Below are 72089 nucleotides of genomic sequence, written 5' to 3' on the forward strand. Positions count from 1 at the left end.
GTTAAGCTAAAAAAGTGAATATGATGGTAAAAGTTATAGACAAAATTCTCTCATAATATTAACGCTTTCTCTGACAGAAAAGTCATGTGGTGGCGTGGAATGCAGTCGTAAGTCAAAGACCGTACCACACTATCCCTGTATATTTTGACAGTTTAGCTGAATGAGATCATTCAAAGGTAAAACGAACACAGGGAAGACAAAACAAACTGGAGATGTTTAAGCAATTTCTAAAAGACAACCTGCTTGCTGGCGTGAAAGGCGATCATTAAGGCAAAAGCTATACGACTCCTTCCCTATACATTTTGGTAACTTTGTAAGCTGAGTCAAAATTTATGAAAGTACGAAGAATAGAGTGAAGGCAATAGAAACTGAAAACTTTAAAGCACTTTCTGACGGAGAACTAATTTTAGTGGCGTGAAAGATGATCATAAATGCAAAGGCTATGCAACTCTTCACCTTTATATTTTGGCAACTCTTCTAAGCTGAGGAAGATGGTATGGAAATTTTAAAGCCCTTTCAAACAGATTGTCTGGATATCTTAAAACACTTCATGATAAATAACCAGTTTGGTGGCTTTGAGTGTGTTGAGGATGGCAGATACTCTAGAACTCTCTTTTCTTTTACTGTATGATGACATTTTTTGAAATATGAAAATAAATGACCTGAAAAATAAAAAATCATTTTTAACACAGAACTTGTCTAATGGCGTGAAAAACGATGATAAAGGTAAAGGCAATACTACACTCTCCCCTTTACTCACTGCTTTTATATTTCGGCAGTGTGAATCCCTTGTCCACTGTCCATCGTCAGCTAAAATGTGTAAACAGACGAAAAATCTATTGTTCACTGCAGGACAAAGGCGACCAGCGTGTCCACTCACATCTTCTTTCCCCGAACTCTCTAATTTTGGAATTTTTTACTTTTGACTGTTTTCCTTTTTATCTCCTATCTTTTTCATGTGTTTTTTTTTTCTGTGATCCCAGTCACGTTTGCTTTATGTCCCCTTTCGCGAACTCTTTAACCGCGGAGGTTTTTTTTTTTTTTTTTTTTTTTTTACTGTATTTTTAGCTTTTTTTTGTTTTGTTATTCCTCTCAACGCTGTCTCTTGTTCCTTTCTACGAACTCTTTACCCCGGATTGCTTTTTCAACTTGTGGCTTTTCTTTCTTTCTTTAGCGTTTTTTTTTTTTTTTCCACCATCTCTTAATCTTTTCCACACCTTACTCTTGGCTGAACTCCCGAACCGCGTAAATTTTACTCTTGACTTTTGCTTTCATTATTATCTCGTCTCCTTTTCTCTCCCCCCACCCCTTCGGCGTCTCTTCTCGCCTTTGTCCCATTTCTTTCCCTTTGGCAAATTCTGTAACCTTGGATTCATGTTTTTGACTTCTCTCATTCATCTGTTTATCTGAGAGGAAGATCACGAATAGGATGGATGGACAGTGTGAAGAGAGCGCTGGATGCGAGAGGGATGTCTGTTGAGCAAGGAAGAGTGGCTGTGCGTGACAGAAATAAATGGAGAGAAACTGTGAATGAGTAAGTGATGACGCAGCCCTGAGGGGATATTCTCCCGCATTTGGTCTGATCAGTTAGTCAGGTCAGGTGCTGGTAAGGGGATGGGTCTGTCATGATGTGGCAGGGGTAAACCAGCTCTGCTGTCGGGACCTGCTGCGGATGTCACTGATTGCATTGCGCAGTTGACCCTTGTGCGGTGTGGTGCGGTGAGGATCTGTCCGTTCTCCCCTTTGGGGCTAAGATGCGAATGAATGTGTTTGAATGGATGAGTAAAATGGGGAGTGTGTCGTCCTGTCTCGGCTACCTCCCTTTCCTTGGGGGAAGCAGCCTAGGTATATAGATAGATAGATATTCATTTTTCTTTGTCATCGCCTCCCTTCATAACTGTCCCACATCCTCCTCTTCCGCGGACTCTCTTACCCCGGAATTATGCATGGTATTTGACTTTTCTTTTCTTTCTCCTCCCCCCCCCCCTCCTTTTCTATTTCCAATGTCCTCTTTCAGGTCAGTCCCACATCCTTCTCTTTCGCAAACTCTCTGACCTCGGATTCTACTTTTGATCATTCTCGTTTGCAATTTCTTATATATATATATATATATATATATATATATATATATATATATATATATATATATATATATATATATATATATATATATATATATATATATATATATATATATATATATATATATATATATATATATGATTTAAGTATCCCCCGACGCTTTATACATTTGTTTCGAGCTGAGTGAAATATTATAGCAATAAGAATGAATGGAGTAAATCGTGTGTGGGTGGCAAAAATAAAATATAAGAAGATGGTCATGGCAGTAAAGGGCCAAGTTTATTTTTAATTTTTTCTTACCTCTTCTTTGTTGTTTTTATTAATTTATTCTATTTCTTTTTTTTTCTTTTTTTTTTGCATGTGTGCATACTCAGCTCTCTCGCATTCCTTTTCGCGAACTCTCTTGCACTGAATTTTGTTCTCGATTTCTTCTGTACTTTTCCTTTGATTTTTTGTTTTTTACAACCTCGCGGGTGATAGCCCACGGGTGTAATGTTGTGTAATGTTGTGTGTGTGTGTGTGTGTGTGTGTGTGTGTGTGTGTGTAAATAAAATCCCTCGTTTTAATGCGATATTGACCGAATGTGGTGGAGTTGAGGATCGGCCAAGGGCTTAATCTATTGCTTTTGAGAACAGTTGGTCAAAGGTCAAGGTCACGTGTAAAGGTCGGCTTCAAGTTTTTTTTTTTTTTCCCTGAATTAGACCAAACGTGTTGAAAAGACTGGGGATACGTCAAGAACGATGGGATTCTATTTTGAGAATATAATTGATATTCTAAGGTTATGATCATCGGGCAAGGTTGAAGGGTCGACCCTATAAACCCAAACAGTCTTCATTCGATTTGGACCTCATTCGGTGGAAATATTGGGGATCAGCAAAGAATGAAAAATTTCGGTATTTAGAACATTGAGTTAAGGGTTCTTCATGAGGAATTGGGAAGGAATTTGAGTGTCATGTGGAGGGAATGTATGAAGAAGTTCTGGAAAGAGGTAAAGAAAGTTAGATAGGATAGCAATTGAGTTAGTAGGGGAGTGAAAGATAAAAATGGTAGATTACTAGTGGAGAATGAAGGAAAAGTGAGCTGATGGTGAGAACACGTTAATGAATTGTTGAACATAGAGAATGAAAGTAATGCGAGTATAAGTGTCTGGGGAATGGCTGGGAAAAGGAATGGGGCAAGAAGACAGGAAGAAATCAGTAGGATGGAAGTTGTGGAAGCAATGAAAAAAGTCAAAATGGGGAAAGCCCCAGGAATTGATGTAGAGTGTGGTGAAATGCTGAAGCATGGGGGAGAGATAGTAGTAGAATGAATGTGGAAGATGTGCAGATTGGCCTGGGAGGAAGGTAGAGTCCCGGAGGATTGGAAGTCAGGTATAATTATTCCCCTGTACAAAGGGAAAGCGGAAAAAGAAATGTGGTAATCATAGGGGCATTTGTCTTATTAGTGTAATAGGAAAAGTATATGGTAGGATACTTATTGACAGAGTTAGAGAAATAACAGAGGAATTAGCTGGAAAAGAACAGGGAGGCTTTAGGAAGGGAATAGGTTGTGCAGATCAGATATTCATTCTTAGATCTTTAGTGGAAAAGTTTCTAGAGAAGGGAAAGAAGTTGTATGCGACCTTCATGGATTTAGAGAAAGCATATGACAGGATGGAGAGACAAGGATTGTGGGAAGTATTAGGAATATATTGAGTAGATGGGAAGTTGTTGAATGCTGTGAAGAGTATGTATGAGGGTGCTAAGGCTGCAGTGAGTGTGGATAGTGAACTGAGTGAATTTTTCTATTTGAAGGTTGGGTTGAAACAGGGATGTGTCATGTCTACGTTGTTGTTCAATCTGAACAAGGATGGGGTTATAAAAGAGATACAAGGTAGGGCAGTGGATGTTAGATTGGACCTAGTGAGAGAGGGCAGTGTTTGGAAACTCCCTGTACTGTTGTTTGCAGATGATACTGTGTTGTTAAGTGAAGACGAAGAGGAGCTGCAAGGCCTGGTGGATGAGTATGAGAGAGTGTTTAACAAACGGAATCTGAACGTGAATGTAGGGAAGAGTAAAATTATGACCCTATAGAGAAGTGAAGTCAGTGAATGTACAGTGAGGTTGGATGATGAGGAAATGGAAAATGTGAGTACGGTTAAGTACTTGGGTAGTGTGATGAGTAAGGGAAGTTTGGAGGGTGAAGTGCTTGAAAGGGTACAACAAGGAAGAAAGGTTGCTGGCTTTTTGAAAGCAGTGATAAGAAACAGGGAAGTGAGCATGGAAGTGAAAAAGTTACTACATGACAGTATTGTGATACCAACTCTAACTTATGGAAGTGAAGCTTGGACGTTGTTGGAGGGACACAAGTCAAGAGTGAGAGCAGTGGAAATGAGTTATTTGAGAGGAGGCTGTGGAGTCACATGGGGAGACAGACTGACAAACGAGGATGTAAAAGAGCGTTGTGGTGTGGATGTGGAAGCGTTAAAAGAAACACACTGAGGTGGTTTGGCCATGTGGAGAGGATGGAAAATGAGAAACTGAGGAGGAGAGTGTATGTGAGTGAGGTGGAGGGGGAGAGAGGGAGGGGGAGGCCAAGGATGAGATGGATGGATGGAGTGGAGAGGTATATGAGAGAGGGGGGTGTGAGTTGGGATCAGGGCGGTGAAATGGCCGGGGACAGGGCGACGTGGAGGCGATTTGTTCGTGGCCCCCCCCCCCTCCGTATGGAATTAAGGCATCTGGCAATTGATAGATAGTAAAGGGTTAGGGTTACAAAGAATGGACAACTTCAAACACTAGTGACCCAATTTTAACCAGATTTCTGAATGAGGTCAATGTAAAGCAAAGTTGAAGTAATTTGAATTTGATAATCAGTCGACGGTCAAGGTTAAAAGGATTATGTTGGGCCCGTAGACCAGTCTATGGTACGGATGTTGCTTTCATGAGCTCCTTGTTTCGGCATACTGTCATCTTCCTTTTCATAATGAATCTGGAACTGCAATATTCCCTTTTATGTTTAGTTTACAGCCTGGTTCTCCCGTTTTAATACACCTTTTTGCCATCCATTACTTACGTCTGGCCACTTAACGAGCGGCAGTAAGTGTGTGGTGGTGGCGGCGAGACGGGCAAATGAGAGCCTGGAGCCTCAAATTGGACTTTGGGCTGGAACGAGTAATGAATCTCACAAAGGATAAACTAAAATACCTCGCACCAACGCAGAGTAATTACGTTCTCTTGTTACCACGAAGCTGCACGGTTGCTAGTTTATTCTGTGCGTGTTTTGTTGGAAGCTTATAGTAGAAGTTTCACCTTAAAACGCCTATCAAATCCGTAAGTTAGGTTTATTCATTTCACTCTAAGCTTAGTAGAATCGCCTAAAAAAGAATGAGTTAAAGCCAAGTATATCTAGCCTTAAAAATTGGAAAAAGTCTGTTTGTGACTATAATTCACTCATTTTAACCTGGGCGAGGTTCTCGTCCATTTGCAACTTACTCCCGGTGTAGGTAGCCCATACTTATGGGAGTAGGTGTAATTGTGTGAGGGAAAAGGATAGGTAAGGAGGAAGTGTAGGTGTAAATGTAGCTATATAAGAGGAAGGGATAGGTAAGGAGAAAGTGTAGGTGTTGGTGTAGCTGTGTGAGGGGAAGGGATAAGTAAAGAGAGAGTTTAGGTGTAGCTGTGTGAGGGTTAGAGTAATGTACCAGCGAGGGTGTATATTGCACCTGTCAGCCTCTGAAGACCCAGACAACACCGGGGGACCACACACTTCACCACAACTCTCTCCACCACCACCACCACAAAACTAAACCAATTCAACTCCCACCTTCCCAAACACACGGAAAATACGACGGAAAAGTATGTGCGTCTTCCTGAAGCCTTTATTTATTTATTTATTTTTTTCACTGTGCGTCTTTCTGATGTTTATGGCGCATTTTGGAATATTTTTTTTTCAGCGTTTTTGTTCCTATATATCGCTTCTTTTTTTTTTTTTTTTTTTAAATATTTCACTTCGATCATAGCTTAGCTTTTCTTTTTTCTCTTTGGGGGGAGGGATATAGCCATTATCAGATTAAAGTTATGGAGAATTCTTAATCTACACATCTGTTCTTGTTTCATACGTTCATTTCTATCTTGGTAATTCCCCCCCTCCCCCCCCTCTCTCTCTCTCTCTCTCTCTCCCTCTCTCTCTCTCTCTCTCTCTCTCTCTCTCTCTCTCAGCCAACCATACTTGCATCATTATTTCCATGCTATTAAATTTCCGTCATATTATTACACAATTACCTGGTTCATGGCACTAAGGACGAGAGGGGTCAATTAGGTGCAGCCTGTCCAGTGAAGATATAATGAGGTGTTTTACGGACCCCTTCCCACGGTCTAGTTGATGATGATGGTGATTGATTGAGTCTTGATTGATCGATGATGATGATTTGATTGATGCCTGGTTACTTGATTTCTTGATTGATGATGATTGATTGATTTATGATTGATGGAAGGGAGAATAAGTTTTTATTTCCTTAATCTTTCTACATTTCCATACAATCCTTCTACTACGTCGTCCCCATTCACTCTTCTATATTTCTCTCTCATTTCACACCTTCCCACACATCCTCTCACACCCCAAACCAGTGTGAGGAAGTGTGAAGCGAAATTCCTGATGCTGAGGTGAAAGAACACATTTTTCCGCGTGATTGTGAGGCTCGGGAATTTCACTGACTTGAATGATAAGTAAATGAAAATTTTACACATTTTCTACGGATGTTTCGCCTGCTTTTGTGTTGTCTTTTTATTTTTCATGAAAAAGGATCCCACAAACTCTCAGCAATAGAAAGGTGATGATGATGATGATGACGACGATGATGATGATGATGATGATGATGATGATGATATATTCTCCGATGTTTCGCTGGCTTCTGTGTTTTCTTTTTCCGGATGATTCGTCCGCTTTTGTGTTCTGTTTTTATTTTTCATGCTTATGGATCCTATAAACCCCAAGCAATATAAAAAACCTGTGATGATGATGATGATGATGATGATGGTGGTGGTGGTAGTGGTATTGATGATGGTGATTAACCTTTTCTAGTATTTTCTGTTTCACCTGTTTTGGATTACTATTTTAATTAACACTTTACAGCCACTCCAATTTTTCTTTCTTGTACTGAAATACATCAGGCTTATAAATCTGGTTATCGAGGATCTTGAAGTGGAATTTTGACAACCTAAAAACAGAGTGGCAGTCGGGCAGCATAGGTAATAATGCAGGCAGGACCGAACTAGAGATTGTTAGTAATAATTCCTGCACGACGAATTTGTTCCCAAAACTGCACGTAATCGGGTTGCAACGAGAAATACCGAAAACAAAGACTTAGAGAAATACCGAAAACAAAGACTTAGAGAAATACTGAAAACAGAAGCCTTTCATCCAGTTATTTCCTACACTACAAGAGCCTCGTTAAAGCTAAATGCTGTATTATCGTCTAGGAGTTGCCAAATCGTATCCGAGGGGTCAAATGAGATCCTTAATCAGAGTGGAAGGAATATTGATGATAAAGTCGAAGATAGTTGGTGGATAGATGAAGGTGTGCAGATGACAGAATGAGACTGAATGAAGATGCGTCAGTGCATGGGTGAAACCAGGGAAGATGAGCAGGTGGAGGGAGAAATAAACATAAGTCTGGGTTTTGAGGAGCAGGATTATTGGACTCGACGAAGCCAAGGACGTGAATGAAAAGGTGGAAGGAGAAGTGATGTGAGATAAAGAAAAAATAGTTCGTGAGGGTTAGATGATAAGAGATATGCTATGGGATATTTAAAAAAAAAAAAAAGATAGGTAATGAAGAATGGGACTGAGTAAAAACAAAAATGAAAGTGAATAATGTGAGCTATAACTAGGTGAAGCCAGGGAAGTGGATGGTGAAAAAATGAGTAATACAGTACAAAGTATGCCTCGGTGTACATACGGTCTGTGAGAGTAAAAAAAAAAAAAAAATGAAGGTGATGGGGTGACTATTGAAGAAAAAGTGTAAGTAGTGTACCGTACTGCAGTAGTGTTATGAAATCGTACAGTAGTGTAATGTAGTGTAGTGTAGTGTGGATGGAGAAGGTTGAAAAGGGAAAATAATATAATGGTCTTGAATCCAGGGTGTGTGAGGTGTGACAGTAGAAGAAAAGTGTAAGAAAAAAGAAGACAGGAGCAGAGTTGGGAAGAAGGCAGTCCATTTACTAGAGGCTTTTGTCTCTCTTGTATCTCCCGGCTCCCTTCATCCCTCCTCCTCCTCCACGCCTCTTCTCAACTTTCCCTTCTTTGCTTCTCTTATATTGATTTTTCTCCGTCTTTCCCATTATCTCTTCTCTTCATACCCTCGTGCTCGTAGCCTCTCAGCTTTCCTTTCTTCTTATTTTACCTCTTGCATGGCATCACTTTTTTCCTTCCCTCCTCTTTTCGCGTCACTACTAATCCCTTTTGTTTTCCCTCTCTTCCCCCATATTCTTTTCATCTCTCTTTTTTCCCCTCAACCTGCTCCTGTATTTGTCCTCTTCCCTTCCCTTCCCCTCGCCTTTCTTTTCTTATTCGCTCTTCCCTGCTTTTAGTTTTCTGATCTCCTTTATCATATTTCCTCTCTTCCTCCCCAGCTTCTATTCTTTTTTTCTCCCCTTTCCTGTAACTTTTCATCTCTTTTCCCTTACTTTCGTCTCTCCTTTCGCTTGTTGTGTGTCATTCCTTTATCATTCCTCGGGCCTTTTTCTTTTCCCTGTATTCCTCTTCTAGTCTGTCTCCTCACTTTGTCTCATCTCCATCTTTTTCCCTTCCCCCTTCTCTCAGCTCTCCCTTTCCATCTCTTGCCTCCTCATCTTTACTTCTTTCTTCTTTCTCTTCCTCTTCCCATTCCCTCTTATATCTCTGTTCCTCTTCTCTCCTCTTCTCTCTACCCCTATTTTCACCTGCCTTTGCTTCCTGTCTCACGCTTTCCTCCTTTCCCAGCCCCATCCACATTGCTTCTGTCGCCACCTGTCTTCTTCACTTCTCCCTTCTTTTTCCCCTTTCTTCTTTCTCTCTTGCTTCCTCTCCCAACTCCCTCCTCATCTTTCATCCCCAGCCTCCACCATTTTCTTTCCCCTCCCCTTTCCCTCTCCCCCAACCTCTCAGTCTTCATTGTCCTTCAACCTTTCCCTCATCTCTCTCTCCTTCCACAGCTCCTCCTGCCTCTATTCCTTTCTCCTCCCACCTCTTCCCTTCCCTCTCCTCCTACCCCTTATCATTCCATCCCTCCCTCCTACATCTCCACCTTTTCTCTCCTCTCTCTCTCTCTCTCTCTCTCTCTCCCCATTTTTCACCTGCCTCTCGTTCCTCTCTCATCCTACCTCTTTCTACCACTTTCCCATCTCTCTTCGTACATCTCATCTTTCCCCATCGTCACTTTGTCTCCTCTTACCATCATTATTCCCCTTCCCTCTCCAGCCTCTCCTCCTTCCCTCCTTTCCCTCCCTCCCTTTCTCCCTCCCTCCCTCCCTCCTCCACAAGCTGCGCCCCCCACAACTAACGCAGGTAAGAGGACGGTAAATATTTTGGTAACGTAAGAGTGGATTTCAGGGAGGAGTTACCGGCGTTCAGTTTTAGTAAGGCGTAAATATAGCGTCAAGGGCCGCTTCAGTGGTCATTCTTTACAAAGACTTACCGTTTTAGTACGTTAATCCGGGGATTTAGTCGGATTCTTTTGGTGGTTCGATTTAGTTGTATTTAGTTACATTTTTAAAACTGTTATCCTGAAAGTATGGACGATTCTCTCTCTCTCTCTCTCTCTCTCTCTCTCTCTCTCTCTCTCTCTCTCTCTCAATTCTTGCATAAGTTATGTAGATTTTTCTTGTGCATGTGCGTGTTTCTGTGCCTGTGTCTGTGCCTGTGCGTTTACATGTGTGTTTCTGTCTGTCTCTGTTCTCTGTGTACTCATGTCATTTATACGTGTGTTTATGCGGATTAGTGTGCAAAAATTCCATTCACGTTCCTTTTTCTCTCTTTTTTCCCGCATTTTTGTCCTAACCGTGATTACAGGTGAAAGTTTTCCTGACCTTAAGGTGAGGACAAGACAGGTTGGGTGTGAAGTTCATAGAATTTAGGAGCTGCATGAGGAAGGCGAAATGAAAAATAAAGGTTAGGGGAGAGAGAGAGAGAGGAGAGAGAGAGAGAAGAAACTACACTGGTCAGGGTACGATGTCTCTAAAATAATGCCCAGCGACTGCACGACGGACATTGATTTTTATTTTATAGGTCCCAGTCGTCCCTCATACAACGACACGCAACCATCTAGTTTACAGTCAAGGTCCCTAATTCAATTCTAGGTACGAACAGGTTAGAGTAAATAAGACCATGCCAAAATATCTCAATGCTTGCCCGGAAATCGTTGCTTGAATTTCTCGATCGCGGGCCAAGTGTATTTCCGATTACACCCCCGCCACCAGATATGACGACCTGGGTACGAGGAAGACGCAGGGGAGAGGGGGAGTAGGAGGGAGAGGAGGGGAGAGGAAGGGATAGAGGGAAGGTAGAGGAGGGAGGAAGGAGAGTAGGACGGAAAGGAGGAGAGAGGGAGAGCGTAGAAGGGAGGGAAAGGGAGGAAGGGTAGGAAAGAGAGGGGAAAGGGAGAGTCGGAGGGAGGAAAGGGGAGACGGAGGAAGGGATGAGGTGGGCTGGTAGGAGTGAGAGGCGAGGAGAGGAAGAGTAAGAGGGAAGGGAGGGGAGAGAGAGCAAGCTGGAGAGAAGGGGAGAAGGAGAACAGGAGGAGAAAAGGAGAGTAAGATGGAGAGAAGGGGAGAAGGAGAACAGGAGGGGGCGGAGAGGAAAAGGAGAGTAGGAGGGAAGGTTGGAGAGAGGAAGGATGGAAGAGGAGGGTGATTGTGAGAGAGAAAATTGGAGAGAGGACAAAGGCATTGGAAGAGAGGATTTACTACTCAGAGGCAGGGGGAGGGGGATGGGTAGGTAAGAGAGGAGAAAGGAGAGGGAAGAGAGAGAGAGGGAGTGGCAGGCAAAGAAGAGAGATGAAAGGTCTTAGGAATTAGGAATAACAACGGAAAGTAGACATCAGATAGATGAGGGAAGAGGGAAGAAAGGAGAGGGTAGAAAAGAGAAACAAGGAAGGAAGAAGAGAAGGGGAAGAGTGAAAAAAGGTGGGAGGGGAGAAGGAAAGTTGCAGAACAGAGGAAGATGAGAGGACGGGAGGAGGAAAGAGGAGGACATTTAAAGCACCAGAGACAGAGACCATCCCACCCATCAGTCCTTCATAACCAAATAACTTTAAAAAATGGCGCCCCCTCCTTTATTGCTACTCGTATGGGGCTCCTCTTTTGCCCAGTAATATATTCTTCCGTCCCCTTGAGCCTACATTGCACGTTGAAAGGAAGACATCTTTCCTCCGTACCCTAGTTACTGCCATATTTCCGGATCACGTGGTGCAGTGGTTAGCGTGTCGAGCTCGCAACTGGAAAAATACGAAGCCGTTGCACATCTTCCACGTACCCCAGTTATATGAAAAGAAACATACCTCCAAGCGGCAGGTAAGCCCACGTCTATTATGATTATCTGTATGATCCTGAACTAACTGAACTATATCTTTATCAATCACTGGGCTGTGAACCAACACCTATAGTAGTGAACTGCTGGCGTGTAGCTATTAATTTCTGGTATTTTCCAATTGTCGTTTACCATTTCGAATGTATTTAGATAAGTTTAGTAAATTCCATGACAGTATATAAAAAATGCAGTCGTTTATGATTACCAATTGAGTTAGCTAACGATTGTCTTCTGCCTTAGGGCGTTTCACATATACTTTGGTTTCATTTAAAACCTCTTCAGTTGTAATATTAGGAGTAGTGTTAGAAAAGTAATATTAAGAAAAGATTATGATACAGGTCGTGGTTCTCTTCTGCTCTTTATTTTTTAGCATATCTCGAGTGCTTATTCGTCGGCTCTATCTCCACCATCTGGGATTATTGTGAACTCTGATGGTTTATCCGAAATGCTTTTCTGATATCACCGATTTTAAGTAATTCATTCGTGGTATCTGTCACATCACAACAACACCAAGGGAAAAGGGAAAAGGAAATTGTTGCAGGAATGGCTAATTGGAAAGGGAAAGCCGGGCACCTTTTACTGCTGTGGTGGTTGTGGTAGGTTGTTGTAGTTGTGGTAAAAATTGTGGTAGTGAGTAATTTTATTTGTGAGTGTGGCTGTAATTTCCTCTTTCTTTTTTTTTTGGAGGGGGATGGTGCAGCAGAGAGGGCAGTGGCAACATTTTTTCTGTAAAAATAAAGTACATAACTATACAGCATACAGTCTCTGTCTGTCTGTCTCTCTCTCTGTCTGTCTCTCTGTCTCTCTCTCTCTGTTTCTCTGTCTGTCTGTCTGTCTGTCTGTCTCTCTCTCTCTCTCTCTCTCTCTCTCTCTCTCTCTCAATAACCTCTTTACCACCGATAAAAATACCCTGCATAAACTACCGCTCGTGAGAAAATTGAGCCGATATTACCCAAGAAAAGCGGCGTTGTTTGAGGTAAATCGGGGAAATATTATTAATAATTCTCCACTGACGAAGTTGATATTTTATACTCGTTGCTGATACAAGAGAGGGACACCTTCGTGTGGTGGCATCGGTATAATTAATGCGGTTCCAATGTCCGGTTATGTAAAGATTCCTTAAGTCCTTCCACGTCACACAAGATGATGGTGGGCTACAGGAGCAGGGGAACTTCAGCCTGCGGTCTACAGGGTTCACGTCTCAAATGAACCTGGAGCCATAACTACTACTTATTCACTACCTACCAGTTGCTATAGTCTGTTTGTTTTTGCCTGGCGAAGATCACTAATCCCATTCAGCTCAGTTCATGCCCAAGTACGAGAAATTTTGAGGATAAAAATATCTAGCGGCCAACGATAAATATTCCGGCCTCATAGCTAAGGTTCACTGAATTTCACGCAACCACTACTTACTGTTTGCGAGATTGGCACAGTTACGTCAGATGAAAACTTACCGGCTCTACCAGACGATTTTCTTCAGCTCAGTTGGAAGGATTTAAGGGATGGAGGTAGTGGAGTCTAGCTATGACCTTTCAGGTACTTAAAGTGGCTCAGTCTCTCCCCTCCTCACTCCTTCAGAGGAACGTAAAGGACAAGAGTAAGTTGAGAAAGAGACGAGAGAAAATACAGAGTGAGCTAGAGAGAGAGAGAGAGAGGGGGGGGAGGGAGTGTGAAAGAGACAGGACCCTTCTCCATTCCCTCACGGTCTCGTACCAACTTTTCCCATATACACTGTCGACCTGACACCCTAAGCTCTTCAGAGAGAAAGGGCGAGAGAGAGAGAGAGAGAAGGGGGGAGGAGGAGGAAGAACAGGAGGAAGAGGAGGAGGAGGAGGGACCGAGTTTATATTAATGGGCGATAATATAGATAGAAGTTAAATAATTAATTTAGACAAAGATTTCTGAAACTGGGTAGAGAGATACAAGCAGACTAACGAGCAAGCGTTAAGAGGAGGCAGAGGTAGACACTTAGGCAGAGACCAACTCAGACACAGAACGACAGAAACAACAGAAGCAGACACCGAGAGAGAGAGAGAGAGAGAGAGTCCGGTGTATGTGAGACGAAGAGGATGTGTGTAAGAGAGAGAAGCGAATAAAGGAGAAAAAAAATAGTGTCGCGTGGAAGCAAATGAAGCAGACAGCGCCTAAGACAGCAAGAGAAAGGACGGCCAGTCACAGAGACGAGGGTGTAAATATTCTGGACAAAAAAATATAAGCTGAGAGAGAGAGAGAGAGAGAGAGAGAGAGAGAGAGAGAGCGAGGGAGAGGGAGAGAGCGAATCTCCGTCGTTTTCCGCGTCCTGACATGCTTCGTAAATATTCATCGTTGTCTTCAGCGGTGTTGCCTACCTTTTCTCTCTCTCTCTCTCTCTCTCTCACACACACACACACACACACACACACACACACACACACCTCCATTTCCAGTTCACATACCTACTCTGTCTCTCCCCTCACATCTAATGCCCTCTTCTTTCTCCCCTCGCCTTTTTTAAAAATCCCTCTATTATTTCTATTTTCCTCATCTTTGCTTTCAATCTTTACTTTTTACCTTTCCCTCTTTCTTAATTCTATCTTTATCTCTCTCTCCCCTATATCCTCTTAAAGGCATCCCATTTTTATTTTGTCTATCTCCTTATTTACCTTTATTTCTCTCACCTCCATTAAATATCTTTTTCTTCTACTTTTCGGTATGTTATTTTTATGCTTTTTTTTCATTATTTTGCTATATCTCCTTTAAGGGCTCCAGTTTTTCTTACCTCCCTCCCTCTCTCTCTCTCTCTCTCTCTCTCTCTCCCCCCATGTTTCCGTCTTCACCTTTTTCACATATCTCTATTTCACCATTTTTCTTTACCTCACCCATTTCTTCCTATAAGACTCCAATTGTCATGTCTTCCTGTCTCCGTGTTTCACTCTACCTCTTTCTCTCTCATTTCCCCTTTCTGTTTACCCCTCTTTCTTCTCCTCCCGTAAGGCTCTCCATTTTTACTATTTACTTTCTTTACCTCTGGATCCATGTTTTATTTCTTCACATTTGTTTCCATATATTCATCTTACCTTTTCGTTCCATATTCTGTCATAGTTCTTTACCTGTTGTATCTCCTGTCAAAAAAGTGTCCAATTTATCTCCCTTCTGTCTCCTTTCTCTATAGTTATTCTTCTCTCCTGTTTCTCTGTCCCACTTTCCTCTTTGCCTTTCATGTGTCCTCCCTCATTTTTTTCTGTTTTTTTTTTCCCCTCCATGTTTCATTTCATTTTCACTTCATGCCTCTTTCTCTCTTTCTTGATTCTCCCATTAATCTTACACACCCACCAACTTTCACATATATATAGGAAAGACTTTTAAGTATGCGTCCTCACAAAAGCTTCTTGAAGTAAAGGGACATAAATTTTGAAAGAATTTTTCCAGTGTGTGTTGCATTCCATTTTTTTTTATTTTTTTTATTGGAAGAGAGGTATGTGTCACAGGGTTTTTAAAATAAATGCAAAAATTAAGTGATAATGTTCAATAATACTGCAGAGCAGGGACAATGAATTGTCTTGCTAAATCAAGCAATGATTACTTTATACCGGCTTGCTTCGCCGGACTCTCAGAACGAGAATTTATAAACTTTCTCAACAGTACACAGCAGAGACTAATTACTCACAAATGCTGTTTATTAGTACTGTTAGCCTCTGGAGAAAGTGACTTCACCCCTGACAATAAATAACTAATACTATTAATGATATCAGGTTCTTGCTGATGCTTAACTCCTAGAAGGCACAACGGATTTTAAGCTTAATACAACAAGACTGGACTAAATACCAGTTATGAATGGCAAAACGTTTATGCAAGCTAGAAGCTATAAGGGAAATAAGCTTAACTGTGGAGAAATGAAACACGAGTTTACATTACATTAAGCTCAAGAAAAAGAACTGTTAAATTTATTGATTACAAAGAAATAAATTTAACGTTACATTTCAAATGAATTCAAATAAAGAGATCGTACTCACTCACTCACTCAAAAGCTAAAATTCTTACGCCTAAAAAAAAACAACATGCAGCACAGCCGGCCAGCATGTGAGGAAACAGCACACTTAACTAAACTCTTAAACCTAGGAAAATACGAAAAGGAAATACTGGTCAATGAATGTGGTGTATCACCAAGAAGGGTGGGAGCCTGGAGAACTGTAGTCTAGTGGAGTCTGGGTGCTAGCTGACCTCTCACACTGCTGGAGCACAGAATCTCACTCCGTCACGACAGACACTTGACTGACTAACTCGTGGAAAAGAAAGGGAGCGCTATGGCCGCATTTTTTTTTAACGGTCGAGGCAGGCAGGGGCGAACAATAAAGAAACAGTAATAACACTCAGTAGAGCACTTAATGACGTGCATTAGATCGGTCGCTTTTGAAACAGTGATGAATGTTTTGAAAAGTATACCACCGAAATGGAGAGAGAAACGGTTAACTGAGCGATACACAGTGAGTTTTCCACTAATAGTTCGTGGTTTCTCACAAAAGGAAAATGTCGCGAATTTGATTCGTGACATTACGCCCCTACAAAATTAAATTTTTTCCTTATGGGAAAAAATTTGTGGATATATATATATATATATATATATATATATATATATATATATATATATATATATATATATATATATATATATATATATATATATATATATGTACACATCCTAACTCATTCACACAAGATTCACACTGTGGTGTGTGTGCTATCCTGCTACAGGAGAAAATCACTATCGCCAATGAGCGTAAAAACCTCGTATTTACGTTAATAGAAGCAAGCTTGAGGAAAAAAACTCCATGACAACGGTGAAAATCCTGTACTCAGGTCAAACTGAGCAAAAGTTAGCTACATTTACACTGACAACTAATTGTCGTGTAGCGTGGTGTATGTGATACACGGTGTAGGTGTGACAGTTGTAGTGTAACTGTACCTACGTGTAAAATGATATGGTAAATATTAATAATATGGCGACAACGAAGGCAGAGGAGAAGAGGCGGAAGCGTGCGGTAGACAATCAGCTGGCCCGCACAGCAAAACTGTTACACCCATTGCTGTACCTACAAAATCAATTAAAGTGGAGCATTAAAACTGTCAATGAGACAAAAATTCTTATTATGTTACAATTACTCTCTCTGCCTAGCAGTCAGTACATGCTACGAAAGATACTCTCTAGCTGAAAAATACGAGTGACAGCCTAAGCTTCGTACATTCGAGGTCACCATTATTTTATTAGATACATTATTAACCGGACCCAGGTTCAAATCCCGGCTGGGGCAGGGAACAGTTTAAGGATTTGAATTTCATTAAATCAGGCTTTAGCCTACTGATCTACCAGAAGACCCGCCGACATGTCGTAAAAATACCCCCGCTAATACCAATACACCAGTCCTGTATGAGACAGCCCTAGCATGTATTCAATATGGACGGTGGGTGTTAGCGCCGAAGTGGTGACATGTAGAGGTGTATGGTATGTAGGAAGACTACTAGGCCTTGATAGCAGGCTGTGAAGCCTATGCCCAGAGTCGGACACATAAAAAAAAACAAACTAGGAAACGTAGTCGTAAGGGTTCTTAGCGGGGAAGCTCTAACCTGGCATGCACCTCGCTCAACATGCGGCGCAGCCGGCCAGCATGTGAGGGTACAGCACCTTAACAACATCCCATCACCCTGTTTAGAGGGAGCTCTAACCTGGCGTCCCTTGCTCAACATGCGACGCAGCCGGCCAGCATGTGAGGGAACAGCACCTTAACAACATCCCATCACCCAGTTTAGGGGGAGCTCTAACCTGGCGTTCACCTCGCTCAACATGTGGCGCAGCTGGCCAACATGTGAGGGTACAGCACCTTAACATATAAGTATGGATGAGACGTCAGGTCTACACTTTTAACTGGGAACCAGGCTGGTCCTTGGATTACTCAAATCTCTGAAGACGCCTATGTTATGGAACCCAGCATACAACAGTTGCTAGTTAGTAAGCAGTTAGTAGGTGAGACATCAGGTCTACATCTACATTACCACTGCCCTGTCTCTCAACTGACTCAGAGATTATGGGTGTGGTTTCAAATGGCACAGGAAGGACATGTCCCTGATTAGTGGTACTTTGACACACACTGCAGGAACGCACAAAACTATCTATGTCTCATCCCATCCCTGGCCAGAAAAAGTCAGCTCGGATACGGCCCTGGGTCTTCCTTTTGCCCATGTGACCTCCTGAGGCTGAACAATGACCCCATTCTAACACTGCTTGGTGGTACTTGGCGGGAACTACAAACTGCAGTCGAACCTCGCCCTCGGGTGTTCGTGACTCACGGTAGAGCCGTCCTTGTTTACGAAGGAACTTGGCTCGACCTCCCCGTGAGTACTTTATCACTCTACCCTTTTGTTTGTTCCGCACGGCAGCAAGTGTCGGGTCAGAATGTTGTTCTTGAACAACAAGTTGGCTACACATCAGATCTTGCGGCAATTCAATGGTCACTGGGGTGACACAGTCTGGAGCCTCAGCCATGACTCGTGTTACTGTAGCCGAAGTCTGAGTAGCGTCATCTTCGGTGCAACTATCCTTGACACTGGGAATGTTGCCTACAATTAGGTCAAATAAAGGTTCTGGCATGACAACTGCGAGTGTCGTACCAGTATAAAATGGAGATGCCACCTGGATACATGCCTCAGGGAACAATCTCACTGATCCATCAATAAGGTTTGCATGGATCTGTCGACCTGTGTACTGCTCAGGCCGAACTAGACTCTGCTTGACAGAGCAACCAGAGGATCCATTATCTCTCAGGACCTTCACAGGAATAGCTCCCACAAACCCTTGCTGAACAAGGAAGGTACTGTCACCTGTGGGAGGGCCTGTGGAGGAAGCAGCTAGCCACTCATGAGGCTGCTGAATAATCGATGCAGCAAACACGGTGCCCTGAGAATTTGATACTTGAGGGGTCGTACTCACTGCCTGTGAAGATGGAACATTGGCCATCTGTGGAGGGGGGTTCACTGTCACTGTGGGACTAGTGAACTGTGGGGGAGTACCCATACTGGTAGGGACGTGACCACCGTGCTGGTGCCATTGAGGAATGAAGGCTGCGTTCGCTTCCTGCCTCTTTTGAGCTGGTGGTGAAAAAGTTTGTCCCGACGGTCGGTTGCGTGGCTGATACTGCTACTGGTTAGGGTACGTCTTGTACCTGTTCCACTCAGGTTTCTGAGTGTTTTGCCCCTGGTCCTTCCTCTGCGGTTTTGGACCTTGGCCATTATTCTGAGAATGGCCTTGTTGCTGGGGTTCAGTCTGAGACGAATTCCCAGATTTATCAGGTTTTCTGTTCCAGGTGTTTTGCTTACGAGTTTGATACCCGTATGCAGTAAAGAATGCGTCAGCCTTTTCTACCATTTGGCTGGCATCTTTCACCTGGCAGATCTTAAGTTGTGCTATGAGCTCAGCAGGCCACGACCTCTCTAGCTGTGTACGCAGCATAAGGTCAGTTATCCCCTCATGGGTGGAAGGAGTTTCATCTTTCTCCATCCACTCACCTAAGTAAGCAGTGAGATGGTTGAGGAACTGAACAGCTGTCTCCTTGTCTTGGAGACGAGCTCGTATGAACTGAACTTTGGCGTCGTCTGCTGTGAGACCATACGCCTTAATGAGTGCAGCTTTCATCATCTCATATGTGAGATTGTCTCCACGAATTCTGTGGAGAATATCGAGGGCAGGGCCATCAAATAAACTAAGAAATTGGAGCCGCTTAGCTGCCTCATCCAGTTGATACATGTCTGCCATGTCCTCAAAACGAGCTATGTACGGCTCGATTCGCTCGCCTTCCTTGTATGAAGGAAGCTTGATCCGTGGGGTCGCCAGGACATGTGCAGGGAGAACGCTCGTGGAGCTTTGACCAACTGCACCAGATGTATCTGAAGCCAAGGACTCTCGCTTGAGCTTCAGCATTTCATATTCGTGTTTTTCGCGTGCTTCTCGCTCGGCACGTTCGTGTTCTCGTTCTCTCTCTCGTTCCTCACGCTGTTCTCGCTCGTGTTCTAAGTCGAGTTCGCACTGTTTTCGCTCGTGTTCGCGCTCCTTTTCGCGTTCCTCACGCTGTTCTCGCTCGTATTCGCGCTGAATCTTACGCTCTTCACGGGCATCATTCTCGCGCTGCTGTTCCTGATTATGCCGTGAGAGTATGTAGTCTTTAATATCCTGGAATGAGGTCGCCAATTGTCACGGGGTTTTTAAAATAAATGCAAAATTATTTTAAATGATAATTCTCAATGATATTGAAGAGCAGGGACAATGAATTGTCTTGCTAAATCAAGCAATGATTACTTTATACCGGCTTGCTTCGCCGGACTCTCAGAACGAGAATTTATAAACTTTCTCTAGAGGCTAACAGTACTAATAATCAGCATTTGTGAGTAATTAGTCTCTGCTGTGTACTGTTGAGAAAGTTTATAAATTCTCGTTCTGAGAGTCCGGCGAAGCAAGCCGGTATAAAGTAATCATTGCTTGATTTAGCAAGACAATTCATTGTCCCTGCTCCTCAATATCATTGAGAATTATCATTTAAAATAATTTTGCATTTATTTTAAAAACCCCGTGACAGTATGCATTATGATGGTGATGGTGGTGGTGCTGATGGAGATGGAAATGGGGATGGTGATGGTGATGGCGATGGGGATGGTGATGGTGATGGTGATGATGGTATATGCCTAAGGAATAGCATTCTTACTAACCTCTTCAATACAGTGACGCCATTTTTCGTCTTGCTTTTGCAGAACGTTTTTTTTCACCTTCGGACACTCACAATAGAGAAATAATAATAATAATAATAATAATGATAATAATATAATAATAATAATAATAATAATAATAATAAATGGTGCATTTTATTACACTCTAGGCTTCAGATATATTGTACCCAACCCCTTCACCCCTGATTGAAAAAATTGTGTAGAGATAAAAATGAATAAAATAAAAAAAATGACGTAATCGCGTTTAAGGGTTTAACTACTTCGCTCCACTGACGTATTTTGTATATTTTGTAATGTGTTATTGTTACCACTAGACGATTTTATTCAGCTCAAGAGAGACTTTTGTAACTCGAGGGATTAGACGTGGCCTTCCTCAACTCCTCTGGTTCTGAAAGGCCTCTCCTGGGCTGAATGAAATCGTCTGGGAAGAGTAAGGATTTTTTTTGTGTCACTCGATTCGATGGATTGGAAGGCAAATCTTAACACAGAAATTATGCTGGTAATTTAACTCCTTTTCCTCATGGGACAAAAAAGAAATGATATACCGTTTTAGATCCAGTTGGATGACATGGTTTTAATATTACTCTTGCTACCTTCATACTTTTATTTTGCTTAGGGACATATTTAGGTTTTGAAGGGCTTTATGGAAATTGTTTCTAGCCCCACAACTGCAAATAGTTTTTCAAAGTTAAAAAAAAAAGTGAAAATGGCAAAAACGTAAAAATCGTCTTGACGTAGGAAAAATTTGCCAAATATTACATCTTCAGATTCAAAAGGTTACTAAATGCTATACCAAACCGGTCCAGTTAGAAAAATGTCTACTGAGTGAAGAAAATCGTCTGGGAATAGTAGAAATAAATTCACCATGGCACTGAAGGCGTTATAAAAGACATAATTCAGTGCAAAAATTATACTGGCACATGGAACTCCTTTCCCTCATAGAGCAAGAAGGCTGTTAGATACGGCGTTTTAATGGCTATTTCCAACGTAATGTATGCAGGTTTAAAGCAGGTATATCTTTTCTCGCTCTCTCTTCCTTGCTTAACTTTATTTCTGCTGTAAGCTGCTCCGTGTGTTATTTTGCTTTCGTCTTTTCTACAACATTTTTCCATGCTTACTTTCGCCTTCCTTCGTTTGCATATCTTTTCTCTCGTTCTTAACTTTCATTGTTTTTCCTTCTGTAATCTTTCCCATGCTTTTCTTTTATAATGTTTTTTTCTTTTCTTTTTTCGGTCGTGTGTGATTTATATTTACCTGTCCGTATTCTGTACAGTAGATTTTCAGCATATTTTTTCTGTGATGCTTGCCACTCATTCCTCTGTTTCACCTACTCTCTCTGTCATTTACATTTCTGGTTCTATCCCTCTTCTCTTAAGTACACTATATTTTTTCCCTACTTTCTGTCTCCCTCCATCGTCTTTATATTATCTTCTTGCTTTCTCCATTTCCTTCTGTTTCTTACCACCAGCTTTTCTTCATCCTGTATCTTGTTCACCTTTTTTACCTCAGTATTTTCTTCTCCCACATTCGTTGCTTCCTTCTCTTTCCCATTTGTCTTTCTTCCCCACCCTGCCCTGTCTACTTAATCTTACCATTCTCTCTCTCTCTCTCTCTCTCTCTCTCTCTCTCTCTCTCTCTCTCTCTCTCTGAACTTCTTCGTCCATTTTTCCTCTTCCTATCGTCTTCCTCTTTCATCGTCTCTTCCTTCGTACATTTTCGTAACTTGCTTTTTTTTTTCTTTCTTGCATTTGATTCTACTTGTATCCCTCCTGATCTCCTCCACCTTTTTTTTACCCTTTCCTCTCTCTAGTTTTATCCTTTATCCCTTCCTTTAACCCATACTTATTTTTTTTAACCCATTTATCTTTTTTTTATCATTTCATTCTTCTTAAGCCCTCCTTCCTTATCCTCTTCCTCCTTCCCTTTTTCTTATCCACAATCCCTCTCCTTCCTTCTTCCTAATGTTCTTTTCCTAAACCCTTCTTCTTTCTCTTTTTGCAGTTCCTTCTCTTATATTTCCATTTGTCTCCTCTCTCTCCTTTAAGCCTTCCATTAATCCTCCTTTTTTTCCCTCTTCCTCTCACTGCTCCTCTCTTTTTCCTCCATTCCTCTCCTGCTCCTCCTCCTCTTATAATTCTTTTCCTCCATCCTCCTCCCCCACCCCTTCCTCGGTGAGTAATAGTCTCCGAGGGGCGAAGTGAGGGACTCTCTAGGGAGGGGGGAGGGGGTGGTGGTGGGGATATGGAGAAGGGAGAAGAGGCTAACTGATGGTCCTAGGAGAGAGGGAATGAGTGAGGGGGAGGGGAAGACTTGGTGGAGGCAAAGATGGAAGGGAGAGGGAGGCAGGGGAGGGGAAGGGATGGAAGGGTGTGAAGTTTGGGAGGGGGAGAGTATGTGGAGGGGAAGACTATCAGAGGATCCTGTGAGAGGGGGAAGGAAGGAAAGTGGGAGGAGGTGCTTATGTAGGGAGTTGGGGGCGAGGGTCTCTGTGCAGGTAGGGAGAGGGGAGTGTTTTTGTGGGCCTCTAAGGGGTGGGGAGGGACAATTAACTTACTGCCTGGTTGTCGTTTATTTCACAGCTCTGAGGAAGGGTGGGAGGGGGAAGGGAAGAAATGCTGACAAAATAATTAACCTAAGTAATTTCCCTTGTCTTGTGGTGCAAAATAATAGCCATGAATTCCATTTTCTTTCCTGCGAGGGGAAAGAAAAGTTAATGTAGCTCTCTTATTTTGCGCGAAAAAGAAAAATGCATAGTTATGATTCCAAAGCCGGTTTGGAATATTAAAATTTTAAATATTAGAATATTTAGAAAACTACAGTAACAGAGCCTGGTTTTATCTGAGGAGGAAATTGAAAATGAAATTATAATGCTTGAAAGAAAATGTTCGTTTCTTGGATGGTATTTCATGGCAGATTTAAAGTAAAAGGGCGCGTAGAAGCTTACATTTCTAAAGAGAATTAGAATTGCTAGAAATCTGGTGTTCTTTGGGGGGAAAAGGGTAATAAAGTTTGTCTGATAGAGAAAATTAGATATTGCTTCACAATGACTTAGAATACTAGTTTGTTTAGAGGATTACTGTTTTTACTTCGGTTTTACTCAGAGAGATAGAAAATGTATTTTTAGGTTTCTCATTATGCATCCAGATTTAAAAAATGTAAAAATTTCACAACTAATTAGGATTAATAGAACATTTAGTTAGCTAGATTTGCTGTGAATTCTACGACCACTTAGGATAATACTGAAGACGAAATTTTGTTTCTTCAATTTGTGATTCAAAATTTTGAATGGTAAGATGTTACAAAAATTTAACTTAGCCATAAATTCTGTTTACTTTAATGAATGGACTCTAAATTGTAGTTCCCTGCTTAATAGTGTAGTACATAATTAAGCATAACTTGTGCATCGATGAGATAGATGTTAATTTCAAGGTTGCGTTAGAACAATAGAGCGCTTAAGATATCACTCTATAATAATCATATAGCCAGTTTTCTATAACCTTTTTACCTTAATAAAACACACTTTTAGATTACATAGATTACTAGAGGACAGTTTTCTCCTGCTGAAGGAGCAAACCTTAAAGTTCCCTCATAAAAAAATCTGGAGGTTGCCTAAGTAAATAACCAAGAGCATCCATGGCATCGGAAGTCAATGGAAAGCGTGTATATTGAACTCATGTTGTGGAAAAAAGCTGGATTAAAATTACTGCTGGCTGGAGTACAGAACTATTTAATTTTTCATGGATCATTTTAAAGTACTTATCCCTCTGCTGCTGCCTTTTCTTCCTCCATTAAGAGCTGAAATAACCAAATTGTGCAGACCAAAAATGCATTGTGGTAACTGTAATTGCAATTTACTTAGTCTCCCTGCCCTACACTTGAAAATACAGACAGAGAAATTGCTCAGAAATATACTGTACTAATCGCCCTGCCTTTGCATTCATTTTTTTTTTTGTTCGTGGTATCTGCCCTCTGGAGCGCATGGAGTGAGAGATTGAATAGTAGAATATGTGAGAGTGGAGTGGTTGGGAGGAGAGGAGGCAATAGATACTGTAGATAGATAGGTAGATGAAAGACACAGACAGACAGCCGCAGACACACACTGACAAACAGAAAGACAGACAGACAGATAGGTACAAAGACCGGTAGATAGACATAACAGATGGCCAGAAAGATTAACAGATAGCTAGATAGAATTAAACAGCCCATAACCTTCTTCCATTCCCTCCTTTTACACACACACACACACACACACACACACACACACACACACACACAATGTGCATGTCTCTCACGATCACCGTACACAAGGCACCTTCGTACCCAAAACATGATTGACAAATATGTTTTCACCTTTCATAGTTCCATGATTTTATGAAGCTTTTGTAGAACCATTAATACTGAGGATGTTGAAGAGCCCGGGTGTGTATGAAATTTTCCTCATCAGTAATTATTGCTTAGGTAAAACTGCTTGATTTAATATAGATAGATGGATAGATTGGTGAATGGACAGATAAATAGATAGAGGGACAGATATAAAGATGGATTGGTAGATATATAGATAGATGGATATAGATAGATAGGTAGATGGATAGACAGTAAAGAAAAGCATCATCACACGGACAGGGTCATACCTCTTTCAAAAGCCATCTCTTTATGTCACTGTTGTTCTGTTGACCCAAATGAGTGTAGTGAAAGAGTCGTTTAATCAGCTCTAACTTTGCATGGTTAACTTCATTTTAGAGTCTAAATGGTGAAATTTGTGTTGTTTACAGTCACTCGAGGCAGCGTGGGTGTAGGGTTATTATGGCTATGCGTGCGCACGCACGCACGCACGCACGCACGCACACACACACACACACACACACACACACACACACACACACACACACACACACACACACACACACACACACACACACACACACACCACGTGTATGTCTCTCACGATCACCGTACACAAGGCACCTTCGTACCCCAAACATGATTGACAAATATGTTTTTACCCTTCATCGTTCCATGATTTTATGAAGCTTTTGAAGAACTAATGATACTGAAGATGTTGAAGAGCTTGGGTGTGTATGAAATTTTCCCCATCCAAAATTATTGCCTGGGTTAAACTGCGTGATAAGTAGACAGATAGATAGATTGATGGATGGATAGATAAATAAATAGAGAGGCAGATAAATATATGGATGGCTGGATATGTAGATAGATACATACATATAGACAGACAGACAGACAGATGGATAGACAGTAAAGAAAAGCATCATCACACGTACAGGGTCATACCTCTTTTAAAAGCCATGGTTTTATGTCACTGTTGTTCTGTTGACCCAAATGAGTGTAGTGAAAGAGTCGTTTAATCAGCTCTAACTTGGCATGGTTAACTTCATTTTAGAGTCTAAATGGTGAAATTTGTGTTGTTTACAGTCACTCGAGGCAGCGTGGGTGTAGGGTTATTATGGCTATGAGTGCGCACGCACGCACACACACACACACACACACACACACACACACACACACACACACACACACACACACACACACACACACACACACACACACACTCAAAGTACGCACCTCATACACACACTCATCACAAACGCATACCCTTGCACAGATTTAAAGTAAATCCTGATTCCTACAGAATTTTAGTAACACGAGTCACTGAAATTACACAGCTTAACAGAAATTATTAGCATGATAAAATATCACACGGCACTCTAAAACTTCCAGCCGAAATTGCAGTCGGGCAAAAATATACTGATCCGGTCATTATTTCCACATTCGCCTTATTATTTTTATTCCTCGCCAATTGAGAACATTAGCAAGTCACACTAGAGTCCGCCCCTCCTCCTCACAGTAGAAGGAAAACCTAGACCTCCCCAAGAGGCCACCCGGAATTGCTCATATGAATCTCAGTAGTGAGCGTGGAACCAAATTAGGAGACTAAATTTTACGTTCATTTGGCCTCGCTTTCTAGGTTAAGTCCTTAGGTACGAGAGGCCCCTCGCTGAATCCAGGCCTAATTTTGTAAGGGTGCACGTTTTATTTGGATTCTGACCAAAACATTGAATTATGAGACTGAGGCTATCATTTGCATTTTTCTCATTAGCGCGTGACAATCGCCTCGTCATTTGTTAATTACATTCGGTAGCGACCTTTTACAGGAAACACAGATCAGAGCCTAACTGATCTGGAAAATTTTATGGGGACTGAGAATAGAGTTACGTGAAGTACGCACAGACAGACACAAAAATTAGATAGCTACGTAGAGGGAAGTTTAAATCATCCGAAACGCGAACTAGTAGAGATATGGTTTTCGCTGTACCTAGCCAGCTGTAAATTGTCTTCAGTCGGAACTGTGAAGATTTTTTTTTTTTTTTTACTGTACAGCCACCTGCAAAAGCTAATTCCTCTTTCTTACCTGCAATAAACCATAGCATAATAATAGCTTGGGTAAAGTTACATGTAGTCACCATAATCTGTTTGGTTAGGTTAACACTGACAACACACTCAGGCTGGTGACTCTCAGATGAATAAAATAGTCTGGCTTTAGTAGGAATGGAATGCTAGAGTTGTGGCGACCAGGTGACGTCAGTAACATTCTCATGTCTCAGTGACACTCAGCTGAATAAAATCGTCTGGCCCCAGCGAAAATACTAGAGAAGGCACAACCGATGTTAATGTCTGTGATGAAATATATTCCATACCGAATCAGTATTACACTTGACCATGATTTCCACCCTTCTACATCTGCCTTACTCCTTCGCTGTAACCCCATCGCCTGTGGCTAGAATCCATTTCAAACTAACATTATGGTTATGGTTAGAGGGAGAGTTCACGGGGAAGTATGGAAGGGTGTATGTTGTAGCCAAGTATAATTCTACTCTGGAATGGAATTAACATGGTGGCCAGTAGACAAGAAATATATAATTATTTTAAAATTATGGTTTCAGAGAGGGAGCACTGAGAAGTGTGGAAGGGTGTAGGTCTCAGCTGAGTGTAATTCTACAGTGAAACTTTACAGCGTGATGCCCAATAAGTTAGAAACGAATTCTATGATGATTATCTTTACGGCAGGTATGGTGATAGTGAGGCAGTGTGGTGAGCTACGGCGACAGCAACGGCCACACCTGGACACCGTAACACATGAGTAGCCCTAATTACTGTGTAGCTGCGGACATAAATATCGATACACCTTAGTAATATAAATGACGAGATATTGAGCAATGAGTTTAGAGACCTATTGATTCGTTCCTCTTAGCCCAGCAGACATTTTAGACTGTCATGTAAGAGTTTCTAAACTCGTCGGCCAAAAAGATGGATATTATTGTCCGCACCTGGACTAGTGAAACTACAGATCAGTTACGTGGTCTGTATTCTCGTCGGCTTAGAAAGCTCTTAGCACCTTTTCCCTGCCAATTTATTCCTTTATATAACACGTCCATAATCGTTATATTATCCAGACCATGTTGATTCTAACAGGATTAGCTCAAGAACAGTATTTATACTGTTTTCGAGTTGTTCTCTAATTGTATTCTTCTGTTTCATTGTATGGCACATACATATACCTTGGCTGTTTATTCATGTGAACTCTGTCAATATTAACCCCATAGTCAAAGGACGTCATTTTTGCATAATTCTTGCTGTAATCTGATCATTATATTCAACTAAAAAGAAATCATACGTACCACATGGGTAGGAAAGAGAGTTTTATCAAGGCGTTAATAAGACGTTTTCTCACAGCTGGCTAGGATTTATCTTTTTGCATTAAGAATAAAAGACGACACACTGGCGGGAGCGGTAAACATTGTCAGTAACCAATAAGAGACAGGTAAGGTGGAATAAAACATACACATGAATCGCTAAGGGAGAGGTGCTAAGACGTTTTCTAAGCCCATGAGAATACTTCGCCACATTTTATTCTTTACTTTTTTTTTTTTTTTTCCAATTGGCAAAAAGGTGATGGTAGTTTTTTTTTTTTTTTTTTTTTTTTGCAGTCTGAAACGTGGATGCTGTGTTTGGACTACTGTACTGCGTGCCCTTTTTCTATCATTTTCGGGGATTTATTTTTTGTGCAAATATTATTATATGCATAACATTTCTTCTATGATATTTCAGTTTTCTTCATATATTTCTGTACTGCGTCTCCTTTTTCTACAGTGATTTAGTATTTTCTATGCTATTATTATTTGCCTAATTTTTGTTCGGTGACATTTAAGTTTCCTTTATATATCTCTTTCTGCCTCTCAATGATGGTGTAATGTAGCATCAGCCGAAAAAAATCAATACTTGAAATTACCAGATATTCTAGAACTAAGAATTGTCTTTCAGGTCACGGTTCATCGCACCTGCGGGTAACACTTATCTCGTTGAGTGTAAGTGTTATTACTGCATCTTATGAGGCGAAGTCGTATCAGTATTATGTATTTATTCTATTAGGATGCGTGTTAAGTCATTCGCATTGCCTTTTTATAGGATGTTGGGAGCGTGATTTTTTTCTCTTTAGTAAACGTCTCACTTGATTTTTTTTTTTTTTTTAACTGGTAAACTGACTTCCATCACGTCTTGGAAAGTTATCAATTTTTATTTTGCCAGGACCGTTGGTGGGTGCAAACGTTCTCACGTGCACAGTCATCTATAATTCATTCATCAAAGTGTGCGCTATTATTTTTCTTTTATTTACTTATATTTCGTTTCTCGATCCTCCATGTCTAGCTTTCACAAACACACTTTTCGTATATACCTTACGAATCATCTAAATTTCGTTTCCTCACACTTTTCCTCATTCCTTATACTGTACCTCACTTTCACACAGATTTTCTCATCCCCCATACCTCACTTTCACACACACTTTCTCACCCCTCGAACTCCACTTTCTCACAGCACCGTTGAAAACAGAATCATCTAAGCAGTAATCTCCCAGCGTCAGGTCTGTCCTCAGAAAAACAAATAATGAAATAAATAACAAACTCCATCGGCTAGAAGCTAACAGCCCCCCGAAAACAATCCTGATAAAACATCCTTGCAGTTGTATACATCAGTGCTTCCGCATAATTATCTTCCTTAACCCGCCCATAAACATACCATTTTGCTGGCAACTAATACTGCGTTCTTTATATGTATTTAATGCGGTCATTCCCTTGTTGATTTAACTAGTTTTATTAGTGATGTTCAGAGTATTGTATTCAACTTATGAAAAGCCTATTGTATTGAAGCAGAGCCTCTTTTACTGAAGTATTTAACCGTGCCAGTTTTAACAGTCTGAAATGACACGTAACCTGGTGGGAGGTTGAGGATTATCCAAGGATGAAGTGATTTGATTTTCAGAATAATAGGTCAGAGGGTAAGGTCGTATATAAAAGGCTACTCAAACATCGTGGGAGGATCCAAGGTCACGGTAGGATGAAGTGAGTCAATCCAGAAAACAATTGATCAGAGGTCAAGGTCACAATAGGGACAAACGATTGGCTTTTATACCGTTTGTAGGGCGCAGGTGTTGCACTCTGAAGTGCCCTTTGTTGGAAATGTAATTAATGGAAGAAACCTAAGAGCAGGTAATCCGGACAATTAAGATAACTATCCATAAAACATAATTAAAAGTGGAAGAAGTGAGATGAAACGAGGGAGACGAGTCCAGGAAAGGAAATAAAAAACAGAAAAATGGAAGCACATCAACATAAATGAGAGCCAGAAAGTCCGAGGAGTAAAAAACTATACATGAAGCGAAATTAAAAGTGAAAGAGGATATATTATAAATGATATGGAGAGAGGAAACCAGGGAGCAAGATTAAAAAAATAAGATAAAATAAAAGGGTTAAGCAAATCAAGGAAAAAAGGAGAAAAGCGTAGATGACGAAGAGAAATTATTCATGAGGCAAAATTAAAAATGAAAGTAAGGTAACGAGTAACAAAGACATGTGAACAGATAATGAGAATGTAAAAAAAATAATAATACTGCATGCACGTAGTCGAGAGAGAGAGAGAGAGAGAGAGAGAGAGAGAGAGAGAGAGAGAGAGAGAGAACTAATTTGGTGACTGCTAAATTATGCGTTATGAAAATTGACTTAAATGCACCTCTTTTGCCGCTCATGCACAATTAATATATCATAATAAACGATGTCTTTATTTATCTCTTTATTATTTACAGTTGTCTGGGGAGTTTTGATCATTATCATCATCATAATCATATTTGTCATTACCATCTTCATTGTCACTGTCGGCATCATCATTATCGTTTTTGTCATCATCATCATTACATTAATCATTGACATCATTATATTTGTCTGTCATTATCATCATAGTCACTGTCTGAATAGTTTTTGGTGTACCCCCCCCTACAGTATGTCTACCCTCGATGTATATATGCCCCCCCCCCCAGTGCATACATGCCCCCACTAAACTTGCTGACCTAGCACGCTTTCCCAGGGCTCCAAGCCTTGGAAGACGGTGCTACTGCGTCAGTTCAGAGCAGACACTCAAGAAGGGCAGACTATTTTGTTGTGAGCTCGTAATAAACTCCTTAACTAGCTGTTTGTACACAGAGTTTCTACCACCAAAGTATTGCAAGTTACATTTGGTAGCAGCGGTGTTTCGGACCATCAGATTCTGACCGCCTCCTAAAATATTTAGTGAGAGCAACAGCTACACGACGTCTCGCATCTCACAGTCTCACCCCTCCTCAGTGCCTCTCGTGGTGTCATAACCGGCTGTGCTTCCGGGTGTACAATTTCTCTCACCAGTGCTCACCTCTCAAACAACCCCACCCACACACCTTGTTCCTGCCCGCAAGTGTCACCATCGCCGACCTACGCACCTGTTTCACCTGTTCCCGGCACCTGTTCTGAACTCATCATAAATCCTGCCCCCACGGTGCCACTTATCACTGTCTGCCCAACACCATTCTCTGCATTTGCAACTCAACAGCTCTACACCTGCATTGCCCCAACATCTGCCCTCACACCCCACCACCGGCCCCGACGACGCCACACCCCTGCCCTCACATGTGGTCTGAATTACATGAGCCTCCTAGGACCGCCACTCCTTGCTGGTGACTCATCACAGCGTCTCTTCCCATTTCGACTTAAGCCCAGTGAGAAGTTCCCCATCTTCTAAGACTCATCCAACATATCGCTCCAGTCTCGTCCCCAGCCACTCTCCTCTCTGACCAGCTGTCTCTCCACTGCCGCCCCGCCCCGCCCCGCCCCGCCCCAGGCCCGCTACGCCCAGCCACACCTGCACGTCATACATCTCGTCAATCCTGTCTCTACTGTGTAACTATAGTATACCTTACCTTTCTATAGAGATTATCCTCGATTTTCTCTACAGATTGGATATTTTGTAAATATTCCATCTCACTCCCATTACCCCGTTTTCATCTTCACCTCCGTTATTTATTAGCCATCTCATCCTTCGCCTTTTATTTAAACCCTCCATCCCCTCACCTTCATTCGTTTTCACACCTACTTGTGTATTACATTCTCTTATCTTTATATTATACATTTTCACCTACATATCCATCTTCATCCTTCATCTCATCTTCCATTGCCGCATTAAATGTCATACTTTCCACATCAACCACTTAACACCAGCCCTCTCGACCCGGAAACATCACCTGATCATACACCGTCTGCCGACTCTAACACGATCACTCACTTACGAAGTGGCAAAGAGTACCACCGCCCTGTACCTGAGACTCCCGTTTCACTTCCCGCAGAACCACTTCCTACCCATCCTACACTTGTAAATCCAGATACCTTCTCCTCTACACCTACCTCTACACTTCCTTCCTCTTCCTCTACTCCTTCCCCTATCGTTCACTCTCCTGCCTCACTTCATACCCCGTCTTGCTCCCCCTTAACTACCACTACCTTCTCTCTCTCCCACTCCTTTCCTACCGCCACTTCTGCTCTTCCAGCCATGGCCACCCCTCCACAGTCTATCTATCTCGACGATGCCAATCGTCCCAAATTTACCGGCCAGGACCCAACTTAGTCTGTCTATGATTTCCTCAGAGAAGTCGAAACTGACATCCACAATCGGCAGATCACCGATGAATTGCTCAAAGTAGCCTACCTCATAGGTCGCTTGCACCACGGCAAATCGGACATTGGATCCGCGATCCATGCAGGACATTTCGATAGCATTAATACCTTTGCTGATTTTCGTACAGAACTCATCAGCCTTTGTTGCCAGCATTCAAATACCGCATCTCTCATGGGATTCATTAATCTCCTAAACCAAATGGATGAGGACTTGAGAGTCCCAGCGCAACATGCCAAGCTCCGCGAAGCTGCCGCCGCCATGAAAGCAACTAGTAGCGAGATGCTCCAATTACTGGTAGGCACGAAATGGTTAGAAGACAAAAATGGAGTTCCAGTGATTTCACTCACCAACTTTGCTGACTTAATTGGTTACCTGAGATTCCTTCACTGGCTTACTCCTAAACAGCGAGAGCTAGCCTTGGAAATCGGTTTCAATCCAGGAGATAAAATTATTCAGGTCACTAAAGCCATTCATGAAAGAACAGGTTCGAACTACATGCGTCAGAGCACCACCCAACCCTTGGCCTCCTCAGTCTGTCACACCTCCACTACCCCAGACCAATCTCGCTCCCGTCCCACCACACCTGGCTGACCTGCCACGCATAATTTTCCTACCGCAGGTCGTGATCAATCTAGCGTCCGACGGAACAGACAATCTTCGATTCTTTGCTGGCACTGTGGTCATCCTGGACATCGAGAATCCAGTTGCGACCGTAAATACAGACGTCCTCACTCCCAAACCAGACAGCGTACGCCTTCCTGCCCACGTCGTCCAAAATGCAAATACCACAAATCCAGCACGACTCACACCACTGAGGAATGTCGTTACCTCAACCGCCAACAGTCGGGGGAAGCGCCGCGCCAGTATCGGACCAATATCATGTAGAGCCAGCAACCCAACTCCCCATCCGCCATGTAGGTCCCATAACATCCTTGGGTTTAGTCATTCTCGGATGCAGTCATGACATACCAACGTCATTCTTCTTGGACACAGGATCTATAGTAAATCTGATCTCCGACAATTCCTTACATCTTATTCAACGACATCACAACCACGTCATTTTCCTAGAACCACCAGACATTCGCCTATGTGGTGTCGAAGGCTCAGAGTTTAAGGTTAAGGGAAGAGTCACCCTAGAAGTCAAACTACACAGAGATTCGCCCCCTATCCCAATTGACTTTCATGTCACTAATGACTTGCAGTATCCCGCAGATGCCCTGATTGGTTTCTCCACCATGGCACAACACTCCATTGCATTATTACCTGCCTGTGGTAGTATAGACATTTCTGGATTCCCAGTATACAGTATGGACTGTCCCCGTCCTGTTCTTACTATCAAATCAGTCCTTCAGTTACCTCTGTCCCGATCACTACCAAAAAGTCCAGACCAGCCCAAACCACCACCATCATCATCTGAGAATACAGAGATCATTCCTTTACTGACTGCGAGCAAGGACATAAATTCCTCCATGTCTACTAATACATCTCAGCCTTTGGAAATGGCTTTTACATCCTCTCCCGACAACACTATCGCTGACTCAGACATGTCTCAGTTACCTACCTCACACAGTGTGAATGATCTTCTCCAACACGCAGAGACAAAACGTGCAGTAACGAATACGTGCACAATTTTGTTACCGCATGAGTTCACCAAAGTCTCTGTTTGTGTTGCCGGTGCGAAAGAAGGAGTGGATGTACTAACACTACCTGAGATGTGTTGTGTGAATGGCTTGACTTATGAGTCAGCGTGGTGCACAGTCTTAGGGGACAGTTTATGCTACCTGTACTTGCTCAATCTCAAATGCTCCACTAAAACTTAAAAGTGGTGTAAAGATTGGAGACTTCCTAGTATACCCAGCGGCCGTAAAGGTGTGCCAGGATTCCTCAATTCCTACTATTCAGACTGATGATAGTACGCCAATCGGTGTATGTACTATTAACTCTACGGGATCTGCGCTGACATATTCACCCGATATGCTCTCACATCTCACTTGCACGGATTCCCAGAAAATAAGCCTCAACTCCTCGACCTTCTGACCTCGTACAGAAACGTGGTTGCCTTACCTGGTGAACCGATGGGTAGAACAGACCTTGTCAAACATACGATTGAACTACTACCAGGAACTCAGCCGATTTACATACCAGCGTATTGATTTCCTCACAGCCAGAGAAAGCAGACAGATCAAATGGTACAGAACATGTTAGACCAGGACATTATTGAACCCTCTGTCAGTCCATGGAATAGCCCACTTTTCTTAGTACCAAAGAAGGACTGCAACTTTAGACCAGTAGTCGACTATTGTAAGGTCAATTCTGTCACCATTCCAGACCGTTTCCCGTTACCCGTCCTCACTGATTTGCTAGAATCCCTTGGTGAAAATAACGTAGTCTTTTCATCTTTAGACCTCGTCAGCGGGTACTGGCAGGTCGAAATGGAAAAGTCCTCTCGCCCAGTTACAGCCTTCAGCACCCCTTCCGGACATTTTCAGTTTAAGAGACTCCCTTTTGGTCTGAGAAATGCTCCTTCCGTGTTCATGGGACTTATCCATTCAGTCTTCAGCGGTATGATGGGACTCTCTTTTTGCTTACCTAGATGATATCATTGTTGTGAGTAAATCCATCCCTGACCATTTTACCAAGCTCCGGAAAGTCTTTGAACGCTTCCAGCTCGCAGGCCTGAAAATCAATCTCAGTAAATTTGACTTCCTGCGAAAGAAAATCAAATTCCTAGGCCATGTCGTAGATGCACAAGACATTCATACTAATGAGGATAAAACTAAAGCGATTATTAACTTCCCAGAACCTACCACTACCGAAGCTGTACGAAGTTTCCTGGGCCTTAGTGGCTATTATCGTAGATTCATACATGATTATGCGAAGATTGCCACTCCTCTAACCCACTTACTCAAGCAGAATGTGCCCTTTGCTTGGACTAACGACCAGTCACAGGCTTTCCAAAAGCTAAAGACAGCTCTTGTAAATGCCCCTCTAGCGTTCCCTGATTATACCAAACCCTTTCTTCTCTGCACAGACGCCTCAGGCACTGGACTTGGTGCCGTTTTGATGCAACTCGATGAAGCATCAAGGAAGCGCGTAATAGCGTATGCTAGTCGCACCCTTACAACCGCTGAACATAACTACAGTGTCAAAGATCTCGAAGCGCTAGCGGTAGTCTGGTCTTTGAAACATTTCAGAGATATAGCCTATGGTTATCCAGTGCATATCCAAACAGACCACCTTCCACTATGTGATTTGTTCAAGAACCGCAATCTAACAGGTAGGCTAGCTAGATGGTCCGTCATCATCCAGGACTTTAATCCCACTTTTCAATATGTACCAGGCAAGTTGAATGTAGTCGCAGACGCACTCTTACGTCACGTAGCAGCAGCTATAACATCACTACAGCCCGAAGTAACTGAAAACACTACACTAACATCAGAAGTTGTTTGAAACTTTCAGCGCCAAGACCCCATGTGGTCCAAAGTCATTTATTTCCTAGAATCTGGCGATGCCTCGACCTTACCTACTCTGCCAGTATCACTAGATGAGTTCATGCTAAATGATGATCTCTTGTACAGGAAAACATTACTAACAGGCAAAGACATGCCCAATCGCGAAGTATGCCAATTTGTTGTCCCCACTGCCCTGATACCAACGGTTCTTCAGATTGTTCATAATACCCCTCAAGCTTCCCATCCAGGTAAAGACCGATGCTTACGCCAAGCACGTCTGAAATACCATTGGCCAACCATGCGCCGCGATATCAATGCCCACTGTGACTCTTGCCTCTCCTGCCACCGCCACAAAGGATCAACCGGCTTACCTGCACCGCTCTTACAATATCCAATCCCGTCACGACCATGGGAAACTGTCTCAATCGATCTTTTAAAACTACCTCTCACGGAATCCGGCACTGAGTACTTGTTTGTAGCGGTCGACCACTTCTCCCGCTACTGTGTCCTCGTACCCCTCTCCGACAAGACCGTGAAGAGCGTTGCACGTGCCTTTGTAGATCACGTAATTTGCCCGTTCAGTACCCCTCATACCATTCTTGCTGACAATGGTACAGAGTTCAACAATAGCCTTCTAGATGAGATCTGTCGCCGCTTTCATATCAGTAAGTGCAATGTCGTGCCTAACCATCCGGCTTCCAATGGCCTTGTAGAACGCCACAACCGAAAAATCTTAGAGTGCCTTAGACATCTAGGCTCCCATAGTTCGTCCTGGGATGATTGCATTCCCCAAGTGGCATCCTCAATCAATAGCTCCATCAATGCATCCATTGCTGAATCTCCCTTCTTCGTCCTCTTTGGTTTTGACAAGGAACTCCCATACTCTCTCTTATCCTCAAAGCCAGAACCCATCTACAACATGGATAATTATGTTAAACTAAAATTGGCCAACTTCCAGACAATCCACCAGTATGTCCAGTCCACTTTGGCTTCCTTTCAGGAGGACATGCTGCAGCGCCAACATAAGTCCGCCTCTCCTATCACTATCAATGAAGGCGATCTTGTCTTTGCTCATTCCCATACGCGTTCCTCTAAGTTGGATGACAAATTTACAGGGCCCCACCACGTCCTCACTCAACAAGGCAACAAATTTCACCTCCAGGACCTGTTCACTTAGGACACCAGATGGGTCCACGTCGATGACTTAAAGCGAGCACCCTGTGGCCTCGTGTTGGAAGAGTCACACAACCTCCTGACCCCCTTTCCCCTCCAGACATCCCTCAGTCTACTCCATCTCCACCTATCCCTCAGTCTCCTTCATCTCCCCCTACACCTACTCATTCATCAACCAATCAATATCGCTCCAAACTGCACTCTGCCCATCAACCTCTTTGAGACCTCTCCCATTAACTCTACCCTGATTTTCTAGGTACGATGTTAGTGGTCTACCTGCTGGCAGTGCTGACCCTCCTGGGGCCTGGGTCAGGTCAGGACGATGGTGGAGTACGTCCCGGGGCCTTGGTCGGCTCAAGAGGCGAGGTAATGCTTATCGACAAACTAGTCTCCCTGCGCTACGATCTTGCCCCCCTGGCCGATGTAGCCATTGCCCTACCTGCCTACGCGCACCAGCTCCACGGCATCAAGACCCATCTCACGACCATCATGGGGACACAACCCAAATCAGTATCTCTATAACCTTTTCCTACCACTCTCCTGGCAATTGCAATACATAAGTAACAGATTCACTGAGCTCAATGACACATTTTCCATTCAGACACCCGTTGGTTGTTCTCGTGTGAAACGAGGTCTCTTCGACTTTGGTGGTGAGATTCTGAGAGGCTTGTTTGGCGTTGCTACAGCCCGTGACACTTCTGGCTACAAATCTGATCTCGCTCATTTAGCTTCAGCCCTAGAATCCCAACGCCGAGTCATCAAAATCGAACACACTATGTTACAGAAGCTTATGACCCACCTAAATGAAGTCACGTCCACTCTAAACAACATCACCGATATCTTACAACCACACCTTTCAGATCTCAACCTTATCTCTCAGTTCTTCTACCTCAAACTCAACATGGATAATCTCCAACTGGCCATTCACTCTCTCCTGTCTCCAGTCTCTACCTTGGTTCGTATCCTGGTCGATGCTATAAATGGACGTGTCACTGCCGACTTAGTACCTGTCTCAGCTCTCCGTTCTGTCCTAGAATGGGCTCACTCCACCTTTAGTCTATCCCCAGTCCTCCCCTACCCCTCCCTCGAATATTATTATCCTGTTCTCGAAGCCACTCTTCTCACCAAATACGTCGTCGTCCAAATTCCTCTCCGTTCCGCCATAACCTTTAACCTTTTCCACATCATTCCCTTCCCTTTCCGCCTCAACAACTCCTTGTTACAAGTATCTGTTCCTTCAGAATTTTTCCTACTCTCCTATGATCATCTTTCAGTTGCCTTCCTTTCTTCCACAGACCTCCAGAAATGTTCCTCCCTTACTCCGACCTCTCGTCTCTGTGCTGCCCACCTTTTCACTATCTTCCCTAGCAGCGCTACACCCTGTGAGTCTGCTTTCGTTCACAACTATTCCATCTACTCGGCCTGTTCCTTTGTACCAGCTCCTGAACTCCCGGTCCACCATGCTCACCTCAACCATGTCCAGTACTTCTTCTTTGCTGTTCCCATCTCTGTCACAATCATGTGTCCTGGTTCTTCGGTTCGATCTGTCCCCGCTAGTGGTCTCTACAAAGCACCAGACTATTGTACCGTCAAATCGGAGTCCGTCATCACTTACGCCACTCGCTATTACCAAGCTGTCCGTAAACACTCCTATGACATCTTTCAACCAATCGACATGCCTTCAACCCTACCATCTGCCAACATTGCCATCACCTCCCCTAACTTGCGCATGCTAACATTCCTCAAAGACAGTGACTTCATTATGGATCAATTTTCTCTGGCCTTCAGCCATTCATGGGTTCATCCAACAGTTGTGTTTCCCCCTGTGGTTATCGCTTTCATAGGTTTTCCACTTATCATATGTGCAGTGCATTGTTATGTCAGGAAAATGGAAAGCCGACTCCAGGAAATCAGAGTCGCTACAGGCATAGTACGCCTTACACACGACGTAGAAACTCCCCGTACTTAGTGCCCTCACATTCAGTGACTACCAGTGCCATCTGACAATTAACCAAACTGTGAACAGAACTCTTCCTACTAGAAAATGATGGTGTTTCTTTAATGCATTATTGAGTGACAGTGTAAAAAAAAAAAAAATGAACGAAGAATAACAAAAGAACTCTCATATCTACTCCTTGTTTATCATGTATCAAGATATTATTGTATAATCCCCATTATGTCTATGTATACCTTCGACCCTTACTGGACACATACCTATTAATCCTTGTATATCTTATATGTATATATCCTTCTAATTCCCTCCCCTAAACATGGCCATGTCTCCCCTACTGCCCCTGTATCATACTTATCCCTTGTACAAACCTCCCCGACCTTGCCTTAATAATATAATCAAACATCATATAACTCCTGGTGTCAGGAGACACCATCTCAGCTACCCGGGGGAGTAGTGTACCCCCCCTACAATATGTCTACCCCCGATGTATATATGTCCCCCCCCCCCAATGCATACAGGCCCCCACTAAATTTGCTGACCTAGCACGCTTTCCCAGGGCCCCAAGCCTGGGAAGACGGTGCTACTGCGTCAGTTCATGGCAGACACTCAAGAAGGGCAGACTATTTTGTTGTGAGCTCGTAATAAACTCTCTAACTAGCTGTTTGTACACGGAGTTTCTATCACCAAAGTATTGCAAGTTACATTGGCAAGAACTGCTGTTTCCGATCCATCTTTCATATATCAAAATTCATGGTGCTTACAGTGTTCGCATGATTTTGAGGGGAGGCCTGCTGTTTTAAATTCTTCGTTCATTTATCAAAATTCATGGTGGTTACAGTGTTTAGAAATTTTTTGATGAAATAGTACGTGGATTCTCATAAGGTGTGCGAAATTGACTGTCGGTAAGAATAAAAGTAAAATATAAAACGACGTAATGAATCGGTCATAATTACGAAGATGAGCAGGCGAAATCCAGTCTGCGTCACGAATTTCTGGACACAAATTCAATTCTTCAACGAGAGAGGCGTTTCCTAAGTTGAAGGAGAACAATTGACGGATCTAATAAAATAATAACAAGAGCAGACCGAGACTGCAAACCTACGCAAAGGCTTGAACACTCTTGATCACCAGATCCGGAATGTTTGTGGGATCCAGATCAAACTTGGGTGTGTGGTAGATCCTGTGTAGATGTTATCTTGTAACTTTTGTTCAAGCATTGAAGGCATTATTTATCGAGTTAGAAGCAAATATGATGAAATTGCCACTATCCCGCACTGGTAAGGGATCCTTTAAAAAGTTATTGGATCTGGATGATGATCCAGATCACCACCAAAATCTAATGGATTGTTCCTTGGGCCATACCCTACCACTCCAAAAAATGTCTGCAAAATTCGTTCATAGCTTTTTGAGTAATCGCGCTAACTGACAAACAAATAAACAAACCAACGCCGGCAAAAAACATAACCTCCTTGGCGGAAAGATCTGAATGGATAAAAAATTGTGTGAAGGAGGTGGCAATATCCACTGTTAAATGATTTCTGGAAATGATTTAAATCCCTTGGGTATAACTGGTTCTTCTCTAAGCTAAAATATATACTCTAAAGCTTGCAAAAAACAAAAAAAATGTTAAAGTAAACGGATTAAAATTGCGAGGATGAGCAGGCGAAGCCCACTCTGTCTCATGGATTTCTGGACGCCAATTAAAGATAAAAATGTGAGTAGGTCGCTCATTACCGGGATCCAGATGAACGACTCCCAAAATATTGAAGTGGAAAAAATGAAGAAATAAAAGAAAAAGAAATGAGTGTGCGAATTGGGTGAGCCTGAGGATGGAGAAAGGCAGGGAGCGAAGAAAACTGATTGACTGGCAGATTTATTTGTTCATTTATTTCGGAACTTGAAGCAGAGAAGATAAAGTGGATTAAAAGAGAATACGAGTTCGGGATGGAAAATTGACTAATGCATTTATCTGGAAGAGAGGAAAAATGGAGGGGACGCTGAAATAGGTGGAAGGAAGCGGAGAGGGAAATGGCCAAGCATCTGAGTAAAAATTGCCTATAAAAATAAGGCAGTATTTTAATTTGAAGGGAAGATGGAGATGGTGGGAGAAATATTGAATCTATCTGTCTCTTCTGTCTGTATTTGTTATCAATAATTCTATTGTGTTTCATTCCATATCATTTTGTCTGTCTATCCACATGTCTATTTATCTGCATTTGTCTGTCTGGCGGTCTGTCTTTCTGTCTGTCGATCTATCTATATCTGTCTGTCTATCTGTCTATCTTTACCTCGTTTTTCCTCTGTTAATAATGGGAACAATAAAACCAAAACCAACTCGGAAGAGAAGAGGAAAGTTTGTTTGGTCTATGGAAAAGCTATGGACCAAAATTTATCTTTGCAGTCACGGAGATTGCTATTATGTTGTCATTTTTCTTTCCTCAGTCGCCTCCTGTCTTCATTTTCCTCTTCCATCCCCTTCGTTCCTGCGTTTCCCGTTTCTTCCATCTTTTCTTCTTTCCTTCCTATGTTCTCCCTTCTACCCTCTCAATTTCTCTTTCGATCTTTCTCTATTCCTCTTCCTCCTCCTTCTGTTTTTTTTTTCTTTTTTCCCCTTCCCTCTTCGCCTTCCTTTCCCTCATTTTTTCCCTGTCATCTCTTACTCATATCCGCTTCCTTCACATTATGTTTATTTCTCTCATTTCTGTCATTGCCTTGCTGTCTTCACTTTCATTTCTCTCTTCCATTCCATTTTACCTTCTTTCTTTCCTCACATTGATTCGTCATTACGCCCCTTCTCTTTGCATTTCTCCCTTGCCTTGCCTCCTCCTCACCGTCTTTCCTTCCGTCCTTCCTTTCATACCACTATTTTTCACTCCTTCCTCTCTTCCCTTCTTTCACTCCCCCTCCAGTTCCTTCCCTCCTTCCTCTTCCGCGCTGTCACTCTCAGTCAGTTATTACTTTGCTCTCTTTTCCTGTCTCTCTCCTATCTTCTCTCACCCCTCCCATCCTCCTGTCTAACCTCTCTTCTTAACCTCTACGTTCTAATATGGCTTGTAAGTACTGTAATGCAGTTCCTATCACCACCACCCCGACTCCACACGCACCACCCAACACTCACGCACACAGCCTCACCCCCCACACACACAGCTTCACCCCACACTCACACAGCCTCATCCCACACACACCACACCACCCCATCCCACACACACCAAACCGCCCCATCCCCAGGCACCAAACCGCCACCCCCACCCACCACATCATCCACCACTACCTACCCACCACACCACCCACTCACCAAACCACCCTCCACCATCCCCACACGCTCTCACCCCACACACAACCATCTCCCCTCCCCCACTAACACACTCTTCCTCTCCCACACAAACACAAGCCTAGAGAGAGAGCGAAGAAAATTCCGGCTCATCCAAACGAGTCATTATCCCCGACCTGCACAATTAGTGGCTGGATAGCCTCTGCCTCGATTACGCTTAATCAGCACTCAGACTCTAAATTTTATCCCACCTGTGGCAAGCGGCGACATCGAACGAAGTTTCTGCTGACAACACAGGCTGACAGGCTGACTCACTGCCCTGTTTTTACCCAGCTGATACGGTGGCTGACACACTAGCTTACTTTTATCTCGGCTGTCACACTGGCTTACTTTTACCCCGGCTGACACACTGGCTGCATTTTGCTGTGGTTGACACACTGGCTTTTCTTTTATCTCGGCTGACACATTGGCTGACTTTCACCCCTAGACATTGGCACTGCTTCGGGACCTCATCTCTTCGTACTTGACCGTGTGCTGATACATCTGCTAAACCCTCCTGACACGTTGCCTGACTTTTACCGTTACACGCTAGCACACGGTAGATGGAGTACCTCATCTCATATTGAAATTCTTTATCGTAATATACTGGTTAACGTTTCAACTAATACGATTTCTGTTAGAGGAATAATGTCGTTTGATGCTAGCGTGGAAGTAGGTAAATGAGTTCATTGTTGGTGCAAAACAGAGGCAATGAAGACAGTCTGCTACCCTTCATTTCTAGGAGACGAGAGTGGGAATAAGTACTGTCCGAAACAAGGAAAGCAAAATTGAGAACTTTATTTTAGGATTATGGTTTATGGATTTTTTTTTTTTACTTTTTTGGAATATATGCATCACGAATTTACCATGGGAATAATTTTCTATAAAAGGACTACTTTAGGAGGATAAAAATTATAGGAATAATTGTACTGGCAATAATTATTAAAGGAACATTTGTATATAATGTTAATATATATACATAATCTTAGCACTAGTTGTATTAGCAGTACTTATGGTAGGAGTATTTACACACAATGTCCTCTCCTCCTCCTGTGACACCATTTTAGGAATATCTTGGAAAAAACAAGTAACTCTAGCCAGCGCTGCCCTCCAGGAAACTGTGTAGCTTGGAGTGGGAGCGCCAGGGATAAAATGTGTGTGTGTGTGTGTGTGTGTGTGTGTGTGTGTGTGTGTGTGTGTGTGTGTGTGTGTGTGTGTGTGTGAGTCCAAACCTGTGTTGGTGTGGGTGGGCGAGCTTGTTTTCCAGTGTGCGTCTGTGTAAGTGCCCGTGTGATGACACTTCCGTGTGTGTGTGTGTGTGTGTGTGTGTGTGTGTGTGTGTGTGTGTGTGTGTGTGTGTGTTTTCCCCGTACACCTGTGCATGTCTGTGTACGTATGTCCCCATGTGCACGTGTGTGTGTGTGTGTGTGTGTGTGTGTGTGTGTGTGTGTGTGTGTGTGTGTATGTGTGTGTGTGTGTGTGGCAGGTGGACACTGCTAACAATATATTCATTACGCAGTCCTCGTTCAATTTTTTTCGATGGCTCTGTTGTCTCCGTCCCGTCACCCTACCCAGTCTTTCCCCCTTCCTCTCCCTCTACCACCTGCTGCTTCTCCTGGTGTTACTCCTGCTACTCCTGTTCCTCCTCTTCTCTTTCTTTCTTTCCCATCCCTCCACCTTAAGCTTCTCTCCTTCCATCCACCTCCTCACACTTATTCTTCTCTGCCTTGTCCTTCTTCCCATTCCCATCCTCTTCCACCACCACATTTACCCCTCCCTTCTGACGTCCCTCTCCTATTCTGAGTCAGCCTTCTCCCTTCCTGGTCCTCCTCCCTCTCTCACTCTCCCTTCTAAACCCTTCTCCTCCCCTATCTCTTCCCCCTCCACCTTATTGTTTCTCTCCCTCAAGGGCCTTCTCCTTCCGTTTCCCATTGTCCTCTCTTTCCCCATCTCCTCTTATTTCCCTCATTTTCTACTCTACCCCTTTCCTCCCCTTCCCCCTGCCCCACATCTCTCCTTTTCTTTAACCCAACCTTTCTTTCTCCAAGCGCTCTCCATCCCCCATCTCCTCCCTCCTTCTGCCATCTCTCCCTCCTTCCCTCAAACCTCGTTTCCTTTTTCAGGGGAAAAAGTCCATCAAATTCGAGTGTTCTTCCTCGTGCAACCCAAGCATTTGTTGTTTTTCAGACTGCGTGTGTGTGTGTGGTTATGTATGTAGCTGTTACTCCTTATGTTTTATTGCGTAAGGGTTATATTGTGTGAATGATTTTGATTTTTTTTTTTGTGAGTGTGTTTGCTTGTGCGTGTGTGCATGTGTGTGTGTTTGCTCGCGTGCGGGTGAGGAGTAGGGGTAATTTATGAGGTATACCGCCTTATTCAAATCTGGGAATCTCGCAGATAATACTCATTTTTTTTTTTTTTTTTTTTTACTCTCTACCATACGAATACTACATAAGATAAAGGTAGTGGGTCAGAGTCGATGGAAATATAAACTGTATGCCCGTAGACTTCGAAGCAAGGCCAATAAGACTACCTGGTCTCTTCACCCAGTGATACTATTCAGATGTGGTGACGTCACGGTGTGGAGGAGTTTTTTTCGTTTAAAGATTCCCTGCACATATAGTGCAGGCCGGGCCATACATTAGCCCGGTCAGTGGTGTATGGACTGATTAAAAAACAGTAAGTGGGGAGGACAGGACCTGGGGAATGCCCAGGACACACGTCCTGTCTCCTGACTGGCTTTGTGGTGTGTGTGTGGAGGAGTGTCTCCCATTTTTCTCTCCGCTCCCCACACACCCTCCCCAGCCTCTGCTGGGGGGTGAGTGGGGAGAGCTGCTCTTGTGACAGCCATGGGAGACAGAGAGGTAGAGGCAGACATACTGTGACTTAAGTTTTTATTTATTTTTTATTTTTTTAATCATCAGTACCGTGTCGACTCTTTTTATTTTGTTCTAGTTATCATCAGATGAATTTACCCAGATTAGAAGAAACTGAGTGAAATGGGTTGTGGAGTTAGCTAAAATATAATGAGAATAATGTAATGGTGATGAAGAGTTACTGTAGCTCTTTATAATGCTCTCACCATACTTTCATCTCCCTTCAGTTCCTTGAACAATCATGTATTCCATTTTTTAACATAATGAACTGGAGCATGGAAGCTGAAGTTCTATCTATCTATTGCCAGACGCCATAATCCCGTAAGGGGTGGCCATTTGACTTTGAGTTATTTGTTTTACGGGGAGGGGCACTAACCCTCCACCAACCCACTTGCTGACACATAGGGAGCACTTATGGTTTGGTTATATGCAAAGCTGGGAATATCGCCGCTATTAGTAGCGATGGTGGTAACGCCATTACTTTTTTTTAGCCAGTAGCGGAACTGAGAGCGCCCCTACTTTTTGGCCGTACCCAAGCGTTACCGTGCTCCTCGCTAGTCACGCGACGAATACAGGTCCGGAGTCGGTGAGTAAATACAGATATGCCGACGGTTTGGTTGTATTTATTAATGACGAAGAATAATACTTTCGTCAGTTCTATCAGTTAATGATGTTTGTTCTACGTTACATCAGTAATTTATTAATTTTTATTTATTAGTAATGTGCAATAATTCAGGAATTTGCTGGTTAATTATTGATCACTTAAATGAAGTAAAGATAAATAAGGATGTCATCTAAATGTAGGCAGTGCTAACACACACACACACACACACACACACACCTCTAACTATCCCCGTCTCTAACTCCCATTCTCTCCCTCACTTTCTCTTTCAGACTACGTTATCATTTCATAACAGTATGTTACTTTCAGTTTAAAGTAGTGGAAAAAAAAATCATTGTTATTGTATAAATAGCCTTTAAAAGAAAGCCCCAGTCCATTTTTACTTTTGTTTTCGTACATATCTTAAATAGGTATCATTGAAAATATAATAAATCTATATAATATGTATCAATGGTAGGCCACATTTTTTTTGCCTTTTATTTACGCATGTTACTTTCAGTAGGTATACTAGGTAAGTGTAAAAGAACATTTATTACATTATACAGTAAATAGCTTTTTCCCGTACCTTCGGCTCTAAGCTTCATTAAAGTGAATATATATATATATATATATATATATATATATATATTTATATATATATATATATATATATATATATATATTTTAGTATAAGTATATACTGACAGTACTGGTATACAACATAACCACTCAGACTGACTATTATCAAAACAGTATATAATGTATTGCTATATCACAGATTTTTGTTAACCTTTCCTTCGTGTACCTATTTCTTATCCAAAGTAGCGGGAGCGGGAGCGCCGCTACATTTCGTATCAAGTAGCGAAACCAGTAACGCCACTACTTTTTCGACCTAGTAACGGGAATGGGAGCGCGGCTACTTTTTATTAGCAGCGTTCCCAGCATTATATGGTTACCACCCAGCGTTGTAAATGATTTTCCGCCTTACAGGAAACCATTTGGCTTGTCACTCAATGTAAAGCCACCTGTAAAAGAAAGAAAAGCAATAAAAAGTGACAGGAAAGATGGGAGAAATAAGAAGGGAGGAGGGCAGGCACAGAAAAAGAATGATGAAGACTAAGGAAGAAGTAGGGAGCACTACATCAAGTGAGTGGATGATGGTCGCCACCACCTAGTTAGGGTATATAATTTGCCTCATTAAACACAGACCTGATAGAAAGGGGGAGAGATGAGAGAGAAATGGGGTAGAGGAAGGAAAAGTGAAGGGATAGTTGTCAAACACTTCCAGAATACTGAACACTCAAAATCAATTTAATCCTACTGTATGCAAATACCTGTTAGAATGCACATCAGGTCGAACAGTAAAGGTGATTGCTAAGGTTATCATTTAAAATTGCCTTGACATGGGCGTGAGATGAAACAGTTATTATTGTGGAAAAATATGAAAATTAGAAACCCACTTGATCAGTTACCCTTTTTTTGTCTGATTATTCTAAATGAATGCATGATTGAATGATTATTAATTATAATTAAATGTTATACCCCACAAATATATACATGCACAGCAATGCACAATAATGCCAGTACAGAACAGAAGATGAAACAATTTATCACTGTTTATCACCGTCTGGCAACCTCCTCTGAGATGTATCCACACCGTGACGACATGCGCGAGCTGGACACAAATTTGCCCTTGTATGACAAGACCTGGTAGTCTTATTGGCCTTATTTCGGAGTAAGTAGTGGTGTGGATTCTGCTGTGTATCGTGTTAATTACAAAACAAAAATAATCTAAAACATACCCTGTGATGGCTGTTTAAATTATCATTACTTCAAACGTACTATTGTATTCAGTTTGAACTTTCAGATGTGAGGGGTTAGACAGCAATCATCAACCCCTTGAGCACAAAAACCCTTTCTTAAGTTGAATATAATAAAATTTGTGAAGGTAGCAAGAATCTAATGGAAATTACGTCATAGGAGTCAGGTGGTTACATTCCTTTCAGTACTCCATAACATACTAACATCCGAGGAGAAAAGCAGAAAAAGAGAAATGTCAATGAATGGAGAATTTGTAAAATTCAAAACAGGTAACGTTGTGAGTTCGCCAGGGAATTACGCAAGCGGAAAATAAAAGCCTTAAACTCTTTCGAAAATCTTGCAGCGACTGAACAGCACGCGAACAATGGAAGATATCGTGGGCGTCGGTAGTAAAAGGGTGATTAGTTTTCACCCCCTTTTTGCTGTTTTTGTGGTGGTGCTAGGCTCTTCTGATTGAGTTGAACCGGAGAGGTTTCGCAAGCAGCTGAAACTTCGTAAATTCCTTAGAAAAATGTGTCACATGAGTATACAGCGTAAAAGGTAAAGTGTTTAATGAGATACTTAATTTTTAGCTCATAAAAATCCAGACTGAAAACGCTGTAAAAATATCATCATCGTCATCATCGTCATCGTCATTAGCATTATCATAAATCCCCTTTTCCACTAATAAATAGGAAGAATCCGCAAATTGTAACTGGCTAATAGAGAAGTTGAAAACTACCAATATTTACTTGTTATTCAGACCTTCGAAATCAGAGTCATGCAAGGAAGAAGAAAAAAAAAAAAAATCCCACATTCTTTTGAAAAGCTCACATTTCACAATTACTCTCCACAGATTAACAATGAATACTGAGCTGGTAAGCTTTAAAATATCCATCTTTGAAGCCTTTGGCTTCAGAGTCATGCAATAAAAATTAAAATGAATTCAAAATTCTTGTGAAAATTCCCTACAGTACGATTACTACCAGATAAAACGAAGTGTAAGAAACGAAGTGACAACATGCACAATTAGGTTTCAGAGTAAACGTCAGTGAAGCCTGCAAAATTAATGAGTCATACAAGTAAGAAAAAGAAAAAGAAAAGACGACAAGAACAGGAAAATGCTAAATTCCATTGAAAATTCTGCACCACACGATTACTTGCCGAGAAAAAGGGGAAGTGGGTCGGTACGCAGCGGACGGCGAGTGTGGATATTGAGGCCAGAGTTGGTAGCCAGCAAGGCCCCGTGAACTTAACCCTCCTCTATGGCGGCCAAGGTCGATCATTGAACTGTGAGAGGACTCGAGAAATAATTTATTCTTGCTATTTCTATACGAATTTATTAACTGGAGGAGAGACTTATATAGCCTATATTAATCCCCTGTACTGCTAGGGAGTTTCCGTCAGCTCAGTAATATCGTGTATGTAAGTTGCTGTTTATGATGGCTAACGTCTAGTACTGGACGGTGGAAGAGCTCTAGAATTGGGATTTTTCAGAGGTCAAGAGGTGGCTGTTTTCATAGCTCTAGAGGTGGGATTTTTTAGAGATTGAGAGATGGCTTTTTTCAGAGATCGTGAGGTGAGATTCTTCAGTGGTCAAGAGATGGCTTTTTTCAGAGCTCGAGAGATGGTTTTATTTTTGATATTTCTAGACGGTTTTATTCAGCTTTGGAGAGACTTATCAGTGTAGTAAGTTTGAGTACGGCCGTCATTAACTCCTGTATTACAAGTGAGTCTCGTAAATTCAGTGAAATCATGAACTTAACCTGCAGTTTCTGAAGGCCAAAGTCGATAGTTGGACGGCAGGGGAGCTAGAGAGTTGGCTTTTTCACTGTTGTCTCCGGACGAGCTGCAGATCTGACTTTTGGAGGGACACAGGCTTCGAAGGAAAAGAAGCAGATGCTCCTTAGGCCATTCACTGAAGTGTTTGAACTCTGTATTCTTTTTCCAGCTAATGTCAGACGAATTATCAAACTCAGGGAAAAACACAATAAAAGAATGTTAAAAAAAAAAAAAAGTCACCATTTTAATAATCTCATTATCATTATCATCATCGTCGTCGTCATCATCAGCATCCCAATGCAAGTGTCCACTTAAAAGATGGAGTATATGAAGTAGAATCCACATGCGCGCGCACACACACACACACACACACACACACACACACACACACACACACACACACACACACGAGAATTATCAAACAGTCCGCCCAATGAAAATGCCCACAGCATCACACACTCATCACTCAAGCCCTTTGCTAAATTACATCCACAAACTGTTTTCCGAAATGAAACAAAATCCACCAATCATTCCCTGTAAAATCTTAACACCGCGCAATAGATACCAGGTAATTAAGTTACACAGGTGAGGCAAGAGAGAGCACAGGTGTATTGAGGTAATTGTGTTGCCTGGCATCATTTGAGCTGGCAGGGGTAAAGAGAATTGTGAGTGATGCTTGGTGTGTGTGTGTGTGTGTGTGTGTGTGTGTGTGTGTGTGTGTGTGTGATGGAAACATGTTCTTTTTTATTTACATCAACATTACATGAGCTGCAGATTCATGGACGGATGCGGAAAGAGAGGTGAGTCTGGGTGTGGAATATCCGTGGGTTGGAGGGTAAATATGAAAAAGACAAATTCCTGTTAGTTATAAGCTTTAAATAGACAGAAAACAGAGGTGTTAATTGGCGTAGCGTCTAAAAGCACAGTAACAATCAGTCTTACTTTAGGCTACACTGTTCGAGGTGTAGGAACCCGAGGTTAGGCTACTGTAACATAGAAGAGTAGAAGGGTAGAAGAAAAGCACATACTTGTATCTTTTGTGGCATTATATGATCCAACAAGTTTACTGGTGATTTTTTAGACATTCTCACCCCTGTATCATTGGGACCTGTTCTTGTTATTAGATATTTAATGGTAACGATGACAGGCTGGAAAGGATCTACCTGATTCTAGATAATAACACGAAGAAGACAATTTTGGAAAGTCTCAAGTATGTGACAAAGGACTCGGCGATGAGGTAAATTGTCCAACAGGCGTGATTGTTTTATCCAGGTTAAGAAGAGGGGAGGGATTAAAATGTTCACACCAAGAATATTTTAAGTGCAGCTGGGAAATTTATGGGAGGGAGGGGAATGTGAACAGTTTGAGGGAACTCGAAGAAAGGGACCTGGAAGACAGGAGTAAGCAAATGTAGGAGACTATGCATTGCGACAGAAGGTGGAGACGTGTGATTCTTAGCCCTTGAATCGAGGTGTCATATTTTTGCTAGCTTAGGAGACTTCATACCAACCCCCTTGGTGATATAATTTGTTTCGCCATTGTTTTCTTATATGTGCTTTATATCTCGTCATTCCTTGCATTAATAAAATAAACGATAATATTATAAAGCCTTATCCAGAAATAATTTGATAAACATTTTTCCTAGATCTTGTCATGTTGGCGAGAACATTGCCTAAGAATTCAAGGTGAGTAATGGAGAGAGAGAGAGAGAGAGAGAGAGAGTCAAGGAGGGACCAGGATATTGTCTAAGGTACATTATATGAGAGGAGGAGGAGGATGAGGACGAGGACGAGGATGAGGACGAGGAGGAGGAGGAGGAGAAGGAGAAGGTGGAGGAGGAGGAAGAGGAGGAGGAGAAGGAAGACGAAGAGGAAGAGGAAGAGGCATCTTGCTGAAGGAGACTAGTGATAATGAAGGATGGGGAGACGGTCAGAGGGAGGGAGGAAGGGGGAGGGGAGGGGGAGAGGGACGTGGACAGCTAGACAGACAGATTTTGAGCACAGAAATATCTGAGTAAGGAGTTAAATAGAGTTTAGAAACTTAACTAATGAAAGGAGAGGTGTAAGAGAAACCTAACTTAGGAAAGAAAGAGTTAAGCAAACACTGAGAAGAAAGTGAGCAAGGGATGTGGGACTGGGCAAATAAGAGGCCGAGAATTTACACTGAGAGAGAGAGAGAGAGACAGAGAGAGAGAGAGAGAGAGAGAGAGAGAGAGAGAGAGTCTAGTCCAAAAAATAAAAAAAATAAAACGCTACCTCGATTTCAAGACGGAGCAGAGAAAATGTTCATGATTTGAATTTCTTTACGACCTACATTAATTTACTGATTTCCCACAAGACCCAAGGACATGTCATAAGTACACTCCTTATAATACTGTTACACTAGTTCAGAATGAGACGGCCCTAGACATATATAGGCATAGTATGGGCGGTGGGTATTGGCGCCGAAGTGATGACGTGAAGTAGTGTAGTACGTAGGAGGACTGCAAGACCATAGGGAACAAGTACCAAGTCAATGCCCAAAGTAGGACAATGAAAATGAAAAGAGAAAGAAAAAGAAAGTAAAAAAAGAAAAATAAGGTGGTTGCTTGGTTGGTTGGTTGGGTGATTGGTTGGGTGGTTGTTTGGTAAGGTGGTTGAATGGATGGGTGCTAGTTTTCTGGTTGCAAGGTTGGTAGTTAAATATCTAGTTGATTGTTGGTTGATTCGCTGATAAGCTAGGTATATCATGTAAGCAAGAATTGTGTTAAGAGTTGAGGAAAGTAGTTAAGACGATCTGGAGAGGAGAGATGAGATTAGACGTAGGGTTGAAGCTATTGAAGAACAAGAAGGAAGCATTAAGAGTTCCTTATAGGGGAGGAGAGAGTGCTAGACGAGGGTAAAGGAGAACAGGCAGAGATATAAGATGGAGAGAAGACGATGGGAAGAGGGTTGTGGAAGGGATGAGAAGGAGGGAAAGATGGAAGGATACATGGATGGAGAGAGAGAGAGAGAGAGAGAGAGAGAGAGAGAGAGAGCAGGAAAGCAAGGAACTGCAATGGAGGGAGAGAAAGGGAGACAAAAAAAGGGAGATGAAAGAAGACCGTGACAGCAACACAAGAAGCAAGAGAGAAGTAAGAAAAAGGGGTAGCCAAAGACCAGAAAAACCCAGGGAAAAACAAGAAGCGAAAAAGTCAGATAAAAGGCAGGAGAGAAAAGGACAGGGAAGAAAACTTGGGCAGGGAAGAGCAAAGGGTTGAACTGCCATAAACTTGTGCCTGACTTAGTGTGTGTGCACAAGTTGAAGCGTAAGTTCTGATACCTTATGAGCTCCTGTCTACGAGCTTGTGGCGGGGGACGAGCATATGCGTCGCCTGTGGTGTGGAAAAGTTTGGCCTTTGTGTTGGCTGGCTACGACGAACTTTGTTGCTTGTTGAGTTACTTGTGTAGTCTTGTGTTGTGATTTTGTAAGATGTTTTCTGTGTCTTGCATTTATTCCGACTGATTTTGTTTGAGAAAGTCTGTGGCGTGGTGTAGTTAAGTTTCTTTTAGGTATATTGGTGTGGTGTAAAGAGCTATGATGTGGTGAGGAGAGCCAGGTCCTTGTGTTGGGGTCTAGGAGAGTTAGGTTTGTTAGGTATTGGCCGTGTTCTGGTGTTGTGTCATCCTGTTTGCTGTGTGGTGCTAAGAGAACTGATGTACGTGGTAATACGGAGATTAGTGTAATTCTTGTAGACTGGTAAGTCGTGGAAAGTGTAGAAAGACTGGTCCTTTTGTCTAGTAGTCTGTAAGATTTTGACTGCTGTTATGGTATTGTGTTCATCATTGTGCTGTTTTGTGGTGTGAGCTGCTGTTATGCTGTGATGGACTTAAGCCTTCGTGGAAACCTGCAGTTACTTTTATGCTGTTGGCTACGATCTAGTGAAGTTGCGTTTGGTAGGTGCCGTTTGTGTGTGTGTGTGTGTGTGTGTGTGTGTAAGTTAATGTTTCCTGTGATACTGTAAATGATATGGCATAGTTTGTTCGTGGTAGACTAATGTGATGAGAGGAGTTAATCCGATGTGAGCAACAAGGAATATAGATAGCACCATTGTAGTGAAAGGATTAATGAAGGTTTTGCCTGATACTTCCATTTCAGAAACTTTCTCGTCAGCTAAATTCAATTGCCCTGAGATTGCGGGAACAAGGAAACAACACAGAAGTAGTAAATGGAAGGTAAAAGGAAGGTAAAAGGAAGGTACGTTCTAGTGTTAATTATTATTACAATTCAGCATACAAAATGGAGAGATGACAATTTTAGACAAACTTAAAGAGAACAGACCTTGGAGTTAACTATCTGTGGCAGCTCAAAATTCAGGATGAAGGGATGGTAGTTCTAGGCCAATTTACGGTAAAAAGAGTATAATTTTACCTAAGATATTGCTAAATCTATGTACTTGGCGGCAAAAGTGGCGGTGATATTGCCATTTTCTTGTTTCTTCTTTGCTCTCTTCTGGTAAGTTGTGGACGCGATAAAAGGCTGGCGACACTCTGAGAAATAGCCCTGGGATTTATCACTGCTGTCTCGCCATTTTTCATCTTTCACTTTTACCTTGTTTTCCAATTGTGTTATCGCCATCTCTCTCTCTCTCTCTCTCTCTCTCTCTCTCTCTCTCTCTCTCTCTCTCTCTCTCTCTCATCGCCACGTATTTGTAATTATGTTCCTCTCATATTAACCCTGCTAGTTATCATTTTTTCTTTGCTTCTCTTCTCTAATCATCCTTTTTAATTCCTCCTCAACATTCTTCTTCTTGTATTTCACTCTTATCCACTTCTTTTAATACCACCACTTACACCACCACCACCAGCACTACCACCACAACCACAACCAGCAACATCAACACCAATATTATCACTACAAACAACAGCGCGTCAGCAACAACACTGCAGGAGGGTTGCAACAAAGAGTTACTCAAAAGTTAAGGTTACATCAACGCAGCAGACACAACTTACCACACCAACGTAACACCTCTATCAGTATATTATCACACCAGACTTCCCTGGTACTTCACCACACCACAGTTTACAAACACTATCACACTACTACACTAGTACTTACTGCAACGTCACACCACCATTCACTGTAACATCATTCCATCATTCACTCCAACAATCACCATTACATCAATGCGCGACCCCTCACTGCAACGCCATTACACTGCCATTCACTTTAGCAAGCCTTTCTTCAAAGTGAGCGCGCGCGCGCGCGCGCACACACACACACACACACACACACACACACACACACACACACACACACACACACACACACACACACACACACACACACACACACACACTATCGCAACACTCAATATAACACAAGTAGAATAACACTCAGCAGAGAACCAGCTCTTAATAGTACTTAAGAGGACAGTCCTGTTACAACACAAGGAAATTTCAAAATCATCAGAACAGTATACGTGGCTAGGGGAACAATACAGTGTTGTAGAACAACAACAACATTAACAACAACAGCAACAACAAAACAACCACAATAATCGCAACAAGAACTCCAGAGATTTAGATAGGTGCAAACAAATGACGCACTTCAGGAGCTAGTAGAATATTCATGATGTTTGCTTGCTTATTGGTGTGTGTGTGTGTGTGTGTGTGTGTGTCGGGGGGCTATGTGGAGGGAGCGGTGGGTGGGTGAATGAGTGGAGGGGAGTTATGTGGCAGGAGCGGTGGAATGGATGTGTCCTTTGCACACAAAACAAAACTTTGGCAGCAACTCGATGGTAAACGTAAAATTTACCTAGACCTATTTTATGTAACTTTCTTTGTTGTGTCCTCATCCACCTCTAGATAGGAAGAAGGCCAAAAGAATGGTGATTATATAACACAACCTGTTATATTCCAGATATAAGACAACCTGTTATATTCCAAATACTTAAGATACTTCGAAATAGATAAATAAAATAATTACGTATTTATATGTAAAGGTAGATTTATACGTGCGAACTTCCATAACTTATAAGTATGATGAGAAATAAGGCTTATAAACAAAGTATGCCACTTGCAAAAGCCACAAAATAGTGTTTCGTTAGTAATTAACATATGTTTCACGATTTCACTTTCTTTGTCAGCTGATCAACACTGCCAGTAAAAATCACTTTTAACGATTAAGATTCAGTTTGCTAAAAAATGCATAATCCCTGCAGTAGTGCTGATAGTGATGGTGGAGGGTGTGCCATTAAAGTGGGGCAGAGTGTGCGGGTGTACTGCTGCCACCGCTTAATATAGGAGTGAGCCTGGATGATGGCGAGACTAGGGGCGGTGAGGCAGTACAGGGCGAGGGACCACATCATATAATTATTCCTATAGGTCATTAGGCCAAGGGGAGGGGGGGCTCTCGTTTGTTATTCTGGTCTCTTTCTTTTCTTTGCTTTTACTCCTCTCCCTGCATTGGGCCAAGGGGGCAGGGCTCTTACCTGTCAGTCTGGTTTATTCTCATTCCTTTGCTTTTAATCATCTCCCTGCTTTATTTCTACTGTTCTCTGCTCTTTTCCTTGCTCCTCTTCTGCTCTTCTCAATTCATCTCTTCCTTTATCTCCTCTCCTTTCCCCTCCACTGCTTTTCCCTTCTTTTGCTGTCTCCACATTGTATCCTCCAAGGGATAATATTGGTCTGACCGTTACCGTGTCTGTTTTTTGTCATCAACACATTGTACTTTTCTGTCAGAACTGTTAGTGGTTAAAAAAAAAAAAAAGTCTCACGCATACCATGTAACAGGCTTATCTGGGGGACCAATAGGACAATTAATAAATCAAAACACAAACAAGAAATTAAACCTTAACGAAGAATGAATAATGGACAAAGTCTTGCCTTAAAAGAGAAAAATTACGAAAAAAAGCAGACACACGCAGAGTATGCCATGACAAACAAGTGAAAAAAAAAAAAAAAAGCTGTCTTAAAGGATAAGAGCAATGTCGAAAACAAAATATATCTCACTCAAAGCACAAATCTTCCACAACTTTGTCCTCCCTCCCTGTCTCACCACCTCGCTCCATCCCCCTGCTTCCCCTGCCCCCATCTTCCCCCTTCCTTTCTGTCCCTTCCACCTTCCCATCCCTTCTCCTTTTTCCCTCCTCCTTCCTCCTTTTCATTCCCCTTCCCCTTCTCCCTTCTTTCTTTTCCCCTTTCCTCTCATCCCACTCGCCCTGCCTTCCCTTCCCTATGTCTCCCCCTCTTCTGACGTATCCTTTCTGTTCTTTCCCTTTCCCCTTCCTCCTTCCTCATCCCATTCCCCTTCGCCCTCTCCCTCCCCTTTTCCCTCATCTTCCTCCTCCATCTCCCCTTTTACCTCCTTCACCCCGTCACCCTCTCTTCCCTTTCCCCTCATCCCCTCCCCCATCCCGTCTCTCACCGTCACTGCCTAACACGACGCAACAATAGATCGATCCCTAGTCATATTACACGCCATCTTTCTCGCGCTCGTGTGAATCATGGAAACAGTATATTCTTTGGCGTCTGTCTTTTCGAGAGGGGAAGGGGAGACATTTTCGACAGCCATGGGTCACGTTTTGGAAGGGACAGAGAAATGACAAAAAAACGTGTGTGTATTGGGGAGGGGGGAGGGAGTATTTTATTTATACCTACAACCCTGATATTTCTCCCAGCTGGTTCCAGTGAAAGGTGGTCCATCGTCCTTCATATTAACTCTCTCGTGGTCGGAACAAGTCTAGCACTCTACCGCAGTTTTTCATATTCGGTACAACGCTAAAATATTCACTTCCAGCTAATGCCAGACGATTTTATTCAGCTGATAGTGGACATAGGAGCCTGAGCTCATTAATTTTGCCACCATATTTCCTTTCATCGACTTAAAAACTTTTAAGAGTGTAACCTAATTTCTGATCTAAGTAAAGTTAGATGACTTTCAGCTGAGAGCTGAGTCACAGGGATTCTAAGGATGTTAATACTGAGAACCACAGCACTCTCCTAGGTGGGGTAACTCTAGGTATCTATCTCGGCTAATATCAGGTTTTTCGTCCACTTGAGGGTGAGTCATAGAACCAGGAAACCATAGAATTTAGATGGTGGAGTCGCTATTAACTGAAAAGAAAAAAAAATCGTCGGGTAGTAGCAACAATGTATGTGTGTGTGTGTGTGTGTGTGTGTGTGTGTGTGTGTGTGAGAGAGAGAGAGAGAGAGAGAGAGAGAGAGAGAGAGAGAGAGAGAGAGAGAGAGAAAGAGAGAGAGTCAGTCAGTCAGTCATCTGAGTGAAGTGCTTGACCTCCAAAGAGAGAGAGAGAGAAAGAGACAGACAGACAGACAGAGTGAGAGAGAGAGAGAGAGAGAGAGAGAGAGAGAGAGAGAGAGAGAGAGAGAGACAGACAGACAGACAGACAGACAGAGAAACAGAGAGAGAGAGAGAGAGAGAGAGAGAGAGGGTCAATCAGTCAGTCATCTAAGTGAAGTGCTTGACCTCCAAAGAGAGAGAGAGAGAGAGAGAGAGAGAGAGAGAGAGATAAGGTGCGAGATTATATAAGGAAAGGAGGGATGTGTCGTGGGAAGAGGGTCGTTGCTGAGTAATGACAGAACTCCACAGAAATACTTTTTTTCCGGCCACTTCATACACGATGAGACGTCCAACAATAGATATATGGCTAAATTTACTAAAGCTTGCAAGGAGAAAATAAAATAAAAACTTGAATTTTGATTTCACGGTATTTCAGATGGAAAATATCTCTCATTGAATTAATGTTATTGTGAAGACTACCCTCACCCCATTCGAAGGTGGTGATTATGATGATGATTATGATGATGATGATGATGATGATGATGATGATGAGGATGAGGATGCAGCTATGGCCTAAATGGAACCCTTTTCAGAACTTCAAATAACAAACATCCTCAAAATACACGTCACATATCAACAAGATCACAGTATGTCACATGCGAAAAAAGAATGTTCAAAATACACGCCATTATTAATGCCCAGTCATAACCAGATCTGTCATATACACCGGTGACTGTCATGCATAGGGAATTAGCTGAAGAGAAGAAGGCAATTAATATCCAGCTGTTTAATCAGGGCAGGGATGAAACATTGATATCTAGGCAATTCATTTCTAAGACTGGAGCGATAAAGGGCACTGGACAGTCGTTAGAGAGAGAGAGAGAGAGAGAGAGTCGACGCTAAAAGGGAAGGCGAGGGTAACAATAGAACCAGACTAAAAATAAGCAACAAAAGATCCAGGGCGAAGGAGGGAGAGGGAGAAACCAAAAGACAAGTCACATTTGAATGCGACTTGATGCATGAATAGCTTTTGGTACACTGGTGAGAGAGACAGACAGACAGGCAGACACAGAGAGACAGAGCGAGACAAATATTGAGATAAAGATAAACAGACATGCAGGGAGATAAAGAATGAATGAACAAGGAGAACACGAGAGAGACGAAGAACGCTCACGAGGAACCAGCACAGGAATTGAACAAAGATCAACATAACAATGGAAATGGAATTGTAGATAAAGAGCACGGGGACTGATATGATGATGATGATGATTGCTTTCCTCCGTCCCTTACTGAGCAGTGATTTAGGGTATTGTGCCTTTATTATTTTTATGATGTATATTATTTTATTAATCACTTCATTAAGGTGATGGGCTCTGTTGGTTTCTTTTCGGTAACTTCAGATGTCTTAGGATTTAAAAGTAGTAGAGTTTTTTTTTTAGTGAAGGGGTCAAGGTAAGTGATGATTGTTGTGGTGATGATGGTGATGATATTGTTATTATTATTGTTCTTTCATGATTTGGGATCCCTATCACCTCTTCTAGTGGTGGGAAAAAGTGATGATGATGATGATGATGATGATGATGATTTTGAAAGAATAATGTTTTCAATACTTAACAGTACTTGTATACAGTGGAAAGAACGGTACCTCACCCTCATAATTGCTCTGAATTACCTTATTGTTGCAAGTCATTAACAATTCACCGTACTCTCTCTCTCTCTCTCTGACCCATTTTTCCCCTCCCGGAGTCTCCAGAATATCCCGCTTTGAGGGAAGACTGAGGAAAATGTCCAGATCTTATTAATTTTTTCTTTTCCCTTCCTTTGATGCCTTTCTTGACAACTAATGTACCTGAAAATTGCTCTCTCTCTCTGTCTCTCTCTCTCTCCTCATACGATTCTTCTTTCTTTCGTCTTTTTGTCGTAAATCTCGTCTCTTTCTGTTTCGTATCTTCCCACTGCCCTTCATTATGATGATGGTGATGTTGGTGATGGTAATGGTGGTGGTGATGGTGATATTGGTGCTGCTGCTGCTGCTGCTGATGATGATGATGATGAGTGATATGGACGTCGGCAATACGTAATTTTAGCTATTATCACCACGAGACTCCACAACCTACAATTAACCCGAATAAACCCATGACAGACAATATACCGGGATAACAGTTAACCAATGTAACTGTTTCGGAAGGCAATCAACGTCTGCAGGAGATTGTTGGTCGAGACGGTGAACGCGTATTTAATCTTATTTGATGTGCTTTTGGTCTTATTTTTCGCGTCCATTCCATTATGAGGCTGAGACTGGGATTAATCATTTCATGGACGCTCTTGTTTGTGTTTTGTTTTTCGTGTTTCTGGATCTTATTTAATTTTTTACGAGGATGGTGGTGGTAATGATGGTGATGATGATGATGATGATGATAATGATGATGATGATGGATAAAGCGATATATTAGGGAAAACATTGTGGGTACTTTAAGCAGTGAAAAATGTTGCACCCTCACCTCCTTTACTACGAGAGGCTTTTTAGTTGAATATAATGTCAATAGGAACCGTGTGAGTTGGAGACCTGGCATCCTGAAACAGAGGACAGGGTGAAATGGAGGGGATATCTTCGTGGCCACCCCTTCGGAGATGAAGGCGTCTGGCTCCGGCAGTACCAATAGACATCATTGTACAAAAACAACTACCGTTTCTCTTCCGGCGGTGGGAAAAAAAAAATTAAATGCCATAGTACTAGAGAAGCCAATAAAAGACAAAGAGACGAGTGTTGGTAAAGACTGTGAGGCTAAAAGGGTGGACTCATAAGATGCCGCCCGAAAACACACACAGTTTGGCGAGATTGGCGCAGATAGGCGGAAAACACCTGGAGTGGGTGGGTAGGTGGCGGTGTGGATGGGTTGGCTGTGATCTGAAGTGAGTTAGTGTTGGTCTGGAGTGAGTTGTTGTCTGGAATCGGTCTTGCTTGGTTGGAGTGCGTTGGCTGTGGTATGGAGTGAGTGTTGGTGTGGATGGGTTGTGGTGGTCTGGAGTGAGTTGGTTATGGTCTGGAGTAGGTTGGAGTGAGTTGGCATGCTCTAGGTTGGATCTGAATTGGTTGGAGTGAACTTATTGTGGTCTAGTTTGGTCTGGGGTAGATTTGAGTGGGTTGTTTGTGTTCTGGAGTAGGTTTAAATGGTCCGGAGAGGTGTGTAGTGGGTTCCTTAATTGTGATGACGGGGCTGGAGGGGTGGACTCACACGCTGCCTCACAGAAACACAAAGATAAATTAGTGAGACTGGCTCGGATAGATGAAAATCGTCTGAGTGGGTCGTGGCACCAACCCTAGGAACCAGTCTTTGCTAAGTTTTGATATTTTTCTTTCTTTTTCTTTTCATTTTTGGGGACTGGTCACACTCGCCATAAATGTCAAAATATCCTGACTCAGGGCTTCTATCACTGTTTCCCCTCCACTTCCTCTTCATCTTCCTTTTCTCCTATCTCATCTTTCTTTCTTCCTTCTCAGCCACTTTATTTACTTCTTTCAGTTTCCTCTTCCTCTTCCCCTTTCCACCCCCCCCCCACTCCTCCTCCTCCTCCTCCTCTTCTTCCTCCACAAGACACCCTCACCCCATCTCAGAACACCATCTACCACTCCTCCACCCACCTCCTGTCAGACACCATTGCATTACATGCCCTATTGATCTATCATCCAACCACCCTCACACTTGACTAGATATAAAGATGACTGTTATAAAAAGATGAAAATAGTGCAAAAGGTGAATAATTTTTGATTTTGTAAATAAATGAAAATTATGTCGATTCCGTATATTAATGTAATGAACATATTATTCAGTCATCCTCACAGTTAAGCAAAATAAATGGACTGTATGACTGGCAGCTGCTGAAAGTGATGGATTCCACGACTGAATATTAATGAAAAGGTTGTGGATTACTCAGCCACCCTCACAGTCAGGAAAAGAAAAATCTATAAAAAGATGAAATAATGCAAAACTATTAAGTTTGTGGACTGCAAGACTGACTGCCCATGAAAATAAAGGTATGGAGTGCAAGTGTGACTGTAAATGAAATAAATGTGTAGTGCATGAATGAATACTATTGAAAGAGAATGTGGAATGCATGAGTGATTGTACTTGATGGTCTTGTGGGAAAAGGGTGCGATGATTTGGTATTGTGTGTTTTTCGTTCATATGAAGTTTGATAATTCGCTTTTAGTGTTTTTTTTTTTTATCCCATTCTGTTCTCTGACGTCTGTATTAACTTTCTATTTCTCGTTCCACCAGGCTACTTGTGTCATATGCTCTAATAATTTAGCTTTCACCCTGACCCACTCCCCCACTCGAATCACCAATACCTCCTTCAGTAGCCCCAGAGACAAGCATCAAAGCCTTCAACACCATCTCTTCACTTAAATCCCATTCCATCCTATGTTTTCTCCAGCTGTCCTAGTTTCGTCCTTCCTTTCCATATTCTTCAGGTTTACTTTACTTCTCCCTAACCTACGCCTGACTTGCATCACTAATACCACTTAAGTAACTTCAACACAGACACCAAGGCCTCCCCTACCGTTTCTTCATTTAAATCCCTTTCCAGCCTCTGCTTTCTCTTGCTGTTTCATTTATGTCTTCCTTCCCATATTCTTCTTGGCTTACTTTATTTCCCCCCTCCCCCCTTCCTCTCACCCGCAGCACTAACACTTACTCCAGTAACCTTTTCCACCTCTTCCTTCCCTTTCCATTCACAGGTTTCAGTTTTCCGTGTAATTCCTTCTCAGTTTACCCCACTTTTCCCTCCCTCACTCTCCATTCCTCCCACCTGTATCATAAATTACCTTCCTGTCTTTAACGCGTTTTACCCAATTAAACTTTCCCTTCTCCAGTTATCGCCCTATCCCATCTGCTGTCTTTCATTTCCCTCGCATTTCATTCTCTGCTTCCATCAGCTGTCCTATTCTACTTCTTACTGTTCGTTTCCATGCCACCTTTCTCGATTCCTTCCAACCTTTCCTCTTTTCTTCCCACCTTCAACCTTTCCTTCCCACCTTGCTCCCTTTCCTTTTAGCTCCTCCTCAGCTTGCCCCGCTTTCCCTCCATCCACGCTCCCTTCCTTCCTCTCGCATCGCTCCCCACACACACATAAGCCTTCCCTCTGTGCTACTTACATCTTACCTGTCCTAGCACCTTCACACGCATCGACGGCTCTCCTAGCGTCTTTCCTCCCTCAATATCTCTCCCCTACCCACATCTATCCTCTCCCAGCATCTCTTCCTTTAGCATCTCTCCTCCCCCAGCATCTCTCTTCTTCCAGCATCTCACCTCCCCTAGCATCCTTCCTTCCCAGCACCTCTCTTCCCAGCATCTCTCTTCCCTTAGCATCCCTCCTCTCCCAGCATCTCTTCTCCGCAAGCATCTCTCCCCCGGAAGCATCTCTCCTCCGCAAGCATCTCTCCTCCCCCAGCATCTCTTCTCGCCCAGCAACTCTCCTCCCCAGCATCCTACCTTCCCCAGCACCTCTCCTCCCCAGCATCCCACCTTCCCCAGCATCCCACCATTCCCAGCATCTCCCCAGCCTCCCACTTTCCCCAGTCTTCCACCTTCCCCAGCATCTCTCCTTCCCAGCATCTCCCCTCACCCAGCATCCCTCCTCACCCAGCATCTCTCCTCCCCAGCATTTCGCCACCCCCAGCATTACCCCACCCCCAGCATCGCTCTTCCCCCAGCATCTCTCCTCCCCCAGCATCTCTCCTCCCCTATCATCTCTCCTCCTCTATCATCTCCTCCCCCAGCTTCTGTCCTCCCTAAGCATTTCTCCTCCCCAGCATTTCGCCTTCCCCAGAATCTCTTCTCCCCCAATGTCTCTCCTACCCCAGCACCTCTCGTCCCCCAGCCTCACTCCATCCCCTGCATCTCACATAGCTAATACCCTCTTCAGTAGCCTTGTACACACACATCAAAGGCTTCCCCAGCATCTCTCCACTTTAATTACGGACGAACGATTACAAGGGAAAAAAACAGGGTCGCCATACTTGGAAGAGTGATTAATCGTCCGTGAAAGAGGCGGGAATACATAAATAGGGATTATATAAATTGCTGTTGTATCGTGGGCATCAAATGAAGGCTTGATATGATAGTAATACTGTACTGAGATAGTCTTAACAGCGACATGGTTGGAAAGGGAGAATTAAGTGGGTTCTAGTTTGGCTTGGTAGGAGTGTATGGGTAGGTTGGTTGGTAATTTGGTAGTTAAAATGGTTGAGATTTGACTGTGGTATATATTGGTAGATGGAGGATGAGTTGGTTGGAGTGCACTGGTAGTAGTTGGTGATATGGTAGTGACTGGTAGGCAGCTTGGTAATGACTGGTAGGTGAGGTGGTAGGCTGATAGATAGGAAATGAATTGGTTGGATTGCATTGGTAGGTAGCTGTTGGTATGGTAGAGACTGGCAGCACAGTATTTGGTAGGTGTTTGGTTATGGTATAGTGGTCGATGGATTATTAAAAGTAACAAGCGGTATTTATAGATCACATGTATATCGGTAGGTGAGGTACGAGTTGGAGTGATACTTGGTGTGGTAGTGGCTGGGAGGTAGAAGGTGGCTGGATTTTAGATGAAATGTGGTGTTTGTTTTGGTAGTTCTTGGGTGGCGGCATATACGTAATTTGTAATATGCATGGGTAAATAATGCATTTCCCACAGCCTATAGCCTCTAGTCTTAAAAACGTAATATATCCAGACATCTGCGCATGAAGAGATCTTGTGTCTGGTTCTTTCGTTTGTGTTGTTTATGAGTCGGTTTTTGTTTGTTTTATTTGTTTGTGTTGGAAGGAGCATTACGGTAACATCACTGACTTGTAGTCCTTGTTGCCTTCTTTGCTTAAAAAAAAGAATAATAAGTACTCGTATAATGGTGGGTACAGAAGCATAACACTACTTTAACGCTGCCGTGCTGACTCCTATAGTAGCCGCAGCGAGAAATGAACGCTGTGGTGGGGCAGCCGGGATGACCGGGGATTCCCCCACTGTAGCCATATCCACATGTCACCGACCATAGAGGTAGGATGTCACAGACCATCGGCCACCGCTGCAGCCCCGCTCCATGATCCTTACCCTGTGTATCTGGCTTTCTCTTTCTCTCTCGGTTTCTATATAAACTGGTGTATTTCCGAAACTAATTATGAAATTATTATGACTTTTGTTCCACACCACCACTGAGGTAAAAATCAAGGAGAGTTTTCTGTATAAAGGTTTCCCCCCCCTTGTCTGAGGGCAGGTCAGTTCTGGCGAGTGTATAATTATAGGTCAGGCGGAGGTATCGGCAAGGCCGCACTCCCCCGCTCATATGCCACATTTAGGAGGGGGGGGAAACCTTTATACAGAAAACTCTCCTTGATTTTTACCTCAAAGGTGGTGTGGAACAAAAGTCATAATAATTTCATAATTAGTTTCGGAAATACACCAGTTTATATAGAAACCGAGAGAGAAAGAGAAAGCCAGAGACACAGGGTAAGGATCAAGAAGCGGGGCTGCAGCGGTGGCCAATGGTCGGTGACATGTGGATATGGCTACAGTGGGGGAATCCCCGGTCATCCCGCCTGCCCCACCACAGCGTTCATTTCTCGCTGTGGCTACTATAACTCTAGGGATATGGTACTGGTGGGGATTTAATTGCAGTGTTTGTTACTGTCACCAGTTTTCCACCTGCACACCTCTATGCTCTGAACACCAGCTACTCGCGGCATAAGATTTTTTTTTATATATGTCTACTGTATCTGTTTACCTCTTTCTAAAATATTGCAAAAATACATTCTGTGTGTGTGTGTGTGTGTGTGTGTGTGTGTGTGTTCTAGAAATAAGCCGGACTTGCTGAAGGTAGATAGAGTGAACACCTCGTAGACTGAGAGCATAGAGGCAGTGTCTGGCTCATGTCCAGCCCCTAACACAAGACCATAACTGAACATTAGGATGGCTGTGGTGTGGCCAGAATGGTGGTAGTTCGGCTGGTAGAGGATGTGTGGTTGTGGGTTCGGTTTTGGCTGTTAAAGGAAATGGTTTGGGGATCTGGATACTCTAATATGTTTTTCAGTGATTTTACGGAAGTCCAATTGAGAGGTCCTCCCCCCCCCCCGCTCCCTTTGTTTATGCCATTAGATTAGTTCTGTATTGATAAACCTAGTGTCGCAGCATAAATGGTTGGTATTTGTGCACAAAATGTGACCGTTAGGCTACTCAGTCACCCATGTACGCTGCTGGCCATGTTTTTTTTTTTTTTTTTTTTTTTTATGTGTCCGACTCTGAGCATAGGCTTCACAGCCTGCTATCAAGGCCCAGCAGTCCTCCTACATACCATACACCTATACATGTCACCACTTCGGCGCTAACACCCACCGTCCATATTGAATACATGCTAGGGCTGTCTCATACAGGACTTATCAAAGTTAATTAGAGAGGTGAGAGAATTAAGTATGAATTTTTGAATGAGCTGTGAAATTTAAAGGATGAAGGTTTTATCATAACTATCCATCTGTCCATCCATCATATAATATTTTATTGACTTATCAGGACCGAAGGCGCCGCGGGTTAGGTTATTCAGTACAAATGTAATATGAGAGTAGTAAGTCCTAACACTCCATTGAACTTAAGCCCATATCGGCCACATGTGGTTGAGTTCCTCCCACTACTCCATATGACTTCCATTTGTTGGTGATGTGGCAACCACCCTGCATAGAAAATTATTTTCTGGATTACAGGAAATCATACAGCTTGTCAGATCTGTGCAGTCACCTGAAGATAGCACTACATCGAATGAATGAAAGATGACCACCCACATCCATCAATATAGACAGCTTCATTCGCATGTTGCATCACTCACTTTGACATTAACCTCTGAAATCCGATGAGATAATTTTCGTTAAGCTATCGCCAGACGCTTTTGTTTATTTTAGAAAGGATCTCTAGCAGTTAAGAAGTTTTTTAAAAGTCAAGATATAACCTCTGATGTTAGAAAAACTTCCCTGAGCTAATTAAATAGTCTTGATGTGGGAAAAATAAGATATAAAAAATAAAAACGTCACAGAAATCAAAGGGTTGTGCCTAAATTAGAAACGCTTTTGTATGCTTTCAAAAATTTCTACAACGTCCTCCAAACGAAAAGAGTGACCCATGGTTCTCTCCTCTTCACATTGGCTATAACACTTAAGCGTCCCGTCGCTGCCAGTGCAAGGTTGTGAGGTGCTCCGGTGGCGGTCCATATCTTACCAGCAACTGTTTCCTTCCTTCCTTCTCTCTGCTTCCTCTTACGTGATAGTAGGATGTGGAGGGCCGTTCAGCGCGATGTGGTGGAACGGCGTGTAAGAAGGAACGAGCTTTATAGTGGGGGAAGAGATGGGGATGTAAAAGAATAGGTAGAAGAGAGTGGGTCATTAAAACTGATAGCTAAAGTAATTGTTATTCTCTGCTTTAGTCTGCAGTTTCTCTCTCTCTCTCTCTCTCTCTCAATCTGTCCCCCCCCCCTCTTTAAGTGTCATGTGTCATTTCTTTTTGTTTAGCCGTCGCTTTCACTGGCATTCATTTTTCGCTTATTCTGTCATTTCTTATCGCTTGGCTAATTATCTTACACGCAGACTCAGAGTATGATCTCTTTTCGCGCTGCTGTTCCCATCGCTGGGTTTCATTTTCCTCATTTGCTGAAGAGGGACGCCTTCGTGTGGTGGCACCGATATATCAGGGCGATTTTGCTCCCCAATTATACAAACGTCCCTCAAATCCCTCCCTATCCCCAGAAAGGAGGATGGTGGACTACAGGAAAAGGGCAACGTCACCTTTCAGTCCGCTGGGTTCACGTTCAGTTGAGGCCAGGGTTACAGCAGCACCACTACCACCACCACCACCAACAACAACAACAACAACAAGCTGTCAGTCTCAGAGCACTTCCTCTTACTCGCCTTCCCTCTCAACCTCGTTTGTCATTCCCTTTGGCTGGAGTGTTTCCCTTCATTCACTATGGTTATTGCATCTTCCGAGTGTGCAACCATCTCGATATCTTTCCTCGCCTCAATCTCAGTCCTTGCCTCAAAAATATGCTTTCTTTTCAGTGGATTTTTCCTTTCATTTTCTTTGACCTTTTGGTTTGGTAACAGTCTATTTTCAGTGAGTTTCTACCCCTTCATTTTCGTTGGAAACCTTTAGAAGTATCTTAGATTGTTTGGCCTTAAAGAGAGAAGGGAGAATGAGAAACTTGACTGGGAGAATGTGAGTTGAGGTGCAAGGAGAGAGGGGGAGAGAGAGATCGAAAATGATATGGAGGGATGGGATGGAGAGGTATATGAGAGAGGAGTGTGAGCTGGAGAAGGAGTACTCTGTTGGCAGAAGACTGGATGACAAGCTGGCGATTCATTCATGGCTACCCCTTCCGGGAATAAGGTGTATGTCTATAGATAAATAAATACAGACAAGCAGATAGATAGATAGACAGATAGATAGACAATTAATTTTTGTTACTTTATCGTTGTCATATATCTCTTTACACTTGCCTCCTTTTTTTTTTTCCCCTGTCATTTCGCGTGCATATCGCTTCTTCTCACTCAGCGACATTTTCCGCTTCCTTCGTCGTTTGGCGTGTTGAGCTTCATTACTGCCAGTGTTTACCCTTAATCACAGCCAGCCCTGGAAAATAAGAAAGGGGAACATATTGCTTCCTTTAAATTTTTCCCTTAACATCAACTGTGGTCATTTTTCGTGCGATTTTCCGGTTCCCCTGCTGACATGGGACCGTTTTCTCGTTTTGATATCTCATTCTTAGCGAGTTTTCTTAAATATTTCATCCAGTAAAAATACAAGAGCCGTTAATAAAGTGTCATGTCTAAAATAAGTCGCTAAGGAGAGGGAGCAACGAAATCGAGAATCCATCCCCATACCGAGCCGGACAGACGCCATCACAGACATCCTCGGGCACCCATGCATGCTGACGTGCCTTTTCGTCCGCACTGGTGAGGAATTCAATCACTGCTTTCGTAATTTTTTCAACGCGTAAAATTGGTGAAATTCTCCACACGTGTAATTCCCCGCCGGCCGTCCCTCGTGCACGTTCCTTCTCTCTGTTCTCTTATGTTGTTTTGGCGAACGTTTTTTTGTGATGCAAAGAATGAGATGCTGATGAAGGCACAGGTGGAGCGTTGGAAGGTGAACTGCAACTGGGGTAGATGTGAGGAATTTGCAATAAGCAATTGCAGAGTACCGTTGCTACCTGAGTCTACTGTCAGGAGAAAAAGTGAACAAAAAAATCCCCCTACCAGCACTATTTGAACGACCATTTTTCAATCCTCCTCGAACATCATACGGCATCTTTCCTTTTGCGACAGATGGATGTGATGGATTTCCAGCAGGTGTTTGTACAGTTGTTGCCTGAATATAATGTCGCGAGCAAAGGTTCATGGACAATTCCCAGCCTAGATTAGGATTGCGAACATTTTTTTTTCTCCCCAGTCGTTCGACAGTAACTTTCCTTTCTCGAGAGAGTTCAACATGAGGAACTTCCATCAGGTGTTTGTACATTAATGCTTTAATATCCTGTCACCAGCAAAATTTCAGGCTGTCCTTTGCTTGTATTGTGTTTAAGGCAGTCTTCACTCCTCCCCAAAAGACAGAGAGTATCCTTCCTTCCCTTCTTTGCTGTTGTGTACGCCATATTGCTGTCTGTCCCATATACACACTTTTCATACTAGACTTTAAATCGCCCCAGACGGCCATGATAATACCTGGCGATTATTTTATGTGCTGCATTACAAAAGCTAGAAACACGAACGATGACACTAAAAGGTGTATTCAGACTGAGATAGGGATAAAATTTCCGTGAGGTTTTGATAAAGGATGTGAGGAGAATGTAGATGATAAAAGATGTGACGTGAATGTAGATGATAAAGGATGTGAGGAGAATGTGGTTGATAAAGGATGTGAGGCGAATGTAGTTGACCAATACTGTGCACTCCATTTGATTTGCAAAGCTGTTTTGTTTTGTACGATTCATCCTACCTTCATGCATCCAGGTTGATTGCGGTTTCCCAACTTCGGTGGATATAAAAAGATCCAATAACCACTTCAAAATGTCAACAGAAAGAAATTATATTCTTGTTGCCGCTGTACGATATTCATCAGCTTAGTGGGGACACCCCGTTATCTTGTTTCAGAAAATTTAAAAGAATAAGTGCGCTTGCTTTCTACTCAGCGGTTTAGTGGTTAAGCATACGACAGTTAGACTCACATTTCACCATTGCTTATCCAACTAACAGCGGCGATGAGAGGGGCCACAGAGGTAACTGAGGCTCAAATGGGGGCCATGAAAAAAAAAAAAAATCATCACCTCTTCTTCATTTCTGCAACATTCGTGACCTTTCCTCTAACTTTCGCTCTGCTGAGCACCACCTCTCCTTCTCTAATCCTTACCTTCTTTTCCTGAGACTCAGCTGTCTGAGGCAACTGACAGCAAACCCTTTTCTGTATCATCCTATTTTCTCTATACTCATTTCAAAGCCAAAGGTGGCTGTTGTGTATATATACGCAACAACTTATCTTGCTCTCGTGGTCCTGAACTCGATTCTTCTGAATTATCTACACTCTGGCTTCGGCTTTACTGTCATCCTCTGACTAAATATATCTGTGCTGTTTACTTATCTCCTAATTCTACTGACTATCAAAAATTCTTTGACTATCTTACTTCTACGATGGAACACATTCTATTCATCTCTCCTTTCTCTGAAATCTCCATTCTTGGAGATTTCAATGTTCACCACCACCTTTGGCTCTCCTCTCCTTTCACTGATCCACCTGGTGAACAAGCCTACACCTTTTCTATCCTTAATGACCCAAAGCAGCTTGTACACCACCCTACCCGTATCCCTGACCGCCTTGGAGAGAGCTCCAACATACTTGATCTCTTCCTTACAACTAATCCTTCTGCTTACACTGTTAATCTTTTCTCTCCGTTGGGCTCCTCCGATCATAACCTTATCACCTTAACCTGTCCTATCGCTCCGGTATGGCCTGCGGACCCTCCAAAAAAACGTCGTCTCTGGCACTTTGGAGCTGCGGATCGGGAGACCCTCAGGCAGCACTTCTTTGATTTTCCCTGGAATGATTATTGCTTTCATGGCCTGGAGCCATCTGGGTGTGCCTTGCGCATTACAGAGGTTATTCTCTCGGGCATGGAAGCATACATTCCTTTCTCATATCCTTTGACTAACGCAAGAAAGCCTTGGTTTAATCATGCTTGTTCTAATGCTGTCTGCAACAAGGAGAGGGCCTATAAAAGGTACCGGAGCCAACCCACCCTAAAATCACATCTTTTATACCATTCTGCCCGGAATCGTGCTAAGTCTGTTCTTCCCTCTGCTAAAAATAATTTCATCCATACAAAATGCTCTCAACTCTCCACCTCGAACTCTTCCCGCTTCTTCTGGCACCTTGCCAAAAACCTTTCTAACATCCTTCCCTCCTCTTTTCTACTCTGATGGCTTTGTAGCTATTTCTACTGATAAAGCAGATCTCTTCGCTCAGACTTTCTCCTCCAATTCCACCTTAGACGATTCTGGTGCTGTTCCTCCATCACTTCCCCACTCTGACTTCCTGAAGGCTAACATTAAAATTTCTTCAGCTGATGTATTTTCTGCCATTGCTGGCTTCAGTACTAATAAGGCATATGGGCCTGATGGAGTCCCTCCTGTTGTTCTCAAGAACTGTGTTTCTGTGCTTACACCCTGCCTAGGCAAACTCTTTCGCCTTTGTCTGTCAACTTGTACCTTTCCTTTTTGCTGGAAGTTTGCTCTCATTCAGCCAGTCCCAAAGAAGGGTGACCATTCCCAACACTCTATTTCCCAATTGCTTTAACATCCTGTATCTCAAAAGTTTTTGAGTCTATTCTTAATAGAAAAATTTTAAAGCATCTTTCCTATCACAACCTTCCTTCTGATCATCAGTATGGGTTCCGTCAGGGACACTCCACAGGCGATCTTCTCACCTACCTTTCAGACTCCTGGTCATCCTCCTTTCGGGACTTTGGCGAAAGCTTTGCCACTGCACTTGACATCTCAAAGGCTTTCGATCGAGTGTGGCATAAATCTTTAATTTCCAAACTGCCCTCTTACGGTTTCTACCCTTCTTTCTGTGCCTTCATCTCTAGCTTCTTTTCTGGTCGTTCTATAGCTGCTGTTGTAGACGGCTATCGTTCTTTTCCTAGATCTATTAACAGTGGTGTTCCTCAGGGTTCTGTCCTATCACCAACTCTCTTCCTTTTATTCATCAATGATCTTCTAAGCTGTACATCTAACCCTATCCACTCATACGCTGATGACTCCACCCTTCATCTTTCCATTCGATTCCCGCAACGTCCATCTCAGCAGTTACTTCAACAGGCAAGGGATGAGGCTATGGCACACCTAATGTCTGACTTGGCTCGTATCTCTGACTGGGG

The sequence above is a fragment of the Coenobita brevimanus genome, chromosome 74 (genome assembly GCF_032717465.1).
Source record: "Coenobita brevimanus isolate Jiangsu-jjx chromosome 74, ASM3271746v2, whole genome shotgun sequence".
NCBI lineage: Eukaryota > Metazoa > Arthropoda > Malacostraca > Decapoda > Coenobitidae > Coenobita > Coenobita brevimanus.